The 60,251-nt window shown below is 37.8% G+C and overlaps 1 long non-coding RNA gene and 1 pseudogene across 1 annotated transcript in view; both read right to left on the reverse strand.

Moving 5' to 3' along the window:
- Positions 1-22,760: 22,760 nt before the first annotated feature.
- On the reverse strand, positions 22,761-23,499 carry LOC141502022 (DNA-directed RNA polymerases I, II, and III subunit RPABC1 pseudogene; annotated as a pseudogene).
- A 36,079-nt stretch (positions 23,500-59,578) lies between these two features.
- The window catches only part of LOC141500691 (uncharacterized), a 3,422-nt gene continuing 2,749 nt past the window's right edge, over positions 59,579-60,251 (reverse strand). The window contains exon 2 of the long non-coding RNA XR_012472003.1: positions 59,579-60,251. This exon is cut by the window's right edge and continues 136 nt beyond it. This is a non-coding gene — a long non-coding RNA (uncharacterized LOC141500691).

A 60,251-nucleotide genomic window follows, 5' to 3' on the forward strand; every position in this document is an offset into this window, starting at 1 on the left:
CATTTTTTTTCACTTTTAGTGTAGAGAAGGCTCAGCCCAAAGCATTCCCTAAATTTGAGTTGTAGAAAAAATTTCCTTGAAATAAGCATTTTGGTTTATTTTGTCTCAGAATGATAAGGAAACCATACTTCTGTTTGCTACTAGTGCTTTTACTTGTTTCTATCTAAAAAAAGATTCAAAGCCTATTGATTCCAAATTTCAGAATCTATGAATTACTGCATCCCTTTTCACTCAAGATTGTTCACTAAACTCATGGTAAATTCTATGAGAAGATAGTCTAGGAAAGTAGAGCCCCACATACTGAAAGAAATTTTGATTTGGGAATGCTGAGAGGCTATATCCTCAGCACTTAGTACAGTGCTTAATAAATGTTTATTGATTGGAGTTATTAAATAAAATTAATTAGTTAATTAAATGTAAAAATAAAGTGAGAGGTAGGGCAGGGTTAAATTCATTTCAACAGAGATAGTCTTTTTTTTTTTGCAAGGCAAATAGGGTTAACATTTTTTAAAAAATGATTAAATACTTTCATTTTACAGTTCCATAGACACTGAACAAAGACAAAAAAACAGAGTCCCTCCCCTCAAGGAGCTTGTAATTCCCTGAACCAAAGTACTCCAGAAGATTAGTGTATGGAGAGCTCACCCCCTCTCTAAAAATATCCTTAAAAGGGTGCCATGTGAACTGGGCTTTGAAGAAAAATAATTATTTCAACAGGAGAAGATAGAATGGACAAAGTCCCTGGGATAAGAGAATACTTGAACAAAAGTATAGAAACTAGAAATTATAAGATCTAGAATGAGATGGAGAAACATCTGGCAATCTAATTTGGCTAGAACAAAGAATGAATAAAGGAGCAGAAACAGAAGACCACAAGGGTCCAGTTTTTGTGTTTTCTTCACCGTTATATACTGAATATGTAAGATATTTGTTATATATCCAGTTGAAGTTGGGGTTCACACACCCAATTCACATAACCACAGATGGGGTAGTTGTTACTACTCCCACCTTCTAATGGTAAATGTTTGTATCTATCAGCCTAAATATTACTTCTCATTACCCACCAGCATACTTTCCCCTTATCAATCAGATAGTAGGTTATGTTACTTGCTTAGCAAAGGTATTGATTCAAATGTCATAAGAAATACAGTAGTTACAAAGCACTTCCTTCAACAGTAGGGCCAAATTCTCTGAAAATTATACCTAGAGTTTGAGGGTAGGGGGATAAGGAAGAGTAGACACAGACAATTAAAAGTATATTGGTGTGAGTCACACATGTAGGGGACACATGTACCCCAGATACCTCATAATTCCAGAACTATGGGACCTGCACAATCTCTCTTTAACCAGAAAGTCATAATCAAGGTTTTCCTCCCAGTGAAAGTTCCAATGGCCCAGTGGTTCAATTAGACTTTCTTCTTCTAAGGTGCAGTAGCTTGGCTGGATAGGTCAATGTGCTTTTTTTTTAGGGTTTTTTTTTTTTGCCAGGCAAATGGGGTTAAGTGGCTTGCCCAAGGCCACACAGCTAGGTAATTAGTGTCTGAGGCCAGATTTGAACCCAGGTACTCCTGACTCCAAGGCCGGTGCTTTATCTACTACGCCACCTAGCCACCCCTGTCAATGTGCTTTTGAGTTGGGTCAAGCAACTGTTTTGATTTATTACCAGGCTCCATTGTTGTTGAACTAGACCAAGAACCTGATATATGGAATTGGACTGGTCACACTTCTACTTACTGCCAGATAGACTGGGTGGACTGCTCTGCTACTAAGCAGTGACTGATGGATGGGCTAGGCAAGATGTTCTACTGATAGGCAACTCTTACCAGGCTAGGGTGGATAGTTTGCTGAGCTGTTGGCTCTTCTCAGATTGAATGATCTCTTGGACTTGCTTTTCATTCTTAGTCTTTCTTCCACATTCAGACACAGACTGGAAATGGATGATATTGTACTCTATTCAACTGAAGTATGAGGCAAGTAGATGGTAAAGTTGCTAAGACACATGGAATCATGAAAATCTGAGCTCAGATCTGGTCTCAGATACTTGCTATGTTACTTGGGTAAGTCACTTCTGCCTCAGTTTCCTCAACTATAAGATGAGAATAATAATAACCCCCTACTTCTAAAATGATTGGGAGATTTAAATGAGACTACATTTGTAAAGCTCTTTGCAAACCTAACTTTACTATTATTTTTAGTATGACCTTTTCAGCTAAAAAAAGCTCTTTCAAGTAGGAAAATTTCTCTTGACTGAAGATCAACAGAAACTTCTTTTTGACTCTCTCAAAGATCAGCTTTACGTTGTTTGTTATCTTCAATCAGGAAAGGGGAGGACTGCCTCTCCTCTAGACAAATTCTTACTTGTTCCAAACCCTTTCTGTCCTGTAAGCTACTTCATGTTACCTTAGAACAATTGATTGTGGTTCAGTCATTTTTATCTCTCCTTCTTGTTTGGGAATCTTATGTGGATAAATGATTAGAGAAAAAAGTTTGAATGTAGTCTGTGCACTGAAGTTCATTGTCTTTCTGGCCACTTTATAAAGCATCTAAGGTGTTCAAGATATCAGTCTTTCTAGGTTGGGGGATTAACTATTTTGTACTTGAGGGTTTTTCCCCCTTAACATTTCAAAGTTTGTCTTTTAACCTGTGCAACCCTTCAGCTAGTGTCAAGGGTCTTTCCCCCTTCAAATCAAGAGTGCAGAGGGAGGAGAAAAACTAATTTGGAAATTGAATAGCTAGTTAGGAAGAGAGTATCTAAGAATGGGATTTAGATTTCTGTACAGGAATATAAGAATGACAAACTGCTAACAAGGGATGGAATACTGGTGGAATATATTTGCCTAGTGTCTTAAAAATCTAAATAAAAGAGTTTCAAAATAGGAAGATGAAAGAAGGCAAAAACTGGATGTTCACAAAAATAGATGCTGTAAAGAATAACTACAATGAAATAAAAAGACTAGCAGATGAGATATCTAAAAATTTCCAGGAGGGAAAAAAAATCCAAGGAAAGAACTAGTTGAACTCATGACCTCAATAACTATACACAAATGTTCAAAATTTAGATGCAAAGCAAGAGCAACTAAAGATAATATCTAAATGAGGTGAATTTGTCCTTGTAGGAAGGATCCATGGACTAAAATTCATAAGTAAAACCAGAACAAGATGGACCTCTCAAAAATCAAATTCCTGAGGAGGAAAAATGAGAACTGTATGAGGAGACTACTATGGTTATATAAGAAATTCACTCTCCCAGAGTTTGTGAAAATACTCTCTGCCCAATTCACTCTCACAGAGTTTGTGAAAATACTCTCTGCTCACTTTAAGGAAACCTTGTAGAAGCTCTGAGGGACTGACTGGATTCATCATACAAGTTCCCTATCTAGGGAATGAACTAAAAGAATGGATGATTCAGAGGACTTATTAAAAGAAGAGACAATTTTTAGGTGCTATCTCTTGACTGTGATTCTTTTTTTTTTTTTTTTTGCGAGGCAATGTGATTAAGTGGCTAGCCCAAGGCCACACAGCTAGGTAATTATTAAGTGTCTGAGACCAGATTTGAAGTCAGGTACTCCTGACTCCAGGGTCGGTGCTCTATCCACTGTGCCACCTAGCTGCCCCTTGACTGTGATTCTTAAGAAATCAATATATTACTCTATTGAGGGTCTTCCCTCTGTATTCTGATAAAATGGCTATCCTTTCTACTTGTGAGTAAGATAGATGAAATCAACCAGGCAAGTTTGTACTCAGGTATTGTCGTACTAGGTATTGTTGCCTCCCACTTCTGTATATCCCTTTCAGAGGTGACTGAGTAACAACCCAAGATTGGAGACATTTGTATGTCCCTACAGGTCTAAAGAACTAATTTTCAATAAAGAGAGGATAATACAAATTAAGTTATATTAAGTGCATGTGCTGGTTGGGGTTGTAGGGATTGGGGATTTTGGTTCTATGTAGCACTCCACTAAGGCCTAAAGGAAAGAACTCAGTATCTAACTCTGGCAGTTCTGATCACTCAAAAAGTCACTTGAGGCAGAGACCTTGGTTGGTGAACTGTGAACTGTCCAGGTTGTGTTGCTTTGAGATCTAGCCCTTAAGAAAACCAACAGTGAGGAAGAGGGAATTAGAAAATGAACAATAGAGGAAAATAAGGAGGAAAAAAGACTGAAATTACCAAAGATTTTAGGAAGAAGAAAATTCGACACGACCAGATAAACAACAGAAAAAAAAAACAGTGATAATCAAAGGAAATAGTAAAAATGAAAGGAACTGGTAAACTAGTTTAGGCATCTATGAATAAATGCCACAAAACATAGGAAAATGATACAACACTTGACTCCATGGAATATTGAGAATACAGAACCACAATACTGTTCCTAAGTAATTCAAAAGTAAAAAGCATGATATACTTTTAAGCTTAATCAGTGTTACTAGCATTTTCTCCATCATTTCCTTTTACCTAGATAATCAATAAAATGTCAAGACCTCAGTTTCAACATTTGCCAGTTTCTGAGGGGTAAATATTCACATTGAAAATGGGACAATTGAGAAACTGAGCTGGCTTCAGCCTACCCCAGCTGAAAGTAATAAAATGAAATTCAATATGCACAAATGTAAAGTCTTAATTTGGTTTCAAAACATCAACACCACAGGTTTGGAGTGGAGAGAGGCATGAAAGAAAAGCAGTTTGTTTGAAAAAAAGATTCTTAGAATTTTGGTAAGCTGTGAGCCAGCAGTGTGATGAGGCAATCAAAAAATCTAATACAATTTGGAGCTGTGTTTAATTTTGCGCATCAGATTTTAAGAACATTGATAAACTGGAGAATGTCCAGAAGTCTAATAAGGATCCACAGAAGACACTGTATCCTGGAGAAGAGAAGACTAGGAAAACATGTTATTTCCCAAGTATTTAAAAGATTATCACGTGGAAAGGGGATTTTGTTGTTGTTCAGTTGTTTCTCACTCTTTGTGACTTCATTTGATGTTTTCTTGGCAAAGTTGGTTGCAGTGGTTGCCATTTCTCTCTCCTGCTCATTTAACAGGAAAGGAAAATGAGGCAATCAGGATTAAATGACTTGCCCAGCGTGACACAACCAGAAAGTGTTTGAGGCTGGATTTGAATGCCAGAGATGAGTCTTTCTGACTCAGACCTTGAACTTTGTCTACTGCACCTCATTGCTGCCCCTGAAAAAAGTATTAGATTTGACCCCAGGAGAAGAGGCAAATTTAAGCTTGATGTTAAGAAAAATGTCCTAGTATTTAAGAATTTCTCTATGAGTGCTGCCTCAGATGATGTTGTTCCTTTACTCTGAAGGTCTTTGAGTGAAGACTGTGGGTCCATTTTTCTGGTATGTTAAGATACAGATTCCTTTTGTGTAGAGGTTGGTCTAATGGTCACTGAAATCCTTTCTGTCACTAAAATCTGTGATAAGGTTGAAAGGTAGCATAAGATTTAGTATGGAAGTCAGTTTTTAAATAAGTCTTAAATGCCAGTCTGAGTTTGCATTTTATCACAAAGGCAATAAGGACCCACTGATAGCTTTTGAGTAGGGGAGTCATCTTCAGGAAAACTTTTTTTTTGATAGCTGGGGGATTGAAGGGAGGCAGGGAGAGCAGTTAAAGGAAGTTATTGTGATTATCCAAGTGACAAAATATGGTGCATGATGTAGTCAAAAGAATGTTGGACTTGGAGATAGATCTGAGGTCAAATCATGACTGTTACTTCCCTAATTGACTTGGAGAAGTCACTTAAATCCCTCAAGTTAATTGGATATTGTTCCTGAACTATTTATGATACTTGAGTCACACATATGGCTCATAAAAGAGCCATGGACAATTCAAAAAATATTATAACATTTACATAACGTTATAATATTTATTGGGTAGCTAGGTGTACAGTGGATAGAGCCTCAGCCCTGTAGTCAGGAAGACCTGAGTTCAAATCCGACCTCTAACACTCAAGAATTGCCTAGCTGTGTGACCTTGGGGCAAGTCACTTAACCCCATTGCCTTGCTAAAAAACCCATTTATTATAAAAATTATATATCTTCAATCTAATTATAATTATAATATTTATATAAAATTTTACTTTGCAAGTATTACTTCACAAATCTTCAGAACAGAAATATGTAGTAGGTACTGTCATTTTTACCTAACTGTGACTTTTTCATGGAGCAGTGCCTGTGATCAAACTTTCTGATAGGTCTCCAATATGTCTCAGAATGGCAGATTTCCCTGTTTTTCTGATGATGCTCTTCTCTTTTCTTGATTTGGGTCTATTTTTAGCTCTAGCCTTGAAGTGACTCTCCTCTGGGCTTCTGTTGCCTAGCAGCCACCTCTTGACTTGTGTGATTAGTTTGGCAGCAGGTGGTTATTAATATTCTCCCACTGACATTACCTGGCATTTCCCAAGCAGCTACTTATCAAAAATAGAACAGTTTACAGATGTGCAAGGAAAATACACCCTTACTGGAAGCTTGCACATCTGGATTCTGAGTTTCCATAGCTTATCCTGAGATCTTCTCTTGAATACTGGGGCAGTGATGGTGAATTTGGGGTGTTTTGCTTGGATCTCTTCATAGATCTTTACTATCTATCCTTGGAAACAGATATATATTCTGAATCCTGATTATTCTTATCCTGCCTCTGGGTCATTTTGAATTTCTTTTCTTTTTCTTTTTCTTTTTTTTTTTTTTAACAAGGCAATGATGTTAAGTGGCTTGCCCAAGGCCACACAGCTAGGTAATTCTTGAGTGTCTGAGGTTGGATTTGAACTCAGGTACTCCTGACTCCAGAGCCGGTGCTCTATCCACTGCACCACCTAGCTGCCCCCACTTTGAATTTCAAGAATTGGTATCAATGAACTGAATAAGACTCTGATTGGTCCTCTAGGGAAGCTGTGGAACTTTCATCAAGTAAGCATTTCCTTGAACATGTGGGAAACACATTTTACTGACTCCCTGGTAATGTATTTGACTTCTTAGAGATTTTCTTCCCAACACATAAAAATATAACACTTCAGACTCTAGCTGTCAGCTCATTAGAGTCTCCATGTGGCATTATATTTATTAGAACTTAAGCAATGCTGTTTTGAATAACAAGTCATCTAGTCAGTGGGGAGAAGATGCTCTAAAACTAAATAAAAAAAACCTGAAAATGAACCACAAAAACCATTCTGTTCTATTTCCAGTCCTCAAGTGTTTCTTTTTTTAAATATTTAATATTTATTTATTCTCATTTTGTACAAATATTGTTTTTTATACATTAATAAAATATTCTTGTTTAAGAGTAAGCAGAATACCCCTCCCCCCAAAATATAGACTCACTTGAGCGATAAAGTAAAGGGGAGAGAAAAAAATTAAAATTAATAAAATAATAGTAATAATTGTAGGTATGGCCAGGTTGTGCAATGGACAGAGCACCAGCCCTGGAGCCAGGAGCACCTGAGCCCACATCCAGCCCCGTAGACCCAACAATCACCCAGCCGTGTGACATGCAAGCCACCCCAACCCCACTGCCCTGCAAAAAAAAAAAAAAAAGAAAAAAAAGACCCAAAATAAAATAAAATAGTAATAGTAATAGTAGGGGTGGCTGGATGGTAGATAGAGCATTGGCCCTTGAGCCAGGAGCACCCTGGTCCAAATCTGGCCTCAGACACCTAACAATCACCCTGCTATGTGGCCCTAGGCAGGCCACGCAGCTACATTTGCCCTGCACCCCCCCCCAAATAATAATAATAAAAAATGTGCTTCAGTCTTTGTTCCAACACCAACAACTCTGTCATGGGTGGATCACATTTTTTTATGGTAAGTCCATCGCAAAAGTTACTTCCATATTGTTCCACCATTGCCATTGCTGATTGCAACTCCCTCCTTTTGTATTTTCCACTATCATGTACTATATTTTCTCTTTCCTTTCACTCTGACTCTGCTGTAGGGTATCTGAGTGGTGCAGCAGACAGATCTCTGGTCCTGGGGCCAAGAGGCCCCAAACCCCCTTACCACCCCTTAGGTTCAGCATCCACCTGGCCCTATGGTCCTGGACATGCCATCCAATCCCAGCCCCTTGCAATAAGTAAAAAAGAAAATGTGTTATATCTGACCACTCTTCCCCCATGGTCCATCCTCTCCTCCATCATTCACATCCCCCCCTTCCCCCTGTTCCCCCCCCCCCACTGTTTCCTTACTACAGATGTGTATACCCCATTGAGTATATATGCTGTTTCCTCTCCTAGCCACCTCTGATGAGAGCAAAGATTCCCTCATTCCCCCTTGTCTTCCCCGCTTCTATATCATTGCAATAGCTCATTGTAATAAAGAAAAATCTTATTATATGAGATATCTTGGGCAATTCCCACTCTCCTTTTGCTTTCTCCCATTACATTTCCCTTTTTTCTATTGACTCCATTTTTACACCACATTTTATCTTCAAATTCAGCTTTCTCCTGTGCTTCAACTATAAAAGCTCCCTCTACCTGCTCTATTAACTGAGAAGGTTCATATGAGTATTATCAGTGTCATTTTTCTATGCAGGAATACATGCAGTTCATCATCATTAAGTCTCTCATATTTTCCCCTTCTCCTCCAATCTCTGTGCTTCACCTGAGTCCTGTATTTGAAGATCAAACCTTCTGTTCAGCTCTGGCCATTCCAACAGGAACATTTGAAATTCCCCTGGTTCATTGAAAGTCCATCTTTTCCCCCCTGGAAGAGGACATTCAGTTTTGCTGGGTAGTTGATTCTCGGTTGCATTCCAGGCTCTTTTGCCTTCCGGTATATTATATTCCAAGCCCTGTGAGCTTTTAATGTAGTTGTTGCTGAGTCCTGTGTGATCCTGATTGCAGCTCCATGGTATCTGAATTGTGTTCTTCTGGCTGCTTGTAATATTTTCTCTTTGACTTGGGAGTTCTGGAACTTGACTATAATATTCCTGGCGGTTGGATTTTTGGGATCTCTTTCTTGGGGAGATCGGTGTATTCTCTCCATTTCTATTTTGCCCTCTGCTTCTAGGATATCAGGGCAATTTTCCTGTAGTAATTCTTTGAAAATGATGTCAAGGCTCTTTTCCTGATCATGACTTTCAGGTATTCCAATAATTTTTAAATTATCTTTCCTAAATCTGTTTTCCAGAGCAGTTGTTTTTCAATGAGATGTTTCACATTTTCTTCTAATTTTTCATTCTTTTGGTTTTGAAGTAATGAGTCCTGATTTCATAAATTCATCAATCTCCCTGGGTTTTATTCTTTGCTGAAGGAGTTGTTCTCCTCAGAGAGTTTTCTTATCTCTTTTTCCATCTGGCCCATTTTGCTTTTTAAAGCATTCTTCTCCTCAATAACTTTTTGAACTGTTTTATCCATTTGACCTAAGCTGGTTTTTAGCATGCTATTTTCTTCAGCATTTTTTTTGGATTTCCTTGGCTAGGCTGCTGACTTCATTTTCATGTTTTTCCTGCATCTCTCTCCCCTTTCTTTTCCCAGTTTTTCTTCTAATTCCCTCATTTGATTTTCAAAGTCTTTTTTGAGCTCTGTCATAGCCTGAGCCCAATTTCTATTTTTCTTGGTGTCTTTAGATGCAAGAGCTTGGGCTTCCTCATCTTCAGATTGAGTATATTGATCCTTCTTGGGATCATAGATAATGTATTTCTCAATGGTGTTTCTCTTTTTTCTCTGCTTGCTCATTTTCCCAGCCTAAACCTGTTTTTGGGGTGCTTCCTGAGCTTTTGGGACACTCCCACAAGGATCTCAGTGTGTGAGGCTCTGTCCTCCCTCCTGGTCTGTGAATGACCATATGCGCCCTCCTCTGCCACGGGGCTGAGGTGGAAGGGGCCCCTGTTGTCCTTTGGGGGGGCCTAGACTGGGATCAAGGTCTGAATGTGGTCAGAACCCCAGAGTCCTGTTCCAGAGGCAGAGGACAGAGCTCTGCAGTCTCTCTCTCTTCACTCCCCTCCCTAGGTTCAGTGGGCTCATGCCCTGGGGGCTCCTGCTTACTGGCTCTGCCTGCTTCTCTTCCTGGATGGTGGCCATGCTGCTGCTTGCTGTGTGCCCTGAGGGTTGGGCTTCACGTGCTTGCTCTGGCAGAGGTCCCCTGCTGTGCCCCCAATTTGTGCCCGGTGCTCCCCAGGGTGTAGCTCAGGAAACTCCCCTGCTGCTGTGAGCCAGCTCCCAGTGCCCTGGGGCTGCCTCCCGGAGGCTGAAGTTCTTTTGCTCTGGTGGGCCACCCCTCTGGTGGGCCGCCCCTCCGACCCTGGGGAGCAGAGCCTTTCTGCTCTTTTCCAGGTTACCTTGGGTAGGAAAACTGCCTCATTGGGTCCCTCTGTGGGTTCTGTCTCTCGAAAATTTAGTTAAAGTCCTTAGTTTTGAAGATTTATGAGAGAGAGCCTAACACATGATCTGCTCTTGTTGCCATCTTGGCTCCGCCCCCCTCAAGTAATTCTGTCAAGACATTATGCAGAATAATCATTTTCCCACATCTTTGGTTTTCATTGAGGAATGTTATACCATTGAGACACAAAGCACATATACATACATACATACATACATGTTTGCACTTGTGCCAAATAAGCAAAGTGAGCTGATTCACATCTGACTCTTCCAGTGCCTGAGATGAGTACAAAGTGGCTATGATAAGAAAGTTCCATCTATTGGCATCTTGTGTTCACTTATCTGCCACTCTATCACCACTACTTTCTAAGAGAAGGAAGCCAAACAGGTCTGAACACTATTGTATTTTTTCATTTTACATAGGTTTCCACTTATTATTCTTGCCAAGCAGTGAAAAAAACAAACCCTTCTATTTTGGAGTGGGATTATTTGGTGATTGCCTTTTATTATTGAATCTTTATCTATGGTCTCCCTGTTTAACAATGATGCAGAATCTTAGAAAGAAGATCAGAGTTCATTAAATATTAGAGCAGGAATGAACATAATAAGCATTAAGGACCTACTTTGTGCCAGATACTGTGGTAAGTACTTTATGAATAGTATCTCATTTTATCCTCATATTTTATCCCCACCTCCAAAATTTAAGGACCCAGATTAAAATCCCCCCTAAGAAAATGACTTAGAATTCAAAAAGGAAAGAGATTGAATCATATAAGGATATGAATACTCCCATTTTACAGAGGAGGAAACCATGCCATTGAAAAGGAAAGTTGCTTACTCATGGTCATACAATGGTTTATTGGCAGGGAAAAAGAAAGGATATAATAATGTTTCACTAAAACCTCCAGATCTTTTCAGACAAAAATTATTATCTTTATCACCCTGGTATCGGAGAAAGAGCAGTGGATTAGGAACAAAGACCTCTGAGTTTGAATCCCAGTTAATTTTAATATCCTTATAAATTATTTTAATTAATTACTTTTATTTAAATTACAGAGTCAGGATTCTAATGACTTAAAAATTTTTTATATCTAATCCAACATTCTTTCTATTGTACTACACTGTTTCTCTGTTCCATTTTCTGAGAGATATGATAGGAACCGTATCTAATTCCTAGGATCCTATTTTATTCCTATCTTCAGCACCCTTTTGCTCATCTCTAAAAATTTTCTATTTCAAATCTGCCATTCTTTCTACTGTACTACAATATTTCTCTATTCTGTTCTCTGAGAGATATGGTAGGAACCATATATAAATCCTCGGATCCTATTTTACTCCTATCTTTCTATATCTCTTGATCCCTTGCAAATTTTAGATCATCTCAACTTTGCTATTATTCTAAGTTTTGAGTCTTGTTTAATGATTGAGTATACATTTTACTAGAAGTTAATCATAGTTTTCTAATTTTTTTTAACATTTTTACTTGAAATTTTGAGTCCCATATTCTATCCCTCCTTCTCCTCTTCTCCCTTATATGGTAAGCAATCAGATATAGATTATAAATGTGCAGTTATGTAAAACATTTCCATAGTAATCATTTTGTATAAGACTTGAATAAAAGAAAAATAGAAATAAAATGAAAAATAGCGTGCTTCAGTCTATATTCAGTCAATATCCTTTCTCAGGAGACAGATAGTATGTGTTACAATTATACCTTTGAGACTATCTTAGATCATTGAGTTGCTGAGAATAACTGTCATTCATAGCTCTTCAAGCAATACTTCTGTTACTGTGTAAAATGTTCTCCTGCTTCTGCTCACCTCTGCTCATCAATTCATATAAGTCTTTACAGGTTTTTTCTCAAATAATCCTGCTTGTCATTTTTTATAGCACAATAATATTCCGTTACAATCATATACCACAGCTTGTTTAGTCATTCCCCAATTGATGGACATTCCTTTGAGTTCTAATTCTTAATCATCACAAAAAGAGCTGCTATAATTTTTTTTGTATAAATAAATTCTTTTCCTTTCTTTTGGGTGCCTTAGGATAGAGACTTAGGAGTCGCATTATTGGATCAAACCACTTGCACATTTTTGAAGACTTTTGGGCATAGTTCCAATTGCTCTTCAGAATGGATGGATCAATTCATAATTCCCCCATCAGAATCCTAGTTTTCCCACATTCCCACCTTCATCCTCCATTTTCGTTTTTTGTCACATTAAGCAATTAAGTAGGTGTGAGTTGGTATTCAGAGTTATTTTAATTTGCACTTCTATCAACAATGACTTTGAACATTTTTTCTGATCATTATAAAATAGCTTTGACCAGTTATCAAGTGGGGAATGACTTGTATTTTTATAAATTTGACTCAGTTCTCTACATATTTGAGAAATGGAAACTTTATCAGAGATATTTATTGCAAAAATATTCTCCTTTTCTCCTTTTCTTATAATTTTGATTGCATTGGTTCTGCTTGTGCAAAACCTTTTTAGTTTTATATATATTCAAAATGATCTATTTTACATTTTTTAAGACTCTCTAAACCCTCTTTGGCACTAAATTCTTCCCTTATCCATAAATCTGACAAATAAACTATTCTGTATTCTCTTAATTTGTTTTATGCTATTACCCTTTATGTATAAATCATGTACCCATTTTGACCATATCATGGTATAACGTGTGAGAAGTGGATTTTACCTAGTTTCTACCATAATGTTTTCCAGTTTTCCCAACAGTTTTTGTCAAATAACAAACTTTTGTTCCAAAAGTTTAGCTCTTTGGTTTTGTCATATAATAGATTACTATGGTCAGAAGAGAATCATATTAATCTTGACATTCTTACTACAAGATAAACCAAGAAGACAAAAGGAAGTTCCAAGTTAAATGGAAGGTAACCTCCCATTATCTCTTTGGAGAAACAAATAAAAGAACTAAAGTTAACTTTAACATTTTACTTGAATTTTTGAGTTCCAAATTCTATCCCTCCTTCCCCTCCCCCCCCAATATGGTAAGCAATCAGATTATAAATGGGCAATTATGTAAAATCCATATTAGTCATTTTGTACAAGATTGGAAATCTGGTCTCAGACACTTAATAATTATCCAGCTGCGTGGCCTTGGGCAAGCCACTTAACCCCATTTGCCTTGCAAAAAAAAAATTCTAAAAAAAAAAAGATTTGAATACAAGAAAAAAAAGGAAAAAAATGAAAAATATATGCTTCAGTCTGTATTCAGTCAATATCCTTTCTCAGGAGACAGTATGTGTTATGGATCAAAGAGCTTGCACATTTTTAAAGACCTTTGAGCATAGTTCCAAATTGCTCTTCAGAATGGATGGCTCAATTCATAATTCCACCATTAGAATCCTAGTTTTCCCATATCCCCACCTTCAGCCACATTTTCCTTTTTTGTTTTCAGAGGCAACAATATATATAATATTGTGGAGCATTTGGTCATCTCATATTAAAGTGTTTATGATAAGTATCTGGAAAAAAAACTGCCATGAAAATAATTGCAGCTTATGGACCAGCATGTATTGAAGAAGTTGAAAAGGTCAAGAAATTCTAGGAAGAGCTCAATAGGTCCCTCTAAATTAAATTAACATATACCTTGATATTGATGACTTCAATGCAAAGAAGTTGATAAGAAATATGATGGAAAATATGATTCAAGAGTAAAAAATGAGAAAGATCAAAATCTTGAGGGTGACTTAGAAAACTGGTGCCTATGTATCATGAATATTCTGAGAGAAGAATCTAAAGGCACTTCACATAGCAAGGACCAAATACCATCACAAAAATTAAATGGATTCTATTTTAACAGACTAGAAATGACTTATTATTGATGTTGGAGTCATTCTTGAATCATCTTTTTGTGTACAGTCAGACCATTAACATGTTGGAGCAAAGATCAAAATTAGTACAGAGCTAGAAGAATAAAAATAAAAAGATATGGCATGCAATTAAAGAATCCTCAACTTGAAGCATTTAAATATTATTTATGCCAAGAATAGGATATGGATAGAGAAAAGGACATTATAACTGATTATAATAAAAATATATGTTTAATGGATTATGATAAAGAGATTAAAAGAGTCTAAAATACCTTAGTCAGTAAACACTTAACCTAAATGCCAAACAGAAAGATGTGGCAGCCAAGGGAAGTCCCAGTTTATATTATTAAATTTTTTGTAAAACCTCATTGGGAATATCCATTTGATATTTAAAATGACAGACAAAAGATGGAAAGGATTTCAAAAGGTCATATTGCAAACTCCTTTCATTATCAATGATAGTAGTTCAGGATATACTTCTAGAAGAAATGAAAAGGGCACCAAAGAAAACAAAAATGGGAAAAACAGTAGACCTACCTAGGCCAGATATGGAAAGAGTAGGTCTATGCTAAAGACCACACAATTTTTGAGATTATTGAAGGATTTGTCATGGTATCTGAAAGAGGGAAAGCTATAGTAGGCATGGAAAAAATATTAGATCGTCAGCACAAAAAAATTACTAAAAAAATCAATAATTACCAATCCATATGATTACCTTCTCATTGAACTCACATTTTATGAAAATAATCTACACATGTATTGAGGCATCGTCACTGATGAGTTCATTAAGAAGAAAACAAAAAGACTTTCACAAATGATATTCCACAGTTGTCTAATTTTTCATTATTATACAACTGATTAAAAGATGAAGCTAACAAAAATCCCACAGTATTCATTGATGACAACTCATTTATTTTTTATTTTTTATTTTTTTTTTGCAAGACAATGGGGTTAAGTGGCTTGCCCAAGGCCACACAGCTAGGTAATTATCAAGTGTCTGAGGTCAGATTTGAACTCAAGTACTCCTAACTCCAGGGCCCGTCCTCTATCCACTGCGCCACCTAGCTGCCCCTAATTTATTTTTTATTCAGTAGATCAAAATGTCAACTTAGAGGTAATCCATCAGCAAGGTATCTGTCAAAATTATATAAACTCTTCAAATATATTACAGGGATAATCTTGTTTGATCCTGTGATCATTTGTCACCATCACCACTATTTTGGAGGGATATCCAGCATAGAATCCCAATTAAAGAGGGATTTTTTTAATAGCTGATAAGGTTCTCCAGTTTTCCTGTTTATAGATGACATTGTACTGATTGTAAATGCTGTTGTTAAGAACTATAATTACACAAAAAGAATTTGACTTATTCACAGTGAGAAAAAACGTCAGAGAAGAATGATCATTGTCCAGACAATACAAGGGTGTATATGATGGACACACAGCCAAGTGAGAATTGCAGTTTGTGGGATTCAGAAGTAGACATGTTACCTATTCTGGTCTCAACTCTGGGGTTTCATTAAATTTCCATTCAAAGTCACATGAATCTGAGTCACTTGGCAACATAAACCTTGCCCAAGGAAAATAGACACTAATAACAACAGGGACAAGGATAACAAGTACCATTTGTATGGCACTTTAAGATTTACAAAGTGCTTTAAAAATATTATTTCACTTTATCCTCACAACAAGTATGGGAGGTAAGTGCTATTATTATCTTCATTTTATAAATGAAGAAATTAGATAGTGGTTTGCCCAGGGTCACATACTAAATGTTAGGCTAGATTTGAACTCAGTTCTTCCTAATTCCAGTGGCTCTATTCTTTGCACTATCTAGTAATCTCAATAAAATTTAAAAATAAATACATTGGCATTCTTGTTTCTTTGCTATTGTTCCTGAATGGATCCTGATGGAATGACTATCTTCTCTTAAGATAATGTGTATTGTGATTTTTTTCTTTGCCCTTTGCTCTCCATGTTTTCCACACCATCCTTGCCTGGTGAAATAACTTTAACCTTCAAGACCCAAATATTATTTCCTCTATTTTGCCTTCATTCCCCACCCTTACTTCTCAACAAGCTGGAATTGATCCTTCTTTCTTTGGAACTCTCATTGTACTATGTGGTTCTCTTAAGCACATATATTCATTTTGTGTTTGTTCTTACCTCCCAACCCTTATTACACTAGGCTAGATAGTAAACTCTCTAGAAGGACAAAGCAGAGGTTTAAGAAAGAATTGCAGATATGAAATTGTAGATGTCTTAGGCAATGTCTATATTCAATTTTTGAATATAGTGGTAAAATTTCATCTAGTACCAGGATACTAAGAAATCCTATGTCCAATAATAGGTTATATTCAGTTAAATGCATATGGCAGATATATGGAGACAGACCAAATCAATAGATCACACAGCATTAAAGAATAAAGAAGTATTACAGTTTTCAAGGACCTCGCAATACAGATCAAAAGTCAAGGGATATAAAAGCATATTAAGTTATGCAACAATACATGAAGTTGGGGGTAGGAGGGGATGTTGAATTAGAGAATACAATCAAGAATTTCTAAGAGCATGGTTCTGATAGGATCACCCAGTGGAGCCTGTTCTGAGTTGCCTTTACTGCTCCCTGCTGATCCTGTGTCTCTGCTGAAGGACTTGATCAGTTTGGGATGATGAGGCAATTCCCTAATTGGTCATTGGGTTGTATCATGTCAATAAGAGGTGCCTATATCAAGAGGATTGGCTAGGAGATACCTTCTCAGTCCCTTCCCCTTGGCTGGCTATGTTACAATTGAATATCTTTCTTGATTTCTTGGAGGAAATGGAGAAGACCATGACCTCTGGAATAAATGTCAAACTGATAATGTTTTCCTGGGCATAAATATCCAAATATTGAATCTGAGATGGACATATTCAATCTTGGAGCTAACCTTGTGAGTTGGAGAGGTTCCACCAGCAGACGAAGTAAGTCCCAAACCCAGCCAAACTTGAAGTATGTATAGCATTTGAACAAATTGTTTGGAATGAGCTGAGGTGAAGTGAAATGCCCATTTAGCAATTCCACAAAATGCCTTGTTTGATGCTTTCTGAAAGCTTTTTGGAAGACTTTAACAAGCATTATATTGCTGCTATGTGCATGTTGGTCTCTTGTGGCGAGCATTTCTTTTGGGCTGAGGAAATAAACTGATCTGAAGTTGATTTATGCAACTCTGGTTCATGTAAATCCAACCCATGTGTGAGTCAAGACATCACCCTCATGATTGTCACTGCTCACTTGGGCCCAAAAGTGTTTTTCTATATGTTGTTAAAAGGCAAATAATAGTGACTCAGACAAATACTTCTGAAACCATAGCTCTGAGTTTCAAGGAAGAGTTCTAAGGTGCTGGGGTTGGATTGGGCATTGAAAAGGGGAATAACTGGATTAAAGCTTAAATTTTTTTTTATTCATTTTGAACTTTAATACATGAAGACAAAAAAGGAAAGAACATTTTTATGGATACAACACAACATCAAAAAGAAAATTCACTATAAAAGCACGAATTTACATTTCACACTTAAATATTTCACACTTTTTTTGAAAAATTATATAGCATCATTTTCTTTTTTACTGATATTTTATTTTATTTTTCCAAATACATGAGATGAAAATTTTTCAGTATTCATCCACTTGCATATTGATGTTACACACTTTTCTTCTACCCTTCCTTCCCATCCCTGTCCCCTCAGCAACAATCTAATGAATGCTGCACATGTACTTTATGTTTAACATGTTTGTGTAGGAGGAATTAGGACTAAGGGAAAAGAAAGAGAACTATGGGATAGGAAGGAAAAACATAAGAGAAATTTTTTAAAAATGAACATAATGTTCATTTAGATTCTGTGGGTTTTTTTGTATTTTTCCTTCTGGATGTGGATGGCATTGTCCATAACAGGTCTCTCAGGGTTGTCCTAGTTTTCTGAACTTCTGAGAGGAACTGCATCCATCATGGTTGATCAATTCACAATGTTGTTAGTAATGTGTTCAGTGTTCTCTTGGTTCTAATCCCTTTGCTCAGCATCAGTTCTAAACGTCATTTACAAAGCTACTCTGTTTTCTTTGCTTATTTCTAAATTTTCTTTTATTCTTTGCTATGCACTTTTTAATATCTATTTTTCCCGTCCTCCTCACTTTGTCCTAGGGATAGCCACCATTAGATTTTTTTTTTAAAGAAGCTAGATCAAGCCCAGTAGAATTTGAACCAGTCCTTTCCAAGTCATTTCTTCTGGAGAGGGGAAATTAGGATTAATATGATCTTAGAGCCAGAAAGGACCTTCTGGTGACCCCTTCTCTCTATATGGGCACTACCCTAGTCCAGTCCCTCATTCCCTCTTTCTTGTATGATTATAATAACCTCCTAATTGGTATCATGACCTCAAGTCTCTTTCTAGTCTTTCTTCCCACACAGTTGCTGATATATTTGGGTTTTTTAAGGTTTTTGCAAGGCAATAGGGTTAAATGACTTGCCCAAGGCCACACAGCTAGGTTAATTATTAAGTGTCTGAGGACGGATTTGAACTCAGGTCCTTCTGACTCCAGGGCCAGTGCTCTATTCACTGCACCACCTAGCTGTCCCCACTGATATGATATTTCTAAAGCATGGGTCTAGCCATATAGATACATTTTTTTCTTTTTTTGTAAGGCAATGGGGTTAAGTGACTTGCCCATGGTCATACAACTAGGTAATTATTAAATGGCTGGAGTTGGATTTGAACTCAGGTCCTCCTGACTCCAGAGCCAGTGTTCTATCACTGTACTACCTAGCTACCCCCCATATAGCTACCTCTCTCAAAAAAGCTCCAAACTCCTTGTTGCTTCTAGGATCAAACAAAAGGTCATTGATTTTTTTAAAGCCCTTCAAAATCTATCAGAACCTCCCTATCCAGATTTTTTAAATAAAATTTCACCCCTTCATGTACTCTATGGCAGACCCAAATTGGTCTTCTTGCCATTCCTCATACATCTTTTATTTCTTTAGTTTGTGCTTTGCACAAGCTGCTTCCCCAGACTTGGAATACATTCCTTTTTCTCCTCTATCTCATAAAATTCCCAGTTTTCTTGAAAACTCAGTTCAGGGGCTATCTTCTTAGGAGGCTTTACCTGATCCCTTTAGCTGCTAAGGGTGTAGGATGTCAAGGAACACTAGTACCTTGTTGTGAGGGTTGCTGAGCCCTCTTCAGGACTTCTTTCCACCTTTGATGTCCACCTGAGCCATCTAACTCTCACCTGTGAATACAAGAAGCTGCAGCATGCACAGCAGCCATACCCCAGTAAACTGTTTCAGCAGGTGGGCACTACCAGGTTGAGGGAAACTCAAGCTCATTGGTGAGTGGGGGGGTCTGCCCCAAGCATATGAAGTCTTCCACTGTTGGAATAGGTGGAAGAGAACATTTTGGTCCAGTGGCTATGAAACCAGATGAAGTAGGTGTTGTGGAGTTCTTAGAGCTTGGTTAAACATCAAATACGCCAAGGTCATCCACTGCATCTAGAACCATCACCAAGTGTCTTGACTCTGTCTTGTTATGCTGGATCATGCTGACTTTGGAAAAGAAAGTGAATTGGTTGATTTCACCTCATTTAAATCCAATTTATGCATGCAACAAAAGACATCCCATAATCTTTCCTCAAAGTCCTATGATGATAGGCAAATGATGAAGCAGCAGGCGCCAATACAGTGGTAGCTGAAGTCACAACCTTGCACACAGGTGGCCCAGGTCATAGGGTCATTTTCCCCACTCAAAGCAGCAGTAAGATTCAGCAGTTCCATAGGTGACTGAGCAGCCTTTTAAAGTATTGTACTGCTGACCTCCTGACATGAAGAAGGGGTTAGAAAAGATGCCCCCAAAATTTTCTGCCTATCCAACTCTGGCCTGATCCCCAATTGTACCAGGTGGGGAATCCCAATGTGGTTGGTATACCAAAAAATCTACAAAACCTTCTTCAAAGAAGATTCCACTCCTCATAGGTGCATGGAACATGCACACATTGATAGACAACACAAAATTCAATAGACCTGAAAGACGAATAGCTCTTGTTGCAAGAGAACTTAGCAGGTATGAAATCCAAATAGCAGCCCTGGGTGAAACAAAGCTGATAAATGGAAGTCAGCTTACTGAAGTCAGAGATGGATACACATTTTTTTTTGGAGTGGCTGTAGTGAAGGGGGATGCTGTGAAGCTGGAGTAGCTTTTGCAATCAAAACTAATCAACATTCTTGAATGCCTACCAAAAGGAGTGAACAAAAGACTCATGACAATGGGATGGCCACTTACAGTGAAATGTCATGCCACTATCATCAGTGCCTATGCTCCCACCATGATGAACACTGATGAAGTTAAAGAAAAATTTTATGAAGACCTGTAGACCCTTATCATCAATGTATCAAAAGAAAACAAGTTTATAATTCTGGGTAACTTTAATGCTAGAATAGTCTCAGATTACCAGACATGGCAGGGAGTCCTTAGGAGGAATGGAGTTGGAAACAGCAACAGTAACGTTCACCTACTACTGAAGACTTGTGCATCTCATGACCTTCTCATCACAAACACTACCTTCCATTTACCTAAATGCAAAAAAACTTCCAGGATGCATCCTCATAGCAAACATTGATACCTATTAGACTTTGCGATTGTAAAGAGAAGAGACAGACAGGATGGGAGAGTGACAAAGACAATGTGTGGTGCAGAGTGCTTGACTGATCATAGACTCATCCTTTCTAACCTAAATATTCACATTCAACCAAAGTGGTGGCCCCAAGGCAAAATGAATACTAGAAGAATTAATGTCAAGAGAAAGTTTATTGCTAATTTGGAGGGACAGCTGAGTCAATACACAGGTGGCAACAGTAGAGCAGAAAAAGAGTGGGCAGATTTCAGAGATTTGGTGTAAAGCACTACATTTGCTCATCTGGACCAGAACACTTGGAAACACCAAGACTGGTTTGATGAAAATGATGGGAAAATACAGAAGCTGCTAAATGAAAAATGACAAATCTATAGGGTTTACCAGCAGGATAATTCATTCATTTCTAAGAAGTGAATTCCATCAAAAGTAAAGTACAAGTGAAGCTGAGAGAGATGCTCAGTAAGATGGCTCAGTAAAGGCAGATGGTATTCAATTTTATGCAGAAAATAATAAACCAAACTGCTTTCATTATGCTCTGAAGGCTATTTATGGGTCAAAGACTTATGGTGCATCTCAACTACTTAGTGCTGATTGATCCACATTGATTAATGATAGAGACATGATCCTAGAGAGATGGGCCAAACACTTCCATAGTATTCTGGGTTTTTTTGATTTTTAAAAATTTTTTAAATTTTCATCCATCTGTACATGCATATTTCCAAGTTACTAAATTTCCCTCCACCCCCCCCCCCCAGTAGGGAACAGCCAGGTTAGCATTTCACATACATATTTTGCTAAACATTTTTACAAATTAGTAATTTTTTGGCATGAGGAATTAGGATTAAGGGAAAGAGATCCATAAGAGATAATTTTGATAAAGTATTCATCAGATTCAGTAGCGGTGTTTTAATTTCTGTGCATTTCGTTTTGCTTTGCTTTGCTTCCTCTGGTTGGGGATAATATAGACCATTACCAGTCTATTTTTTTTTCAATTAAACTGTTTATTAAATGTCTGTCACAGACAAAGCACTGTACTAGGCACTTGGGGACACAAAGATGAATGAGACTTCCTACCCTCCAGGAACTTTGTCTAAAGTGGGGGGATATGACGCACATTAACAAGTACAATACAAAGTATAATGAAGTTTAATCTCAAGTAATAGGAAAAGAGGGTAGGAAAAAATGTTTGCACAGTTCTTTTAAGGTTTGCAAAGTACTTTTTATATCCATTTCATTCTCACAAAAACCCTATGATAGGTACTGCCATTTAACAAAGAAATGATACTAAAGGCTCAGTGAGGTTTCACTCTTCTCATTCCAAGTCCAGCACTGTTTCCATATACCACACTGTTTTTTTGTTTTTGTGGAAAATGGGGTTAAGTGACTTGTACAAGGTCATACAGCTAGTAAATATCAAGTGACTGAGGCTGGATTGAACTCATGTTTTGCCAGGGCTGGTGCACATATTACATTACTCTTTTTACCATGGATAAACTTCATGGAAGAAATGCACCCTCTCATCCCCCTCCAAAGAAAAGGATGACAAGGATGTTCCAGATCTTACATAAAAACTCTAAAAGGCATTCTTTCAGTGCAGAATAAACATTACTTAAGTCATTGCACAAAAGGAAATGACATGAAAGGTCAAAAATGAGTTGATTGCCATTTATCCTAGAGATACCAAAGAATTGCCACTGACTTTAGGCAGCAAAGATAGCATGATCAGACCTGTATAGTAGATTATTTGACAGCTCTGCAAATGGTGGCTTAGAGATCAAGACACAAGATCCATGATTTATATTGTATTTTGTGACCTATTATGCTCCTCACCATTCCTGGCCAAAAAATCCAAGGCCAATTCTTTGTCTTCAATTTCACTCCTGTTGAACCAATGAGAGGGGAAAACTCATGCTTTCTTCCTTGGGTTAAGCAGCACACACAACAATCCACAAGTAGATACAAATAGGTGGCACAGAAGTCAGCCCTTCTCTCAGGTGAATCTGCCTTGCAGGATGATACAGGAGTCAGGTGAACAGACCTTCAGGGATGTTCTCAGGGAGTCAGCAGTTATTGCACTAGCTGGTAAGTGATATATCTGCCTGCAGTCTCACTGGGTCTAATGATCTTCACTACCTGCCCTCACTTTATTCCAAAGTAACGTGCTACTGGGTCTCTGGCCTGGATTCTAGGCAGTTGGTTTTCCTATCTTGCCAGCAGCTCAATGACTTCTTCTTTTGTCATGACAACGTGCTCTGGAACCAGCTCATGTTCAGTGATACTGATGAGCAGTTCCTGCTGTAGAAACTGTTCCAGAATATATTTGGGAGCCATGTCAACCAGGGACTGCTTAGCAGAGGGTGTCATGCCTTGTTGCACCACGATCAGAGCCCTGGTGATGCTCTCCTCCTGCATCTGCTTGCAGTACATCTTGATGGTCTTGATTCCAACCTTTGGTTCCTCTGGGAAGAGGACAAACATTTGGTCTGTGGGGTCATCATTGTGGGCCACCAATACAGTAAGATCAGTGCGTCGTGGTCATCCTTCACTGGGCTTATCACCAAACTGAGCTTTGAACTCTTCCAAAGTTTGATCTAATTCATCCTGGGTCACCAAATAACCCCGATCATGACACAACTGCATGATGGTTTTGTGGATTTTCCACAGTCGATATGTCTCCTCTTCATCATCCATGGCACCTTCCGATCGCCCGCAGAAGCAAGTAAACCCTCTTGAGTTCTCCTGCAATGCGTGCTCCTTGGCGAGGACCCTGAAGGAGGTGAGGAGGGCAATGCGTGAGGCCTAATATCGAGGCGACTGCGTCTAACCATTACCAGTCTAATACAGTTGTCCTAGCTCTCTGGATTGTTGAGAGGAGTTACTTCCATCAAAGTTGTTCATCTCATAATGTTGTTGATGTGTATATTGTTCTCTTGGCTCTTCTCCCTTCACTCAGCATCAGATCCCGTAAATCATTCCATGCTTCCCTAGAGTTTGAGTTTCTTATAGAAGAGTAATATTCCATAGTTTTCATATACCCTAACTTGTTCAGCCATTCCCCAATTGATAGCTATCCCCTCAATTTCCAATTCTTTAACACTCCAAAAAGAGGTGCTATGAATATTTTTGGAACATGTAGGACTTTCCCCATTTTTTATAATTTCTTCTGGATATAGTCCTAGAATTGGAATTGCTGGGTCAAAGGGTATGAACAATTTTATTGCTCTTTGGGCATAATTCCGTATTGCTCTCCAGAAAGGTTGGATCTGTTCAAAACTCCACAAGCAATACATCAATGTCCCAACCCTCCCAATGTGGGAGGATTGCACTCCTCCTGCTGGCTTTCCCTGATCTCCTGACTCCTGGACTTTACTAAACCCTTTCTCCCAAAAAGACAGCCTTTTCAGAAGATCCTCCACAATGTCTATAGTTGAAAAATTCTTTGAATCTTCTCTTTTTCTTGGTGGGATCTGTAGTCAGAATAGAGGATTCATTTATCTTCGATAGGGAAAGGCTCTAGTAGCAAGTTAACTTCATGCCACCATCTTGACTGCCCTGGAATGAACCCTTTCACACTTAACCAAGCAGCTGTACTGATTCTCAGAAATAGTTTATCCTTCCATAGTGTTCTTAACAAACCATCTTCCATCAATGCAGAAGCCATTGACCTTAAGTTGAAGTTAATCAGTCCCTAGCTGAAGTTCCAACTGAAGAAGAGGTTTTGAATGTCATCAGACTCCTTTCAAGTGACAAAGCACTTGGAAATAATTCTAATCCAGCTCAGATCTACAAGGTGGGGGATCCATTGCTCATCCAAAAACTGAATGAAATTTTCCTGGTTATATGACATGAAGAGTCTATCCCCCAAGAATTCAAGATACCTCCATTGTCCATCTCTATGAGGTAAAGGGAATAGATTGTCCTGTAATAATCCAGGGTATTTCTCTTTTAGTAATTGCTGGTCCTTCACCTGGAAGATGGTCGAGGAACAGTTAATATGGTGTTTGCTGTCTGACAACTCCAGGAAAAATGCCAGGAACAGAACAGAGGTCTTTATACAATATCTGTAGATATGACCAAAATCTTTGATATCATTAGTCATGAGGATTTATGGAAAATTTTGTCAAAATTTGGTTACCTGGAGAAGTTCATCAGTATTGTATGTCAATTCCATGATGGTGTTCATGCCTGAGTTCTGGATAGTTGAAGATGCTCTTGAGATTTCCCAGTCACCAATGGAGTGAAACAAGGATGTGTCCTTGCTCCCATACTTTTTAGCATGATATTTTCAGCCATATTATCAAATGCTTTCAATGAGGATGAACATGGCCTCAAGGTCAGCTACAGAACTGAAGGCAAATTCTTCAATTTGAAAAGGCTACAAACCAAAACCAAAGTGGAGGGAGTGTTGGTGAATGATTTTCTGCTTGCAGATGATTGTGCACTCAATGCAGCCTCTGAAACTGAGAAACAACAAAGTATGGATCAATTCTCTGTTGCTTGTGCTAATTTTGGTCTAATAATTAACACCAAGAAAATACAGGTGCTCCATCAGTCAGTACCACACCATCCATATGTGGGACCATCAATTACAGCAAATGGAGAAGTTTTGAGTACTGTGGACAAGTTCGCTTACCTTGATATTGTCCTTTCTGAGGAGGTACACATTGACAGTGAAGTAGATAAAGTTAGCTCAGTATTTGGGAGGCTCCAAAAGAAAGTGTGGGAGAGAAGAGGTATTAGGCTGTCTACCAAACTGAAGGTCTACAGAGCTGTTGTGCTGACTTCATTGCTATATGCCTGTAAAACCTGAATGATCTACAAGTGCCATTGTCAGGAAACTGAATCGCTTCCATCTAAATTGTCTTAGGGGTGGCTAGGTGGCACAATGAATAGAGCACTGGCCCTGGAGTCAGGAGTACCTTAGTTCAAATCTGTCCTCAGACACTTAATAATTACCTAGCTGCGTGGCCTTGGGCAAGCCACTTAACCCCATCTGCCTTACAAAAATCTAAAAAAAAAAAAATCAAACTTCAGGGGTTGCTAGGTGACTCAGTGGATAGAGCACCAGTCCAGGAGTACCGTACCCAAGTTCCAATCTGGCCTCAGACACTTAATAATTAATTACCTAGCTGTGTGGCCTTGGACAAGCCACTTAAACCCCATTTGCCTTCCAAAAACCTAAAAAAAAATAAATTGTCTTAGGAAGATTCTGAAGATCACCTGGCAGGAGAAGATACCAGACACTTGAGCTAAGCTACCTAGCATTCCAACATTATTACAGAGAGTGCAACTACAATGGATTGGATATGTTGTTAAAATGCCAGATGTACTCTTGTGGAAAATACTATTTTATGGAGAACTCACACGGGGCAAGCACTCACAAGGGGGTCCAAAGAAATGATACCAAGACACCCCGAAGGTGTCATTGAAGAACCTTAGAATTGATCGTATAGCATGGGAGACACTGACACAGGACAGCCCAGTATGGCATGCCTTCATCAGTGAGGGTGCTGTGCTCTATGAGGAAGGGAGAATTGAAGCAGTTCAAAGAAAACATGAAATACATAAGTTTAGAGAATCTACCCCAGGTGTTCACATGGACTATTTGTGCCCAACCTGTGGTAAAGAATCCTGAATTCATATTGGTCTATCAGCCATGGTTGAATACACTGTAATTTGTCTAAAACATGGTGATTTCATTTTGATCTTCTTTGATAACGAAGGACAAGAACCAACCAGCTGCTAAGGTTTCTCATACCTTGGAAATAACTTTGTGCTTACTTTGCATCTACTTATATGAGTAAATATTGTTTCCTAAGATAGAGTTGAAGTGTTCTGAGGGCAAGAAGTTTTTTTGTTTTTTGTCTTTTCCCCCCAAAGATAGAAGTCATATAATAAATACTAATTGATTGATTGGTTCTTAGTTGATCTTCACAACACAACAATATGAGAAAGCTAGAGATAGAATGATCTGTTGTGAGTAGAGCACAGCTATTCTTTAAGACAGAACCTCTCTCTCATCACTGGCCCTGCCATGAAGGTTGGAATATAATTTTTGTTATAGGCAGCTGAGTGGCACAGGGGATGGAGAACAGGACCTGATTCAAACCCATTCTCAGACACTTACTAATTGTGTTACCCTGGGCAAGTCACTCTTCCTGTTTCAGTTTCCTCATCTGTCAAATGGTATAAAATTACATCTATTTCTCTATTATGAAGATAAGGGACAGGTTGCTGGATAGAATAGATAGAGTATCATGGAATCAGGAACTCAGGATCTGGGTTCAAATCTAATCTTAGACACTTACTAGCTGTGTGACTCTGGGCAGGTCTCAGTTTCCTCATCTGCAGAAGGAAATGGCCAATCACTCCAGTATCTTTGCCAAGAAAACCCCAAATGGGATCATGAAGAATAAAATATGACTGAAATGACTGAAAATAAAATGAAATAATGTTAGCCATTATTAGTATTTCTGTTAATCAATCAGTAAACATTTATCAGGTGTCTATCATATTCTGGGCATTTTTCTTAGCACTAGGGATATAAAAAGAGGCATAAAAAGTCCCTACCCTCAAGAGCCCACAATATTATGGAGGAAACAACAAATATATAAACAAGCTATGTACAGGATAAATAGTAAATAATTAAAAGAAAGATGACATTAGAAATAAAAGAGGTTGAGGAAGTTTAATATAGAAGATGGAATTTGTCAGGATTTAAAGGAAACCATTAAGCAGAAGTGATGAGAGAGAACATTCTAGACAAGAAGATTAATTAGAGAAGATGTCTGAAGTTAAGAGATGGAGTGTCTTGTTCATGGAACAGCCAGGAAACCAGTGTCACTGGATTGAAGAGTACATTTTGGAGAGTGTTAAGATGACTGATTGGAAAATTAGATCACGAAGTTAGGGAGTTAGATTATGAAGGACTTTGAATGCCTTTTAAAAAGAATTTTGTACTTGATCCTGGATATGATAGGAAAATACTGGAACTTCTTGAGTTTGGAGGGGGGATTGACATGGTCATACCTATATTTAAGAAAATCACTTTAGTGGCTGGATGGAGGATGAATTCATGTGGTTAGAGACTTGAGGTAGACAGATCCACTAATTGTCTATTTCTAATCCAAACATGAGGTCATAAGAGCTATACCAAAGTGGCACCAGTGTTAGAGGAGAGAAGGGGGCATATTTGGGAAATGTTGGAAAGGTGAAATTGCACTCCTTGGCACTGGATATGGGTGGGGTTGGGGTTTGAGAGATAATAAGGGATCCAGAATGATTCCTTGGTTGTGAGTCTGACGGACTGGTGTTGTCCTCTTGTTGCAATTGTTATTGTTTGTTGGTGGTCTTTTCTCAAAGAGGATCAGTGACATTAGGAGAGTGATGTAATAGGAAATAGGTGATGTAAAACAGTAATAGGCAAGATAGAAGGTGAAGAGAGAGTTCAGAAGGAAAGATAATAAGTTTTATTTTGGACATATTAAGCTTAAGATACTCTCTAGACATCTGATTTGAGATGTTTGAATGACAGTTGGAGATGCAAGAGTAAAGGGTCAACAGAGAGATGGATTTGAGAACCATCAGCTAAAGATGGTAATTAAACTCATGCGAGCTGATAAGGTCATCAAACAAAATAGGATAGAGGGAGAAGAGGACCCAGGATAGAATGCCATGGCACATCTTTGATTACAGAATGTAACCTGGATGAGGATTCAACAAAAGAGAATGAGAAGCGATCTGATAAGGAGAAGAACCAGGAAAAAATGGTACCCTGAAAACCTAGAGAGAAAAGAGTTTTAAGGAGAAGAGATGATCAACAGTCTTAAAGGAACAGAGAGGTCAAGGAAAATGGAGATTAGGAAAAGGTCATTGGATTGATAATCAAAAGATAATTTTATCATTAAAAGACTTTAGAGAGAGCAACTTTCTTAGAATAAGAAGCCATTAACATGGCTTCTTATTAGTATAATATTTGGGGAGAAATCTTTGTATCAAATAACTCTGATAAGGACCTGATAAAGTATATAGATATATATTAAAATTGATAAGATATTGATATATACTGATAAAATATAATATATATATATGATATATATTAGGAAATTAAAACACACACACATGCTCAATACAAAACTAAAAGCTATTCCCCAATGGATAGTAATAAATAATTCCAAAAGAACTATGAATTATTAACAATCATATGAAAGACTGTTCCAAATCACTATACAGTGCAACCATTGTGTTTCACAATAAAATAAAAATCATGACATATCTAAGATTTCTCCTCACATCCAAAAAAATTGGCAAAGATGTCAAAATATGAGTGTAGTCAATGTTGAAAGGGTTCTAGAAAGATAGATATACCACATTCCCATGCTTGAGACACACTTTAATTTTGAGAAAACTGTATTATATAAAGTTATTGAACTTGTTTTATTAATCACGAAATTCATACAACTCCTCATCACTGCCAAAATTCCCATCCATTAGTGCATCCTCTTCTGTGTCTGATGATGAATCACTGTCCTAGGAGATGCTCTGACTGCTCTCCTACCTGTACTCTGGTCTGTGGTTGACCACAAGCACTTCCTGGGCAAGTCTGGTGCATGCTTAGTCCATTCAATGTCATGAATCTGAAGCACCAGTTGTATTCTCCTTTGAAACCAGTCACTTCTTTTTCATCATGCATCTTCTTGCCTCCTGCTGAACCATCTTTGTGGACACAAGAATTCCAATGACCCTTTGCTCTTCAACCAGTTTCTTCAATTCCCTTTCTATTTCAGACCATTTTGTTGACTTGCCTCTCATGGCCTTCTTTTTTTTTTTTTTTTTTAAGATTTTTCAAGGCAATGGGGTTCAGTGGCTTGCCCAAGGCCACACGGCTAGGTAATTATTAAGTGTCTGAGGTCGGATTTGAACCCAGATACCCCTGACTCCAAGGCTGGTGCTCTATTCACTGCGCCACCTAGCCGCCCTCATGGCCTTCTTTTGCTGGAGCTTTGTCAGTCGGGTTTCTTCTTCCCCTAGCCAGTCTCAGATTGTTTTCTCAGTTGGAGGAGGATCAAACTGACATGCAGCAGCAGCATGATTTCCATTCACTTTTGTAAACTGGATCACTTTGAACTTGAATTCAGCACTGTACAAAAATCTTTTCTGAGTCATTTCTGGGTAAAATGTGGCAAAATGTAACTTAATATACTGGTAACAAATTTGAAACAATGAGTGCAAAAACAAGTGTCAAAAAGTGGGAAATGCAAGTAAAAAAAATCTACAACTGTATAAGTGTTCCAAGTTTTTAAACCCCAAATTTTTCAAAAAAGGGTATGCCTTATACATGAGAAATATGGTACTCAGGGGTATACTGGAGCCAGAGATTGAACTGACTCAAGAAAAGCAATTGTTATATTTTTAGTTTGAGCATTTATACATTGGAAATCTGCAAACACTACAAAACAGAACTTGATTTGTTGTTTTGCTGACTTAAGAGAATGATGAAGAAAAATGTTGATAATTTAGATTAACTTCAAATGTGTCCTGTGTACTTTTCTTCCCTCTGGAGAACTTATTGTTAAATATTTGCCAACAAACTCCTGAATAAACTTAAGTATACTCTTAGTAAAGCCTTTACTTCTTTTTGTTTTTTGTTTTTGTTCTGCAAGGCAGTGGAGTTAAGCCCAAGGTCACATAGCTAGGTAATTACTAAGTGTCTGAGGTTGGATTTGAACTCAGGTCCTCCTAACTCCAGGGCCAGTGCTCTATCCACTTCACCACCTTTTGACCAACTGTTCTGGAAAATTTGGAATTATGTCAAAAGAATGATAAAAAAATTCTATCTCTGTTCTTTGAAGAGCTTCCATTACTAGGTATATAACCCCATGGAGATCGATTATAGAAAGCCCCCACCAAATGTTATACCAGCACCTTTTGTAGTAGCAAAAAGATACTTGACTGGGTCTGGATCAAATCTGTGAATTCACTGACAGAAATGATAAGTCCTGCAAGAGGAAACTCTTAGCAGTCTTTGCAGTTTATAGATTTACAATGATCCTTAGAAATACTGAGAATGGCTTTTCTAGGATAACATAACCAGTATCTATAAGAGGTGGGGCTTGAACCTGGCTTCAAAGTTTTCTGGGTTTCAAAGCTGGGTCTTTATCCTTGACTTCCCATAGCCTCTAGAGTCAAAGTCCCTGCTCAATATTGAGAGAAATGATTAAACAAGTTATAATATATGAATGTAATTAAATTTTGATGAGCCAAAAGAAATGATAAATATTAGGAATTCAGAGAAACATGGGGAGATTCACCTGAAACAGTGCAAAAGGTTGTAAGTAGAATCAGAATCAGAAGAGTATACATATATGTATGTGTGGGTATACATATTATATATAAAATGAGAAAGAGAGAGACCACAAAGGTGTAAATTTTAAAAATAATAAAAGGCAATTGAATTCAGATTAATTGCACTGACTAATCTAACTCCAGAGAATAGATGGAGAAACACATTTATCTTTTCTTTGTAGAAAAGTAGAGGATTATGAGTGCTTAATTTTAAAATTTCTGTTAGACAATCTATTGATTAGTTTTATTTAACTGTTTTTCTTGGTTAGATTGGAGGGTTAGAGCAGGAAGTTGGAGGGGAAACGATTGTGATCTAAGGACAAAAGACATTAAAATGACTAAAAAAAGATGAGTTTTGCATACATAATACAAACAGGAATGAGAGAGAGGGAGGGATGGGGCAGAAGGATTGGTGTGCAAATCCTACTCCTGATAGATATTGTGTGACCCTGGGACATGTCATTTTACTTTTCAATTTCCTCATACATAAAATAAACACCATAGATGACATTTAAGGCCCCTTCCAATCTCTAAGTCTATCATCCTAAATTAGCCTTTTGCCTCAGTTACATGCACACTACTCTTCTCATTCTATCTTTCTGGAACTTCTTTTCCCCCTTAAAGTAATCCTGGAGGAAATGTACAGTGTGCTTTTCCCAGGATCTTTTGTCCTTGTGATTGTTCCTACAATTATCTTCTAGACTATCCCTGGTTAGGCTATCAATGTTGAATGAAAGCAATGTCCTACATTCCCAAATGACCTATTTGCATAACCAAGAGATGGCAGCACTTACCCACAGATGACTAGAACAACAGGTCTCCTTCCTTGCTCTAGCTGGAAAGGAACGAATGATTTAAACTCCTCTTTCTGGAGACCACCTGGAATGTTCTCCCCCCCCCCCCCCCCCCCCCCCGGGGTCATTGATTCAGGTGTGGCAATTGTATAAAGTCAGTAATTGAACCCATAGGAGTTGATGATGTTTGGGGCAGTTAATGGTTATAATATGAATCATGATACAGCAAAGAAAACTGAGTGATCAAACAAGTAGGAAACCCAGGAATGAGCAACATCATGAAAACCCAAAGAAAAATTCAGGTCATCAGGTTCAGCAGTAGCAAATCTTAGGAGAGAGATAGACTTTGAGGTTAAGTTCTATGTCTACAAAAATAGTATTCTATGACTTCTGGATGGCCACCTAATCTAACACTAAGGCCAAGTGTGGCTTTCTGTATTTTGGGATTATTCACTTATTTAAAAAAGATGGTTTGGGTGAAGCCAAGGAAGGGTTCCTTCAGATAGAGCTATAAAATTTTATAAGTACAATTCTCCCATCATTTTTGAAAGAAGTATGGAGAAAATTTTCCTGAATCAGTGGAAAGAGCAATAGTCAAGGAGTCCTAACCTAGTCCTTATTCTCAAATAAATAAATGTGTGACTAGGGAAAAATTATTACTTTTAACCAGGCCCCAGTTTGGCAATATGTAAAATGAGAGATGAACTGGATGACCTCTAAATAACTTTCTTATTTTCATATTCTATAATAATGGTCAACAAAGTTGATCTTGGTAGAGCAGGTAGCTGATCGAAATGATAAGATTTAAGGGACCCAAGGAAGGCCCCCTCTTCCTGACTTTCCCAAGACAAAATTGGCGGCTTCTCCATGAGTCACTGAATCTCCTTAGTATCAACCCTTTGTGTTATTCCTCCCCACTTTATCCTATATCTCACTGGTCCCAGAAGTGGCATGACATACTCCTTGCTCCCCTTTATCACTTCTAGACTCTACTTCTCCTGACATAATTTGGCAACCTCTCCTCTGTTGAGATTAAAGATATTCAGATTTGTCATCCAATCTAGATCTTTTTTTTTTTTGTAAGGCACTGGGGTTAAGTGGCTTGCCCAAGGCCACACAGCTAGGTAATTATTAAATGTCTGAGGTCAGATTTGAACTCAGGTACGCTGGACTCCAGGGCCAGTGCTCTATCCACTGCACCACCTAGCCACCCCTGGTCTCCCTATCTTAAGGAAACCAGTGCCTATTCATAATCTTTCCTGTCCTTATAGTGGGGGCACTTCAAAATATAGGTTAATGTCTCCTCAAATATACTAACATCCCATTTCTTTTTTAAAGATTTTATTTATTTTGAGTTTTACAATTTTTCCCCCCATCTGGCTCCCTCCCCCACCCCCAAAAGAAGGCAATTTTCCAGTCTTTACATTGTTTCCATGGCATACATTAATCCAAATTGAATGTATTGAGAGATAAATCATATCCTTAAGGAAGAAACATAAAGTATAATAGATAGCAAGATCAGACAATAAGATATCAGTTTTTTTTCTAAATTAAAGTTAATAGTCTTTGTTCAAACTCCACAGTTCTTTTTCTGGATACAGATGGTATTCTCCATTTCAGAGAGCCCCAAATTGTGCCTGATTGTTGCACTGATGGAATGACCGAGTCCATCAAAATTGATCATCGCCTCCATGTTGCTGTTAGGGTATACAGTGTTTTTCTGGTTCTGGTCATCTCACTCAGCATCAGTTCATGCAAATCCCTCCAGACTTCCTTGAATTCCCATCCCTCCTAGTTTCTAATAGAACAATAGTGTTCTATAATGTACATATACCACAGTTTGCTAAGTCATTCCCCAAATGAAGGACATTTACTTGATTTCCAATTCTTTGCCACTACAAGCAAGGCTGTTATGAATATTTTTGTACAAGTGATGTTTTTACCCTTTTTTTAAATCATCTCTTCAGAGTATAGACCCAGTAGTGGTATTGCTGGATCAAAGGGTATGCACATTTCTGTTGCCCTTTGGGCATAGTTCCAAATTTCTCTCCAGAAAGGTTGGATGTGTTCACAGCTCCACCAACAATGTAATAGTGTCCCAGATTTCCCACAACCCTTCCAACAATGATGATTATTATCCTTTCTTTTTTTTCTTTATTTTTTATTCTCATTTTGTACAAATGTTTTTTTTACATTAATAAAATATACTTGTTTACAAGTAAACAAAATACCCCTCTCCCCATGAATATAGATAGACTTGCTTGGGCGAAAAAGTAAAGGGGAGAGAAAAAAATTAAAATTAAAAAAATACTAGTAATAATTATAGGTATGGCCAGGTGGCGCAATGGATGAAGCACCAGCCCTGGAGCCACGAGCACCTGAGTCCATATCCAGCTTCTTAAACCCAGTAATCACCCAGCCATGTGACATGCAAGCCAACCGATCTCCACTGCCCTGCAAAAAACCAAAAAGAAGAAAAAAAAAGACCGCAAATAAAATAAAATAGTAATAATAATAGGGGTGGCTGGGTGGCAGACAGAGCACTGGCCCTTGAGCCAGGAGCACCTGGGTCTGAATCCGGCCCCAGACACCCAAGGATCATCCTGCTATGTGGCCCCAGGCAGTCCACCCAGCCCCACTTGCCCTGCACCCTCCCCCAAATAATAATAACAAAAAATGTGCTTCAGTCTTTGTTCTAACACCACCAACTCTGTCGTGAGTGGATCACATTCTTTATGATAAGTCCATCACAAAACTTACTTCCATATTTTTCCAACGTTGCCATTGCTGATCGCAACTCCCTCCTTTCTTATTTCTCCACTACCATGTATTATATTTTCTCTCTCCTTTCACTCTGACTCTTCTGTAGGGTTGCTGAGTGGCGCAGCAGACAGATCCCTGGTCCTGGGGCCAAGAAGCCCTGGGCCCCAGAATCCACCTGGCACTATGGTTCTGGGCAGGCCATCCAATCCCAGCCACTTGCAAGAAGTAAAAAAGAAAATGTGTTATATCTGACCACTGTCCCCCCACGGTCCATCCTCTCCTCCTTTATTCACATCCCCACCCCTTCCCCCTGCTCCCCCCTCCTTCTTACTCCAGTTGTCTATACCCCATTGAGTATATTTGTTGTTTCCTCTCCTAGCCATCTCTGATGAGAGCAAAGGTTCCCTCATTCCCCCTTACCTCCCCCCCTTCCATATCATTGCAATAGCTCATTGTAATAAAAAAAAAATCTTATTATGTGAAATATCTTGGACTATTCCCCCTCTCCTTTTTCTTTCTCCCATTCCATTTCCCTTTTTTTCCTATTGACTCCATTTTTACACCATATTTTATCTTCGAATTCAGCTTTCTCCTGTGCTTCAACTATAAAAGCTCCCTCTACCTGCTCTATTAACTGAGAAGGTTCATATGAATATTATCAGTATCATTTTTCTATACATGCAGTTCATCCTCATTAAGTCCCTCATATTTCCCCCCTCTCCTCCAATCTCCATGCTTCACCTGAGTCCTGTATCTGAAGATCAAACCTTCTGTTCAGCTATGGCCATTCCAAAAGGAACCTTTGAAATTCCCCTGGTTCATTGAAAATCCATCATTTTCCCTGGAAGAGGACATTCAGTTTTGCTGGGTAGTTCATTCTTGGCTGCATTCTAAGCTCTTTTGCCTTCCGGTATATTGTATTCCAAGCCCTACAAGCTTCCAATGTAGTTGCTGCTAAGTCCTGTGTGATCCTGACTGCAGCTCCACGATATTTGAACTGTGTCCTTCTGGCTGCTTGTAATATTTTCTCTTTGACTTGGGAGTTCTGGAACTTGGCTATAACATTCCTAGGTGTTGGTTTTTTTGGGATCTCTTTCTCCGGGGGGATTGGTGGATTCTCTCCATTTCTATCTTGCCCTCTGCCTCTAGAATATCAGGGCAATTTTCCTGTTGTAATTCTTTGAAAATGATGTCAAGGCTCTTTTCCTGATCATGACTTTCAGGTATTTCAATAATTTTCAAATTATCTTTCCTAAGTCTGTTTTCCATATCAGTTGTTTTTTCAATGAGATATTTCACATTTTCTTCTAATTTTTCATTTTTTTGGTTTTGAAGTATTGATTCCTGATTTCTGTTAAATTCATCAATCTCCCTGAATTCTATTCTTTGTCTGAAGGATTTGTTCTCCTCAGAGAGTTTTCTTATCTCTTTTTCCATGTGGCCAATTTTGCTTTTTAAAGCTTCTTCTCCTCAATAAGTTTTTGAACTGTTTTATCCATTTGACCTAAGCTGGTTTTTAGCATGCTATTTTCTTCAGCATTTTTTTGGATTTCCTTGACTAGGCTGCTGACTTCATTTTTATGTTTTTCCTGCATCTCTCTCATTTCTTTTCCCAGTTTTTCTTCCAACTCCCTCATTTGATTTTCAAAGTCTTTTTTGAGCTCTGTCGTAGCCTGAACCCAATTTCTTTTTTTCTTGGAGTCTTTAGATGCAAGAGCTTGTGCTTCCTCATCTTCAGACTGAGTATTTTGATCCTTCTTGGGCTCATTTGAAAAATATTTCTCAATGGTCTTCCTCTTGTTTCTTTGTTTATTTTCCCAGCCTAAGCCTGTTTTTTGGGGTGCTTCCTGAGCTTTTGGGACACTACTACAAGGATCTCAGTGTGTGTGAGGTTCTGTCCTCCCTCCTGGTCTGTGAATGAACCACGGGCTGAGGTGGGGGGGCCCTGTTATTCTATTGGGGGGGGGCCTAGACTGTGATCAGGATCTGAATGTGGTCAGAGCCCCAGAGTCCTGTTCCAGGGGCAGAGGACAGAGCTCAGCAGTCTCTCTCTCTCTTCACTCCCCTCCCTCAGCTCAATGGGCTCATGCCCTGGGGGTTCCTGCTTACCAGCTCCGCCTGCTTCTGTTTCTGGGTCTAGGCTGCCAAAAGACCAAGCTGCTTGCTGTGTGCCCTGACGGCTGGGCTCCACGTGCTCCCTCTGGCAGAGGTCCCCCGCTGTTCCCCCGCTTTGTGCCGGTGCTCCCCGGGGTGCAGCTCAAGAGACTCCCCCACAAGCTGTGAGCCACGGCTCCCAGCGCCCTGGGGCTGCCTCCAGGAGTCTGAAGTTCTTTGGCTCTGGAGGGCCACCCCTCCGAACTGGGGGAGCAGAGCCTTTCTGCTCTTTTCCAGGTTACCTTGAGTAGGAGAACTGCCTCACTGTGTCCCTTTGTGGGTTCTGTCTCTGGAAAGTTTAGTTAGAGTCCTTAGTTTATGAGTTTTTATCAGAGAGCTCCTAAGACTTGATCCCTTCATGTAGCCATCTTGGCTCCGCCCCCCCCACCCATTATTATCCTTTCTGGTCATATTGGCCAGACTGAGAGGTGGTACTTCAGAGAAGCTTTAATTTGCATTTCTCTAATAAATAATGATTTAGAGCAATTTTTCATATGACTCTGAATTGCTTTGATCTCCTCATCTGTAAATTGCCTTTGCATATCCTTTGACCATATGTCAATTGGGGAATGGCTTTTTAAAAAAAATTTGACTTAGTTCTCTGTATATTTTAGAAATGAGTCATTTGTTAGAAACATTAGTTGTACATATTGTTTCCCACTTTACTACATTTCTTTTGATCTTGGTTACAGTGGTTTTGTCTGTGCGAAAGGTTTTTAATTTAATGTAATCAAAATCATCTAGTTTGTTTTTAGTGATATTCTCCATCTCTTCCTTAGTCATAAACTGCTTCTCTTTCCACAGATCTGACAGGTAAACTAGTCCTTGATCTTCTAGTTTGCTTATAGCATTGTTTTTTATGTCTAAATCCTATATCCATTTGGATCTTATCTTGGTATAGGGTGTGGTGTTGGTCTAATCTAAGTTTCTTCCATATTAACTTTCTACTACCTTTTTTTTTTAGGTTTTTGCAAGGCAAATGGGGTTAAGTGGCTTGCCCAAGGCCACACAGCTAGGTAGTTATTAAGTGTCTGAGACCGGATTTGAACCCAGGTACTCCTGACTCCAAGGCCAGTGCTTTATCCACTACACCACCTAGCCACCCCCATACTAACTTTCAATTTTCCTAGCAGTTTTTATCAAAGAGAGAGTTTTTATCCCAATAGCTGGACTCTTTGGGTTTATCAAACAGCAGATTACTATAATTGTTTCCTGCTATTGCACCTAGTCTATTCCACTGGTCCACCACTCTATTTCTTAGCCAGTACCAGATGGTTGATTGATGCTTTATAATATAATTTTAGATCAGGTAGGGCTAAGCCACCTTCTTTTGCACTTTTTTTACTAAATTTCTGGCAATTCTTGACTTTTTATTTCTTCATATGAATTTATTTACAACTTTTTCATTAAAGTAATTTTTTGGAATTTTGATTAGTAGGGCACTAAACAGGTAGTTTAGTTTTGGTAGAATTGTTATTTTTATTATATAAGTTCGACCTGTCCATGAGCAGTTGATGTTTTCCCAGTTATTTAAATCTGATTTAATTTGTGTGAGAAGTGCTTTATAATTATTTTCAAAAAGTTTTTGAGTTTGCCTTGGCAAATAGACTCCCAGGTATTTTATATTGTCTGAGGTTACTTTGAATGGGATTTCTCTTTCTAGCTCTTCCTGCCTTATCTTGCTAGTCATATATAGAAAAGTTGAGGATTTATGAGGGTTTATTTTACATCCTGCAACTTTGCTAAAATTGCTAATTGTTTCCATAGTTTTTTGGATGATTTCTTGGGATTCTCTATGTAGACCATCATGTCATCTGCAAAGAGTGAGAGTTTTGTCTCTTCCTTCCCAATTCTAATTCCTACAATTTCTTTTTCTTCTCTAATTGCTGAAGCTAACATTTCTAATACGATATTGAATAGTAGTGTTGATAATGGGCATCCTTGTTTCACCCCTGATCTTACTGGGAATGCCTCTAGCCTCTCCCCATTGAATATGATGTTGATGGTTTCAGATAGGTACTGCTTATCATTCCTTAGAATGATAAGTCCATTTATTCCTACACTCTCTAGTGTTTTTAGTAGGAATGAGTGCTGTATTTTGTCAAAAGCTTTTTTCAGCATCCATTGACATAATCATATAATTTATGATAGGTTTGTTGTTGATATAATTGAGTATACTAACAGTTTTGCTAATATTGAACCAACCCTGAATTCCTGGGATGAATCCTACTTGATCAAAATGTATTATCCTAGTGATAACTTGTTGTAATCGTTTTGCTAAGATTTTATTTAAGATTTTTGCATCTATATTCATCAGGGAGATAGGTCTATAATTTTCTTTCTCTGTTTTAACTCTTCCTGGTTTAGGTATCAGCACCATATTGGTGTCATAGAAAGAGTTAGGCAGAGTTCCATCTTCCCCTATTTTCCCCAAGAGTTTTAAATAGAATTGGAACCAATTGTTCCTTAAATGTTTGGTAGAATTCACTTGTGAATCCATCAGACCCTGGAGATTTTTTTCTTAGGGAGTTCAATGATGTCTTGTTGGATTTCTTTTTCTGAGATAGGGTTGTTTAGGTATTTAATCTCCTTTTCATTTAACCTGGGCAACTTATATTTTTGTAAATATTCATCCATTTCATTTAGATTGTCAAATTTATTGGCATAGAGTTGGGCAAAATAATTCCAAATTATTACTTTAATTTCCTCCTCATTGATAGTGAGTTCACCTTTTTCATTTATGATACTAGCAGTTTGGTTTTCTTCTTTCTTTTTTTAAATCAAATTGATCAGAGGTTTATCAACTTTATTGGTTTTTTTCATAAAACCAACTCTTGTTTTTATTTATTAATTAACATCCCATTTCTTGTCAGCACAATTCCCAAGAATTTTAGTCCTGCTATATAGTGTGTGAACCTGGGACAAGTCATTTTATTTTAAAATTTTTTCATACATAAAATAAAGACAATTTTGTTTCAAGTATACATTAAGTTGGTCATATCCTTGATCTTGGTTCACACGTGTTCCAATTATATTATCTAGAACCCTGAAATCTCTGTTCAATAATAATTTCCTGTTATTCCTTATGCTCTATTCCTCCCAAATCTATTCTTTGTCCCAAGTATGTCTCACCTTTCTAACTCCCTATTTTATTTTATTTTAGTTTTTTTTAGTTTTTGCAAGGCAATGGGGTTAAGTGGCTTGCCCAAGGCCACACGGCTAGGTAATTATTACGTGTCTGAGACCAGATTTGAACCCAGGTACTCCTGACTCCAAGGCCAGTGCTCTATCCACTGCGCCACCTAGCCGCCCCTTCTAACTCCCTATTTACCAGTTCCTTTCCTATTGTTGACAGTCACAGTCAAGTTTCTTTCATTCTTTTTTTTTTTTAGGTTTTTGCAAGGCAAATGGGGTTAAGTGGCTTGCCCAAGGCCACACAGCTAGGTAATTATTAAGTGTCTGAGACCAGATTTGAACCCAGGTACTCCTGACTCCAAGGCCGGTGCTTTATCCACTATGCCACCTAGCTGCCCCAGTTTCTTTCATTCTTATAACAAACAACAATAAAACCCTTTCATTAGATCCCATTAATCTTGTTAAATAATATCCTATATCTCTCCTTCCTTTTTCAACCTTACTCCTTGAAAAAGTTATCTATACATGGTGTTTCCATTTCCTCTCTTCTTTCAGTTTGCTTAACTCCCCTACATCTGGTGTCTGACTTCAGCATTGACTTGAAATTGCTTTCTTCAAAGTTATCATGACCTCTTAGTTCACAGTTCTAATGAGCTTTTTCTTAATCCTCATTCTTTTTGACCCTGCTGACCTGAATATTCTTCTTTGGGTTTTCATGAGGTTTCTCATTCCTGGGTTTCCTACTTGTTTGACTACTCTTTCTTAGTTTTCTTTGCTATATCATGATTCTTATCATATCCACTAACTTATCATAACCCCAAACCTCATCAACTCCCATGGGTTCAATTACTCCCTTTATACAGATTTAACTATCCAATCCTTGGGTCTCTCCTGAGCTCTCACCCTTCAATATAATCTATCCATTGTATATTTTGAACCATAAAATTCATAATTATCTCAAATTCAATATTCTCCAAATCATCACCTTTGCTTTTCAGCCCATTCTTCTGAGCTTCCCTATTAAAGTTCAGAGTACCAGAGTCATCCAGGTTTATAACTTTGGCATAATCTCCCGCTCCTTATTCTCCTCAATCAGTATATCCATTGAGAAATCAAATACTGTCAGTTCTACCTCTAGAATATCTCTTGCATATATTTCACCTTTAATTATATAGACTTCATTCTATTTAAGACTGTCAACATCTCTTTCTTGGACTACTGTGGTCATCTTCTATTTATTTCCACCTCAAGACTTTTCTATTCTAATTCTTCTTTCACACACTTGACAAAATGATTTTCTAAAACCACAAGTCTGAATCACCTTGCTGCCTGTTATCGAGTTATACTAATCTACTTGCTGTTCTACATATATGGTATCTCATCTTCTAAATCTATGCCTTTACATTCACTGTCCTATTTACCTCCAATTCCTAGTTTTTTCCAAGATTTACCTCAACTGGGAAATTCATCTCAACTGATGGGAAACCTTTCCTGATTTCTATAACTCCAGAAGGCTAGCCCCACCCCATGACATTGTTTCATTATCTCTCCAGAGAGGATGTATGTTCCTTAAGAGCAGGGACTTTTTTCATTTTTGTCTTTGTATTTCTAGTGCAAAGCACAGTTATTTGCACCTAGTAAGTACTTAATAAAAGTTGTTTATTATTATTTTATTGATCGATTAGGACAATATTTTCAGAAGGCTCCAGTTAAATATGTGTTAGCTGGTAGTATATTATCATCTCTCTTCATATTAGCAACAATCATGACCTTGAGGGGTTAGGATACTATGCTGGTAATTTTATGTGGCATCAGGAAAAGATCTGGAACAGAGGATGTATCAGGTAGACCTGGCATTGGATTGGGGACATGACAGAATTTAGACTTACAGGGGAAAGATGAAGTAAAAATATAGCTAAAAATTCAATCAATTTATTGTTCTATCAACCAAATACCTACTTATTTGAGCAACTATAGAATAAGGACTGGGAGGCAAAGGGGAGGGAAATTCATAAGTGTAATAAGAAGTCAGAACCATAACTCAGAATTTTGGTCCCTGGAACAAATGGCAAGAAATGGGTACAGTGGGTAGAGCACCAGCATGGAATCAGGAAGATTCATCTTCCTGAGTTCAAATTTGGCCTTAGAAACTTCCCCTTTATGTGACCCTAGTTGATCTCAGTTTCCTCATTGGTAAAATGATATGGAGAAGTAAATAGGAAACCACTTCAGAATCTTTGTTAAGAAAATCTCCCTCCCCTCCACATTTTTTCTTCTTAAATTTTTATTTAAGGCAGTGGGATTAAGTGACTTGCCCAAGGTCATGCAGCTAATCAATTATTAAGTATCTGAGGTCAGTTTTGAACTCAGGTCCTCCTGATTCTGGGGTCAGTGCCCTATCCACTTCACCACCTAGCTGCCCCTTAAGAAAATCTCAAATGGGGGCGGCTAGTTGGCACCCTGGAGTCAGGAGTACCTGGGTTCAAATCCGGTCTCAGACACTTAATAATTACCTACCTGTGTGGCCTTGGGCAAGCCACTTAACCCCACTTGCCTTGCAAAAAAACAAAAACAAACAAAAAACAAACAAAAAAAAAGAAAATCTCAAATGGAGTCATGAAGAGTAGGACACAACTAAAATGACCAAACAACAGCAACAATGCATGATCTGAAAATAATATAATGTATCAGAACCTTACTTAAAAAGGAAAATTAGTTATGTTAGTGACTCATAGTTATGTGGTAATACTGAGTGTGTTGCCTTTCCCCATTAGCTTGTAATTTTTGTATTTAAATGCCCAGAGCTTAACCTAGTGTCTGGCACATAGAGGATAATTAATAAATACTTACTGACTGATTGCCACATAATATAGTAAGCACTTAATAAATCCTTGTCTCCTTCTATCTAATCTGCTGAAAGACTTCTGTTACATCACTGCTAATTTCATGCCTTTTCACCAGCTGGCTGTCATACCTAGAATTCTTTTCTTTCTCATCTCTCCCTCCTGACTTTTGTGGCTTCTTTCAAGTCCCAGCTCCACCTTCTACGAGAAAGTTTTCCTGATTTCCCTTATTTCTAGTCCCTTTCCTCACTTGATTATCTCCAATTTTTCCTATCAACATTTGCTTGCAATTGTTTTTATTTTTCCCCTCTCCCCCATTAATCTATGAGCTTCTTCTGAACAGGGTTCATATTTTGCCTTTCTTTGTATCCTAGGGCTTAGTGCAGTGGCTGTATTACATAGTAGGAAGCTAATAAATGTTTGTTAGCTGAATGATTCTGTGACTCTACATAAGTGTCCAGGCAATTCACCAAAGGCTAAAAATTGCAGAGGAGGGACTGACTTGCATTGGTAAGAATTTCCTCCCCTATGCCATCAAAATCACAGATCCAATATCTAACTATATAACATAGGTCTACAGAGATGAGGTTGTATCTTATACAGTTCAACCTTTCCTTTTTTGGCAACAGAGAGAAGATAGAGCTTACCCAAAGTCTCACAACTATTTATTGTCAGATGTCAGATGTCAGAGTCAAAATGAAATTCAAGGTCTGCTGACTCTCAAGTCTGGGGCTCTTTTCATATTATGTTTCCCCTTATAAAAAAAATTCCAAGAGCCTTAGAATCAAAATCAAGCCTTGACATCAAAATGCCAAGCTCCATAAAATGAGCCAAAATGGCTTAAGAAGACTGAAGCATCTATTCTTATTGGAAATAAATTTAGGGTGCTGGTGGTACAGTGGTTAGAATGTTGATTCTGGAGTCAGGAAGACCTGAGTTTCAATCCAGTCTCAGACATTTCCTAACTGGGTGACCCTGGGCATGAAATTTAACCTCTGCTTGTCTCAATTTCCTCAACTGTAAAATGAGGTTAATAATAACACTTATCTTGCAGAGTTATTGGGAGAGTCAAATATAATAGTATTTATAAAATATACTTTGCATAGTATCTGGCTTGTAGTGGCATGACATAAAAGCTTATTTACTTTCCTTTCCACTCCCCCCCCCCCCCAAATAAATAGGCTGTTAGTCATGGAATTCTTTTCTTATTTGGAATATTACAGTGAATTTTGGTGTGATAATATTTGAGCAGAACCATCTTATTCACTCTCAAATTCTCCTGTTGGCTTGGGAGAGGATCCCTAGTTATCTCCTTTAACCACATTTGGGAAGGAGAATCACTCATGTGTCAATAAGTACTTAGAACTCCCATTAGAAAAGCAATTTCCTTAATGCAGGTGATTTAGTATCTTAAAACCAGTTGCCTATTAAATAAACAGAACTCCAAAAATCTCATTAAAGGAAATGTTACCTCAGAGCCTTGAAATAATCATAAATAATGTTCTGGTGGAAACTTTGGTGACATTTTGAATTAAAAGAACCAGCTGGTGGGTTAGGGAAAAGTCACAATCGAAGTTGCTGGGATCATGAAGAAGTTAGGTAATAGAACAGAGACAGAACCCAAAGAATCAGAAGCAAGACTAGGAAGCTAGATGATGCAGTAGCAGTAGAAAAAGAACCAAGTCTCATAAATTTATTAGCTATGTGACTCTGGGTGAATCAATTAACTTCTTGGTCTGATTTTCCTCATCTGTAAAACAAAGGGTTTGAATATCCCTTCAGGTTCTAAATCTATTATTCTATGAATCCATGGGGATAGGGTGAAGGACTTAAAAGCAATAGGGTTTCAGAGGTCTGGGCAGAAATTGTTCTAACAAGGGTTTAAGAGCATGTCTTGCCTGTTATGCTAGGTTACGTCTGGCCTACCTGCTCAGTTCCTCCATGAATAGCCCACTTCTTTAGATTGAAGGAATCTTCCCTGAAAGGAGATTCAGAGCTCTTTATAACTAAGCCAATCTTCAAACACTTACTAGCTGTATGATCCTGGACAAGTGACTTTACTTTGTTTAACTCAGTTTTCTCATCTGTAAAATGGTCTAGAGAAGAAAATGGCAAACCACTCCAGAGTCTCTGCCAAGAAAACTCCAATTTGAGACATGAAGCATCAGATAAAACTGGAACAATTGAAATAATTGAATAAAAACAACAGCAGCAACCAGCAGGTTTATATCTTCAGGAATTACTAGGAAATGTCTAGGTTGTATAAAAGGTCTATGGATTTAGAAAAAAAGGCCTAAATATGCATACTCTCTTGGAATCAGGATGGACAAGGGCTGCACTTGGTTGGGTCCCATGATGTCAAACAAACTTCATTCAGGAGAGAGGAGAAGAGATGTTTCAACCAGAACGTTCCTGTGCAAGCACTTTTATGAAGTGGGGTGGGAGGAAGAATCATAGTAAGAAATACATAGGGTTTGGTGACTGGAGTTACCAATTATGTGTATCTGAAACAGAACAAGGATCATGACTGATATCATAACCAAGTCCAAAGATACTTTTGAGTTGTAAAGTCTAGGCCTCAGTAGACAATGATTAGATAAGGATTTTGTTCTATGGGTAAATGTGAGTTTTTAATTTTCTACCAAAGCAAGTCTTCACCCCCACTGTAACTATAAGAATATAGTCTTTTAAGGTTATATTGTATTATTTTTAATAAATCTATTATTCATTTTTAAACATTTATTAAATTTTTTTGAGTTCCAAATTCTCTCTTTCTTCCTATCCCTTTACCATTCATTAAAAAAAATAACAAGAATAAGATATCAATTATACATGTGAAATCATACAAAACATATTTCCATATTGGCCATCTTTCAAAAAGCAAGAAGAATAAAGTAAGAAAACTTTGCTTCAGTCTGTTCTCAGACTCCATCAGTTCTTTCCTCTGGGAGTGGATAGCATTTTTCTTTTTCTTTTTTTGATAGCTTTTTTATTAATTAACTTTTATGCAGAAGAGGAACATTTCCCCTAGTGGGAGAAGGTCCCAATTTGTGACAATGTCCAGTCTTATATCTGGGTAGTATTTTTCAACATGAGTCATTTGGAATTTCTTGGGTCATTGTATTGATCAGAAATCCTTTGAAATTGTTTTGAGTCATTGTATTGATCATTTATAGTTGGTTATTGTACAACATTGCTGCTTTAGTATGCAGCATTCTGATTCCACTCACTTTACTTTGCATCAGTTCATATAAGTCTTCCAAATTTTTTCTGAAACCATCCTTCTCGTCTTTTCTTATAGCACAATAGTATTCCATCACAGCCATATACCACAACTTATTCAGCCATTTCCCACAAGAGGGACATCTCAATTTCCATTTCTGTGCCATCATGAAAAGAGCTGCTATAAATATTTTTTGTACAATTAGTTTCTTTCTCCTTTTATTTAATTTCTTTGGGATAATTCCTGACCTAGTAATGGTATTTCTGGATCAAATTTCTGAATAAATAGTTTCATAGCTCTTTGGTCACAATTTCAAATTGCTCCCAGAATGGTTGAATGAGTTCACAGTTCCACCAAAATGCATTCGTGTCCCAATATTTCCACATCCTTCTCAACAATTGTAATTTTTTTTTTCTTTTATATTGACCAATCCAATAGGTATGGGATGGCACCTCAGACTTATTTTATTTTGCATTTCTCTAATCAATAGTGTTAGATCATTTTTTTTCAATTGACTATAGATAGTTTTGATTTCTTCTCAAAATTGCCTGTTCATATTCTTTGATTGTTTATCAATTGGGGAATAATTCTTATTCTTATAAATTTGGCTCAGTTCTCTATATAACTGAGAAATGAGTCCTTTATCAGAGAAATTTGCTGCAAAATTCGTCTTTCTCCCTTCCCCTTACCCAGTTTCCTGCTTTATTTCTCTGTGTTGGCTTTGCTTGTGCAAAACCTTTTAAATTTAATGTAATCAAAATTATTCATTTACTTCTTGTGATCCTTTCTATCTCTTGTTTGGCTCTAAATTCTTTCCTTTCCATAGATATTATTCCCTTATCCATAGAACTTACAGGTAAAATTTTCCATGCACTATTAATTTATATTGTGCTTTATGTTTAAATCCTATACCAATTTTGACCTTATTTTGATATGTGGTATATGATCTTGGTCTATACCTAGTTTTTGCCAAACTGCTTTCCAATTTTCTCAGCATTTTTTGTCAAATAATGGTTCTTTGGGTTCATCAAAAACAATCACCATGGTCATTTATAACAATAAATTATGTACCTAATCTATTCTACTGATACATCTATTTCTTAATTTTTAATTAGGTTTTTTTTTTGCAAGGCATTGGAGTTAAATAGCTTGCCAAAGGCCACATGGCTAGGTAATTATTAAGTGCCTGAGGCCAGATTTGAACTCAGTTACTCCTGACTCCAGGGCCAGCGCTCTACCCATTGAACCACCTAGTCACTTAATACACCTGTTTCGTAGCCAGTACCAGATTGTTTTCATGATTATTGCATCCTAATACAGTTTTGAGATCTGATCAGACTTCACTTTTTTTCTTTATCTTTTGTTTTTCTAAATGGATTGTATTTTTTTCTAGCTCCGTAAAATATTTTTTTGGTAGTTTGATTGGTATGGCATTGAATAAGTAAGTTAATTAGGAAGGATTATCATTTTTATTGTATTGGCTCAGCCTACCTATGAGCTATTACTATTTCTCCAACTGTTTAGATCTGACCTTGTGTGAAAAGTGTTTTGTAATTGTTCATATATTTTCTGGATTCGCCTTGGCAGGTAGACTCTCAAATATTTTGTTTTGTCTGAAGTTACTTTAAATGGAATTTATTTCTTGCTTATGGACTTTGTTGGTAATATATGGAAATGCTGATGATTTATGGGGGTTTATTTTATATCCTGTAACTTTTCTAAAATAATGTTACATAGTCTTATAAAGAAACTACTTGCCTGGGGTCACACAGACTATGTCAGAGGTAAGACTTAACTTAGATCTTGGTTTTAAACTGGATTTATATTGATTATCTTTTGATATATGTTCTGTCCCTACTCTCTCACAGGGCTGGCCCTAATATATTTCCTCTCTGGTTTCCAGGGTATCCTAAGGAGTTCATGGGATTTCACTCTCCTCTGAATCAGCTCAAGACCCTATAGTCATGCTTCCCAAATCTGTTAGGAATTTAATGACTAGTATTTCACTTCTATTTAACCATCTAACATTGGGTAACTTTTATAAAGGGATAGTTACTCCTTCAGAGGTATAGTAAGAAGAAATATGCAAACATTTCCTCTTCCCCAAGACTTCAGAATTCAGTACTCTTACTTTCACAATCTCATTCTCTGGAGAAGTAGACTCAAAACTTTGTTCAATTCATATACAGCATTGGTTCCAACAAATTCATATCCAAAGATAACTAAACTTTCAGAATAATACTTTGCTAGTGTCCAGAAGGTCACTCATTTTCAAATTGTTCCCATGCTGACCATAAAAATCCAGCCTGAGGCAACTGAGATTTTAATTGTCCATCGAAAGGTATATAAAGGTATAGGTGGTAGATAGATAGAGGAATGGATGAATGGATAGATGGATATATGTTGATGAATAGAACATTTATTAAGTGCTTACTTTGCTAAGTACTGAGGGTGTAAGTACATGCAAGAAAGGTGATCCTTGCCCTCAATGAGCTTACATTCTAATATGGGGAAGACGTAAAGAGTAACTTGAGTGGGGAGGTTTAAATGTGGTGACATGGTTTAGAAACTGTGATCAGGAAGTGACAAGGAAGTTTGATTTTAGAGAATGAGAAAGTTCAACCATTAGGAGCCAAGGTAGATTCAGGGCCAAAATCTATCAATCAATTAACTTTTTTTCTTTTTATCTTTTCTTTTTTTAAATTTATTTTTATTAAAGATATTATTTGAGTTTTACAATTTCCCCCCAGTCTTACTTCCCACCCCCCACCCCCCACAGAAAGCAATCTGTCAGTCTTCACTTTGTTTCCATGTTGTATCTTGATCCAAATTGGGTTTGATGAGAAAGAAATCATATCCTTAAAGAAGAGACAAGAAGTCTAAGAGGTAACAAGATCAGACAATAAGATATCTGTTTTTTTCTAAATTAAAGGGAATAGTCCTTGAACTTTGTTCAAACTCCACAGCTCCTTATCTGGATATAGATGGCACTCTCCTTTGCAGACAGCCCAAAATTGTTCCCAATTGTTGTACTGATAGAATGAGTGAGTCCTTCAAGGTTGATCATCACCCCCATGCTGCTGTTAGGGTATACAGTGTTTTTCTGGTTCTGCTCATCTCACTCAGCATCAGTTCATGCAAATCCCTCCAGGCTTCCCTGAAATCCCATCCCTCCTGGTTTCTAATAGAACAATAGTGTTCCATGACATACATATACCACAGTTTGCTAAGCCATTCCCCAAATGAGGGACATTTACTTGCTTTCCAATTCTTTGCCACCACAAACAGGGCTGCTATAAATATTTTTGTACAGGTTATGTTTTTACCCTTTTTCACCATCTCTTCAGGGTATAGACCCAGTAGTGGTATTGCTGGGTCAAAGGGTATGCACATTTTTGTTGCCCTTTGGGCATTCTTTTTCTTTTGAATATCAATCTTTATTTGTGAGAAAAGAGTTTCATATTTTATTTTCCCCCAATACAAATAAAAGACAATTTTTAATATGTGTTTTTTATATTTTCCATATTCTGTCTCCTTTCCCCTCCCCTCTCAAAGGTAAACAATATGCTATAGGTTATACATGTGTAGTCATGCAAAATATAGTTCCATATTGGTCATGATGTGATAGAAAACACAAATAAATCCAAGTAAAATAAAGTTTAAAAGAGTATACTTAGATCTGTATTCGACTTCATCAGTTTTTTCCTCTGGGGAATCAGATAGTCCTTCGGAATTGTCTTGGATCATTGTATTGCTCATGGTAGTTAAAATCATACACAAATGATCATCATACAACATTGCTATTACTGTGTACAATATACTCCTGAATCTACTCATTTTATTTTACATCAGGTTAATGTAAAAATTTTCATGTCTTCTCAAAAGCATCCTGCTAGTTCTTATAGCAGAATAATATTTTATCTTAATTACACATCACAATTTGTTCAGTCATTCTCCAGTTGATGAACATCCCCTCAGTTTCCAATTCTTTGCCACCAGAAAAGAAGTGTTATAAATATTTTTGACCATTTTTAAAAAAAATAATCTCTTAGGGATACAGTATTGCTAGGTCAAAGTGTATGCATGGTTTTATAACTCTTAGGGCACAGTTCCAAATTGTTCTCAGAATGTTTGAAACTAGTTCACAATTCTATCAATGTCTCAATTTCCCTACATCCATGCCAACATTTGTCATTTTCCTTTTCTGTCATTTTAACCAATCTAATATGTATGAGGTAATACACCAGTATTATTTTGGCCTATATTTCTCTAATCAGTAATGATTTAGAACATTTTTTCATGTGGTTTGATTTCTTCAGCTGTAAACTGACTGTTCATATCTTTTGATCACTTATCAATTGAGGAATGGTTCTTATTTCAAAAATTTGACTCAATTCTCTATATATTTGAGAAATGAAGCCTTTATTAAAGAAGCTTGAAAAATCTTTTCATAGTTACTATTGCTAACTGTATTTTCTTTCATCCTATTTTCCCCATTTATTCTTCTCTCTCTTTTTCCTTTCATACTGTCTCTCCTCAAGTGTTTTGTTTCTATTACCCCCCCAATCTACTTTCACTTCTATCAGCAGCCCCTTCCCACTTTTTATCCTCTTCTCCTCCTGCTTTATTGTAGGGTAAGGTAGTTTTCTTATTATTATTCCTTCTTGAGTCAGTTTTGATGAATCAAGACTTAAGGCTCAAGTATTCCCACCATCTTCCTCATCTTCCCCTCCACTGTAAAAGCTCTTTCATACCTCTTTTATTTACATTTCCCTTTCACTTTCTCCCAGTATTTTCCTCTTACCCCTTAATTTTATTTTTTTAGATATTATCATCATATTTAACTCATGCCTATGTCTATGTATACTCCTAAATACCCTAATAATGGGAAAATTCTTATATGTGTTACATGTTACATGTTACATGTTACATGTTACATTCCATGTAGGAATGTAAGCAGTCTAATCTTATTGAGTCTCTTATGATTTTCCTTTTCTGTTTATCTTTTTGTGCTACTCTTGACTTATTTGTTTTTGTATTTGAAAGTCAAATTTTCTTTTTCAGTTCTTATGTTTTTAACAGGAATGCTTGAAAGTCATCTTTTTTTCATTAAATATCAACCCTTTTTCCCTGAAGGATTATACACAGTTTTGCTAGTAGATGATTCTTGGTCTTAATCCTAGCTCCTCTGCCCTCTGAAATTGCATATTCTAAGTCCTTCAATCCTTTAATGTTATGACTCCTGTAATCTCCTTTTGATCAGTTGTCTGACCCTATTACCATCTGTGGACTGAGAGCTCTGGAAGTTGTCTCTGCTGCTCTGATTCAGTCACTCTCAAGAAATTCTCCAAATTTGCTGGGGCCAGGTCTATGTTGAATTTGATCCATTCTCATCCAGGTAGGGACAGATCTTTCAGACCTACCTTGTAAGTTATCTTGGGCTAGAAAATTGTTTCATACTATCCTTTTGTGGATTCCTCCATTCCAGAATTAATTACAGCGATGTAATTAAATAATGTTTTGAGACATTATATAGGGGAATTTCAGAAAGCTCAGACAAATCTCTACCTTTTCTCCACCAGCTTGGCTATGCCCTAATGGATTATCTTTTTTTAAAAAAATAAAACCAGTTACTTTTGCAAGAGCTTGACATCTGTTGTTCCTCACTTAATTCTCATTACAAGTGAATGCAAAACATATGATGTATTTAAATTACACAAGGGATCACATTTTTATCTGCTGCTTGCATTTTGTTCTAATATCAGTTGAGTTCTTTCAACTAAGAATCAATATAAATTTCCCACATTATGTCATTTTTATTTTAAAAATCTATTATGCTGAAAAATCTTCTCTATGTGGCATTGCTAGCAATAGTTTTTCTGAAGAAACAAATCATTCCTAATATTACTTTCAACCACATATTAAATTGAATTATTGGTAAAGTGTCATTTTTGAGTCTGAAATTTAAATGAACCCTATCTTGTAGTTTATTCTATTTGAGGAAATAATATGGTTTCTATCCTTCATTGGTGTTTTTCTTGTTTTAAAAATTGATAGATTTTTTTACAAAGCATTACTTCTATGTCTGAATATATCCCTTTCCTCTTCTCAGAAAGCCATCCCCTATTCCAAATTAAATAAGAAAAAGAAAACAGTTCAACAAAATGAAACATCATCAATTAAGTCTAACTGTACCATGATACAGTCCAAAATTGCTTTCCAGAATGGTTTGACCAATTCACAACTCCACCAACATCTTACAGTTCCTATCTCCAGCAACTCTTCATCATTTTCTATGTCATTCCAAAGGGAAGAGGATGATACAATTATGACCAGTAGTTTTGTATATGTCTGTTTTGTCTATATAACTCATCTCTGACTTCTACATTTCTCATAAAACAAATAGCAATATAAACTTAAACAGATAGTATTATTTCCTGGAACAATTATACTCTCCTCTCATACTTTGATCCTCAGGTATCTAAATGAATCTTTGAAGATCATTGAAGTATTTTTCTGAAATACTTTTCAAAAGCAATTTGGTAAATACCCATGTAAAGTTTGCCTGATGACTGTAAAAAAAGGAATGATTTTAAAGGCTAAATAGATCTCTTTGACAATTAACTTCAATTGTTGCTTTCATCATATCACCCAATCTCCTAGTACCTCTTTTCCTTTGATTTTTTTTTCAACTTTGGTCTGGAAGGCAAAAAAAACCCAATGAACTCCACTTTTCCCTCTGGTTTTGAATATTTCCCCTTTTAGTGGTAAATAGCAATTTCCTTACTTTCTAGGAGCAAATGCACAGAGCTATAGTACTGGAGTAGGGATACAGTAGAAAGATGCTGCTCTATGTAGTGGCAGTAATGACTTTAGACAACTGAATATGAAGTTTGCCTCCCTTCTCATGGGGAAAACAATGCAGAAAAGCAGTGCTCAATGAGACATATATTTATCAGACAGGGCAAAACTATTGATTTGTTGTTTAATTGTGCTTATTTGTTTGAGTAATTAGGTGTTGCAATGGATAGAATGCCAGACCTGGAGTCAGGAAGACTCATCTTTCTGAGTTCAAATATGGCCTCAAGATACGTACTAGCTGTGTGACCCTGGGCAAATCACTTACTACTCTTTGCCTCAGTTTCCTCATCCATAAAGTGGACCAAAGAAGGAAAATTACTTAACTTTTCTGAGTCTCAGTTTCATAAGCTATAAAATGAGGATAAAAATATTTACCTTACCTAAATTGTTGGGAGGAAAATGTTTTGCAATTTTAAAGTATTATAGACCCTAAACATTGGGACAACTCCTGGTACAATGAGACTAAAGTCAAGAAGGCTTCTTTTCCTCAGTTTAAATGACACTCCTTTTCCTTCCTCTTCTCTTCTACATTTCCTCTCCTTCCCTCACCTGCCTTTTTTTCCTCTCTTCCTATATCTCCTCCTTTTCCTTCCTTCTCTTTCCTCCTCTGCTCCTCCAATTCCTCCTCTCTTCCTTCCTCTCCTCCTACTTTTCCTCCTCTCCCCTCCTCCCTTCCCTCCTCCCTTCTGGGTCTTTTCCTGCTTTGAGAGCTGGGAACTATTTGTATTTCTTCCCCTTTGCCTATCCTGCATTTTTGGTTCACATGGGCTTCTTCCTCACCCTCCTAGACTTCATGGTCTTGATCTCTGACTGCAAAATGACTGCTGGAGATAGGAGGTGGGAGTCTGTTCAGGGAATTTGCATGTTTAGTGTTAACTGTTTCTAACATTACCTATTAGTGGAACTTGTTCCTCTCATGATATTATATGCTAGGTGGGGTGCAATGGTTAGGAGTCAAGATGGTGACAAGAGAGGAACATCTCTTAGGTGCTCACTCATAAAACTTATAAACTAAGGACTCTAACTAAATTTTCAAGAGACAGAACCCACAGAGGGACCCAGTGAGGCAGTTCTCTTACTCAAGGTAATCTGGAAAAGAGCAGAAAGGCTCTGCTCCCTGGGGTTGTAGGGGCGGCCCGGCAGAGGGGTGGCCCGCCAGAGCCAAAGAACTTCAGCCTCCTGGAGGCAGCCCCAGGGCTTTGGGAGCCATGGCTCACAGCAGGGGGGGCAGTTTCCAGATCTACACCCTGGGGAGCACCAAGCACAACTTGGAGGAACAGTGGGGAACCTCTGCCAGAGTGAGCACATGAAGCCCAGCCTTCAGGGCACACAGCGAGCAGCTTGGCCAAGGCAGTCCAGATCCAGAAAATAGAAGCAGGCAGAGCCGGTAAGCAGGAGCCCCTAGGGCATGAGCCCATTGAACCTAGGGAGGGTAGTGAAGAGAGACTGCGGAGCTCTGTCCTCTGCCCCTGGAACAGGACTCTGGGGTTCTGACCACATTCAGATCCTGATCGAAGTCTAGGCCCCCCCATAGAACAATAAAACAGCAGGCCCCCCCCCACCTCAGCCCCGTGGCAGAGGGGGGGTGCATATGGTCATTCTCAGACCAGGAGGGAGGACCAAGCCTCACACACTGAGATCCTTGTGGGAGTGTCCCAAAAGCTCAGGAAGCACCCCCAAAACAGGCTTAGGTTGGGAAAATGAGCAAGCAGAGAAACAAGAAGAACACCACTGAGAAATATTTTGCCTGTGAGCCCAAGAAAGATCAAAACACTCAGTCTGAAGATGAGGAAGCACAAGCTCCTGCATCTAAAGACTCCAAAAAACCCCCCAACAGAAATTAAGCTCAGGCTATGACAGAGCTCAAAAAAGACTTTGAAAATCAAATGAGAGAGTTAGAAGAAAAACTGGGAAAAGAAATGAGAGAGATGCAGGAAAAACATGAAAATGAAGTAAACAGCTTAGTCAAGGAAATCCCCCAAAATGCTGAAGAAAATAGCATGCTAAAAACCAGCTTAGGTCAAATGGATAAAATAGTTCAAAAAGTTATTGAGGAGGAGAATGCCTTAAAAAGTAGAATTGGCCAGATGGAAAAAGAGATAAGAAAGCTCTCTGAGGAAAACAAATCCTTCAGACAAAGAATAGAACTCAGGGAGATTGATGAATTTACCAGAAATCAGGAATCAATACTTCAAAACCAGAAGAATGAAAAATTAGAAGAAAATGTGAAACATCTCATTGAAAAAACAACTGATATGGAAAACAGACTTAGGAAAGATAATTTAAAAATTATTGAAATACCTGAAAGTCATGATCAGGAAAAGAGCCTTGACATCATTTTCAAAGAATTACTACAGGAAAATTGATCTGATATCCTAGAAGCAGAGGGCAAAATAGAAATGGAGAGAATCCACCGATCTCCCCGATAAAGATACAAATAAAACTAACCCCCAGGAATATTATAGCCAAGTTCCAGAACTCCCAAGTCAAAGAGAAAATATTACAAGCAGCCAGAAGGACACAATTCAAATATCATGGGGCTGTAGTCAGGATCACACAGGACTTAGCAGCAACTCCATTAAAAGCTCACAGGGCTTGGAATATAATATTCCAGAAGGCAAAAGAGATTAGAATGCAACAGAGAATCAACTACCCAACAAAACTGAATGTCCTCTTCCAGGGAAAAAGATGGACTTTCAATGAACCAGGGGAATTTCAAATGTTCCTGTTGGAATGGCCAGAACTGAACAGAAGGTTTGATCTTCAAATACAGGACTCAGGTGAAGCATAGAGATTGGAGGAGAAGGGGAAAATATGAGAGACTTAATGATGATGAACTGCATGTATTTCTGTATAGAAAAATGACACTGATAATACTCATATGAACCTTCTCAATTAACAGAGCAAGTAGAAGGAGCTTTTATAGTTGAAGCACAGGTGAAAGCTGAATTTGAAGATAAAATATAGTGTAAAAATGGAGTCAATAGAAAAAAGGGAAATGTAATGGGAGAAATAAAAAGGAGAGGGGGAATAGGTCAAGATATTTCATATAATAAGATTTTTCTTTATTACAATGAGCTATTGCAATGATATGGAAGTGGGAAGGTGAGGGGGAATGAGGGAATCTTTGCTCTCATCAGAGGTGGCTAGGAGAGGAAACAGCATATATACTCAATGGGGTATAGACATCTGTAGTAAGGAAAGAGGGGGGGATGGGGGAAGGGGTGGGGATGTGAATGATGGAGGAGAGGTTGGACCATGGTGGGAGAGTGGTCAGATATATACCACATTTTCTTTTTTACTTCTTTCAAGGGGCTGGGATTGGATGGCCTGTCTGGGACCATAGGGCCGGGTGGATGTTGGGTAAGGGGTGGTATGGGGGCTTGGGGCCTTTTGGCCCCAGGGTCAGGGATCTGTCTGTTGTGCCACTCAGGTACCCTACAGCAGAGTCAGAGTGAAAGGAGAGAGAAAATATAGTATATGGTAGTGGAGAAATACCAAAGGAGGGAGTTGTGATCAGCAATGGCAACGGTGGAAAAATATGGAAGTAACTTTTGTGATGGACTTATAAAGAATGTGATTCACCTGCGACAGAATTGGTAGTGTTGGAACACAGACTGAAGCACATTTATTATTATTATTATTATTATTATTATTATTATTATTATTATTTTGGGGGGGTTGTAGGGCAGATGGGGCTGGGTGATCTGCCTGGGGCCACATAACAGGGTGATCATTGGGTATCTGAGGCCGGATTTGGACCCGGGTGCTCTGGGCTCAAGGGCCAGTGCTCTGTCTGCCACCCAACCTCCCCTACTATTATTACTATTTTTGTTTTATTTTAGGTCTTTTTTTTTCTTTCTTTGGTTTTTGCAGGGCAGGGGTTGGGGTGGCTTGCATGTCACACAGCTGGGTGATTGTTGGGTGTATGGGGCCGGATATGGGTTCGGGTGCTTCTGGCTCCAGGGCTGGTGCTCTGTCCACCTGGCCATACCTACAATTACTACTATTATTTTTTTTTCTCCCCTTTACTTTATCACTCAAGCGAGTCTATATTTTTTGGGGGGAGGGGGTATTTTGTTTACTCTTAAACAAGAATATTTTATTAGTGTATAAAAAAACATTATTTGTACAAAAATGAGAATAAATATTTAATTAAAAAAAGTGAATGAGGCATGATTCCCTCTTGGAACTTACAGTCTAAGTGGAAAGACCACACACACACACACACACACACACACACACACACACACACGCGATGTGGAAACATGATTGAATGGTTCATGTCCTGGTTCTGACAGTTATTGGCTAAGATCTTGTTAAAATCATTTAACTTCTCTGAGTCTCAGTTTCATGATCTGTATAATGGCAATAATAATATTTCCCTTACCTAAATTGTTGGGAAGAAAGTGCTTTGCAATTTCAAAGTATTACAGACACTAAACATTAGGACAGCTTTGTGGTACAGTGGGGCTAAAGTTAGGAAGACTTCTCTTCCTCAGTTCAAATCTGACCTCAGGTATTTATTAGCTGTGTGATCTTGGGCAAAATCACTTCATTCTCTTTGCCTCAGTTTCCTCATCTGGAAAACAGACTAGAGAAGGAAATGGCAAAGTATTCCAGTATCTTTGCCAAGAAGACCCCAAAGGGCATCATAGAGCCAAATATAATTGTAATAACTAAACAAGAAACAATAAAGATATTGCTTGTTTAAAAGAAAAGATCCTTAGACTAAATGCTAAATGAATGGTATATAGGGTCACCAAGAATTATCAAGAAAATGATAAAATGTAAATAATGAATGATGCCTTTTTGAAAAAAAATATTTTACTCATTTTTGAGCTTCTAAGACAAGGTGAATGGAAAGATCATCATTCATTTAAAGAAATCCTGATAATTAATTCAATTTGTAATTAAATAGGTTTACTTGTTTTAGAGTCCCTAAATATAAGATAAAGCCTATACCCCTAACCCCCCAAAATCTTGATAAACATAACCTCATGTTTGTAAAAAATATTTTAGCATAGCTGATAAAACCAAATTTGGGAAAAAATTTCATTTTTCAATAAAAGGAATTATTGAAATTAGTGGAATTCGTGTTAATTATCTTTCTTCTTGGAGGTATGACTCAAAACTCAGTGGATATAGCGGGGAACTCTTTGATGCAAAAGTACTGAAGATCTCATCAACTGAACCCCAACCCCCACTCCCCTCCACCCCTGCTTTAGGAAATAAAAATGAATCTCCAAGATGCTCTCTTTAAACTCAACCTTGTGAGTTCCTCTTTTATTACAGGTCTAGGGAACATTAGACAAGTGAATATTGCTCTGTTTTTCTTTTAAATATAATTTACAAAATACACAGACATATATGGAGAGAGATCTTAGGTAGAAAAACTGAGGCTCAGAGAGACTTGCCCAGAGCTACATATTAGGTTAAGGGACAGTCAGATTACAAATCCACAAACATTTATTCTTCATCTACTATGTAGATGTTCAAAAATGCTATTCAAATCTGTAACAACAGCAGCAGCAGCAGTTACATTAGTGGAAATAAATGAATTCAAATTTAGGAGAGCGAGCTTGGTTCTGTGGTGGTCAATCAAGGTTTTAGGAATCCCAGCGTCTAGTTCATAGGCTTTGGAAAGAACCTTAGAGATGAGGAAATGAGATTTAGAGTGGTTAAATGACTGGTAACAGGGTCAAGACTGGAACCTCTGTCCTCTTCCTCCAAGTTTAGTACTCTTTTTAGTACTCTGTATTACAATTTCAATGATCATTATAAATGCTATAGTTGAACCTTGTTTTACCAAGGAGTAATAGACCCAGAGAAGGGGAGAAAGTGACTTATCCCAAGTCAATTTAATGGTTGCCTAGCTAGGATTAGGAGCCACATCTCCTACTTCTCAGACTTCAGGACTATCATGGTGACTCATGAAGGAATGCTTTGCCATTTCCTTCTCTAGTCTATTTTACAGCTGAGGAAACTGAGGCAAAGAGAATGAAATGACTTGCACAGGGTCACACAGCTAGTAAATACCTGAGGTCAGATTTGAACTGAGGAAGAGAAGTCTTCCTGACTTTAGCCTCACCATGCCACAAAGCTGTCCTAATGTTTAGTGTCTATAATACTTTAAAATTGCGAAGTATCTGAGAGCAGAGAACAAGCTCAGAATAATGCCACCTCCTATTTTTATCGTGTGAGAGCATCCCAAAGTACTTCCACAGGGATTATCTCATTTTTAATCCTCAAAAAATACCCTGAGAAATAGGACAGAAGAGTCTTTTTTTATCCCTATTTGAAAAATGAGGAAATTTGAGTTCAAGAGCACTGAATTGAATTGGCCACAGTTAACTGGCAGGGTCACATTGCCCATCTTCTAGTTAGAATTTAGAAGATTCTGCCTTTAAAAGAGGTCCCTGGAGCAGCTAGGTAACACAATAAATAAGAGCACTGGCCCTGGAGTCAGGAGGACCTGAGTTCAAATATGGCCTTAGACACTTGATGCTTATTAGATGTGTGACTCTGGGCAAGTCACTTAACCCCTTTATCTCATCTAAAAAAATAAAGTCCCTTTAGACTCCTGGTCAAAGATTCTTTGTTCTATATTATACTGCCTCCCCACAACTTAAAGACAGAAATCAAGAGGGAAATCGGATTTGCTTTCAGATATTTATTAACTTCCTGGGACTAAAAGTGCTGAAGAGGTATGACAGTTTCTGTTGCCTTAGGGACAATGGGTATACAGGAACATAGTTCATTGAAGGAAGGATTGGAAACTAGATCAATGTGAAAAGAAGAGGAATCTTGTTCACTTTCTTTGGAAGGTTCAGTTAAGACTGGCTGGCAGACAGGATCCTTGGATGGTAGAGCTTTAGAGAATTTTTTTTGAAAAGTAGATTTTCTGATTGGCATGTAATTTATGGGGAAAATATGGGTTAAATTATTGTACTTGCTTGAGAAAGACTTCCGTTGTATTGGAGGGCTTTGGATAATTACAACCTTAGTTGCTTCAGGAACAAGAAAGTATGTTGGAGAACAACGGGAAGTTGAGAATTCTGAAATAGGGACAAGGTCCAAATGGTAGGAGACAGGAGTTTTACTAACATTGGGTTTGGGTCTAGGTAGGTCAGATGTACAGCTGTTCTTCATGGAATCACAAGTGCTCTTGGGCAAGAGTGGCCTTGATGGTGCAGCTTTGGAATGTTTTTGTGGAGGGCAAGGTTGGTATGCTTGAAAAGGAATTCTGCTAGCATTGCATCTTGATACATTTTGAGGCAAATATTTCCAGCCAACATTCTTAGGGTTCATTCTTAGTGAAATCTT

Source organism: Macrotis lagotis, chromosome X (assembly GCF_037893015.1).
Source record: "Macrotis lagotis isolate mMagLag1 chromosome X, bilby.v1.9.chrom.fasta, whole genome shotgun sequence".
Classification (NCBI taxonomy): domain Eukaryota; kingdom Metazoa; phylum Chordata; class Mammalia; order Peramelemorphia; family Peramelidae; genus Macrotis; species Macrotis lagotis.